Here is a 72,089-nt window from a genome sequence, read left to right as displayed (position 1 = left end):
GCACTCATTGTCTGATTGGTCAGCTGGGCCAGTGTGTTGTGATTGGTCAACTGCTTTGAGCGTGTTTGGGAAATGTCAAACCCCTTACCATAACCGTGAGTTTCAACGCACTACTAACGCAACTCAACTAGGCCTCTGCACTTTATTTTACCTATGCCTTAGGTGGGGATTATTTAAATGAGGAATATTGTGATGTGTTTGTTTCTGGAAGTAAAATCAAGACTATAATTGAAGTGTTTCAGGAAGTTCATAAACAGTGTGCACTGATGAAGACAATAACTTTGTGACTGTAACTTTTCAGACATTTGCATGTTCAAACAGCAACATTACACACTAAAGAAAGATGAAAATGTAAAAAAACGCATAATAGGACCCCTTTAGTAATAGCTTTTACATGTTGTATGTGTCCATACGCAATTATGCATGCGTGTGTGTTGCTATTCTCACCAGGAGGTCTCTTTTTGTGCCAACCAAGAAAACAAAACAGGAGTTTGGTTCATTTTCCCTCAGTGCCTCCGATAACCACTGTCTGAGAAACAAATAAACAATAAATAAATAAATAAACTAACATATTCCAAATCTAAAAAAAAAAAAACTTACTGTGTGTTTTCCAAGGTCTTGATATCCGCCATGTCGAAGACAGTAATAATAACTTTCAAAGAAGAAACAGAAAAGATTATATTAGAGTTTAAACAGATTCGTATCTAGAGAATTAAAAGAGAATCTACATTTTACCTTGAGCTCCTCTGTAATATGCTGATGCAATGCATTTGAACTTTTCTTGGCCAGCAGTGTCCCATCTACAAATATTGGAATGGGCAAAAATTAATATAAAACACATTACATTTTCAAATGAACAGATGTGTTATTTAAATTGTTCAGAAAATAACTACTTACATTTGAAGAGAATAGGGCAGCCCAGATAGCTCAAATCTCTCGATCTCAAAGTCAACACCTATAGTAGCCTTGTAGTCTCTCTCAAACACATCTTTACAGAACCTATGACATACAAGAACATAATGGACCTTCATGTCTCTGAAAAATACAACATGTATCATTTAAAGTAAACCTGTACACTACCTGTTTATTAAGCATGTCTTCCCCACATTCAAATCTCCAACCACTACTGCTTTTGACATTTTAAGCCTGTCAAACCTGGAAGATAATGTTAAAACAAATGATTATATTGTTTAAGTAATAAATAAATGAATATTTACATACAGTATATATATATATATATATATATATATATATATATATATATATATATATATATATATATATATATATATATATATATATATATATCATGTGACACTGAAGACTGGTGTAATGGCTACTGAAAATAAATTACATTTTAAAGATAGATAGATAGATAGATAGATAGATAGATAGATAGATAGATAGATAGATAGATAGATAGATAGATAGATAGATAGATAGATAGATAGATAGAAAGATAGATAGATACCCTTGCTGACGGACCGTCCGGTCTTGGCAAGCCATCTTGGCTTTTGGATCCCAGTCATCCTTCATCTGTAGGCAGGCTTCTGAATTATAACACTACAAAATAATAACAGGACAGAACTAATAAATGCTGCCGGCACACTCTTCTTGTCATAATCAACATCAAATACCTAATACCTTTGGTAATTTAGTATGTAAGAACAGTAGTTTTGTCCAGTCTATTGAAACCGTATCTGTTTCATTACTTTGCATTTTGGAATCATTCACAATAAGGCTAGATATGTGAATAAAGAAAGTAAATAGGTAACATGTTCCTTTAATATGACCCCACTACTGAGAAAAGTAGTACACAACGCAGCTATGGTAAGCTTTTTTATTTCAGCAGAATTAGCTGCAGTCCTGTGATCCTGACGGATTCGACTGCAGTGAGGCCCCTCTATATGGAAGTCACATTTTCTCAATATACTAATCTGATGTGCTCGCTACTGCTTACAAAACACTTGCTGGATTTCCCGGAGTACGACTTGCAGTATAAATCAGACTGGATGATTTAATCCTGAATGATCTCTTCAATTAAAGTACCTGCAAATATTTAACATAATGTAGCTTTGGACAGTGTACCTTTGGAAATGTAGATATGATCCTGTCTCTGCTGACAGGAGGGCTGAAATGCATTGTCTTGTCAGCAGGTTGTCTGGGGAAACTCGCCTGTGAAAGACACACATTGTTAGCACTATAAGATCAGACCTACTGTATGTGTTTACACTGTACTTTTAAATCAACTTGAATGACTTAACATAGCATACTTCATACAATAAGTTTATACTAGATATAGTATTATATCAAGCAAAGTCATAATGTTAATCACTTTAATACACTGCAGATGTGGAGAAATGCTGTAATGTCTTTTAGCGTAGTTCTTTATCTAATAGGCCTACAGAAGACTGTGGTTTTGGTCTTTATCGTTAAATCAGTTAAACACTAACAGAGGTGCATTTGTTGAACGAGAATGGGCAACACAACATAGCGCTATGACGGCGCAGTTAATATTACATTGCCTATAAAAAAACATTTAAATACACTGCTAATCTCGTTTTAGCGCATTAGGGCCTGCTAAAACGGTACAAAAATGAATAGTTTGACGTGTACTCACGGATATTCCTGCAGCCTGCCGAATGCGCACTGACTCTCCGCATCAAATCTTCAAGTCGTCGTCATGGCAACCACGAGCCGGAACCTGCTGTCACGTCACGTGGTGCGTTTTTTTACGTGGTGCAGAAGATTCAACAAGCGCTAAACCAGCAAATGAGGCACTTGGAGAAAAAGTCTCTGCGTCTTGTCATCACAGAAGTAATCTGAAAGGTAAAAAACCTACATACAATTGCTATAACCTACATATTTCTAAATATGTGTTCCTCAGTGTTAACTAAAACAATAATGTGCGTGCACGGTTTTATCTCAAATGTCTGCTACTAATCTCTGCTCAAATAATTGTTTAGCGCCTTCAAGAAATTATTAAATCATAGGTACTTTAAATTAAGAATAAAAAGTTGTAAAACCACTATTTCCGTGCAGGGAAATCGTGGGAGGATGTCTTTCAAATTACAAAAGGAGAAAAGAAGACAAAATATTGCTTTAGTGTTTTAGGAAAGTCTTGACTTTCGAAAAATACCCTAAAGGACGTGGATTTAACTGTGAGCCAGTGACACGCTCTGGCGCGAGACTGCCAGTGCAATGCCACCATCTAGCGCGCGGCCTGCATACTGCACGCGTAAACACTGTTTCCTCACTAGGTACAGTACATAATATGAAAAATTACAGCAAATTAAGCATTAATAATTCATAATTAATAAAAATGAGGAACGCTTCACGAATTTGCCTGTCATTTTTGAGTTTAATAATGACACTAATGTCTTTTTAGAGCTGCTTCAAAGTAGAATGTGAATGATCATATCTGATAAAGTTTGCATAATTGATTCTGTTATTTCCCTGTTTATTACGGTTAAGCTGCTTTGAAACAATAATCTATATTGTATAAAGTACTTTATAAACAAAGGTGAGTTGACTTGTAATTATTAACACCATTCATCCTGATATTAACAGTCGCCTTGGGGTTCTAAGCATGCGCCAAAACCGCTGCCATCTTGGAACAGGGGTCTTGTCATAAGAACTAGCTAGGTAACGCTGAATTAATGGATGATGCCGGACTTTTGTGCTGCGTATGGATGTTCACACTAACGAAATCTAAAAACCAGACAGCAAGGGATTACATTTCACAAGAATGTGAAATTTTTTAAAATTTTTAAAATTTCTCTGGACTCAATGATAAATACATGTCTGACCGTTGGAACGGACCAAAACAACTAGAAAATCACATTCATGACGATTTATTATCTTTTCCTACATTGAAGCTGATGCATTAAAGAGGAGGGGCTTCCCTGTTCCATGATGGCGGCTCTATTGACGCATTCGTTCCAATGAACTGCGTAGCCAAGGCGACATCTAGAGTATATGTCTATGCTGTAGCAGTTTAACTGTCTGATGAGATCTACTTGCAGCAGCTGCTCATGTAGGTGTTCCAGGTGAGCATTACCTATTTTTTCTGGGTTTAAATTTGTGGTTTAATTTACAGAATACTGTTCTTTTGTATGTTACATAATCTGTTTTGTTATTATGTATTATCTGACTTCAGATGGATGGTTTTGGAAACAGTAAGGTCACTGTGTGCTCACTGTGGCGCTGGGGGGCACAGAGGCCCACAGAGAAGATCCATCAGGTTCTTAAAAGGCCCTGAGACCAGGAAACTCTCCTTTCAGTACAACCGAGGCTGTCCGAACACTGTGAAACGCTTGAAGTCTAAGAATCACGCAAGACTCGAAGTTTAACGCAGAACAGCCACTAGAAACATTTGATCTGACGTCAAGATCAATGCCGGCCTCTACTCCACAGTCATGTGCAATTTAACACCTTCATGTATAATCTAGTTGTAAAATATCAGCTATTTGAACTATACAAAGTGTTTTAAAAAGTCTTTATCTGCACTGAGATGTGTTACAATAGATATCTATGTATCGGTCTAGAATTTCTTAATTTTTTTTCCTAACATTTTTTTTAATCTGCAAAGCTTAATATAGCCAGTTGTACAGGCCATATGTTTTGTAAATAAAGCCATCAGCGTGATGCCAATGATGGTTAAATCAAAGGGGAGAAAGTATGTAGATGTATAGTTCTTAGTTTAATGTAAACTTAATGTAAAGTTATGTAGGATATGACCAACAATGAGCAGCAGGGCCTGCCTATCCCTGTCTAAACTTATTTGAATAAGTAAAGGGCCCATATAGGCCTAATAGTTAGGGTGACCTGAAAGGGAATAAATTAAGCATTTAAAGGGTAACTAAACCCTAAACCAACTTTTTTTAGTTAATGATCTGTAATACTGGTGCTTTATTATTGCTGTTCATTGATTCAAGTAATTTTTTTGACATTTGGGTTTAAAGTGTTTTAATTCTACAATATATGGTGTAAAAACGTCTGAGTGCTGCCCTCTTCAGGTTGAACGGTGGCTACTGCAGTTGAATTTTCCTATTGGATGTTGTGGTGGTTCGTGAAGTAAGCAAGCACCAGTTAACCACACCCTTGCCTAAAGAAAGACCCGTCTCAGGTGTTTTTGATCAAACAAATGCAGCTTTGGTGTGTATTTGTATAAAATAACATTCAAAAGACTTATCGCCATCTAGTGGCGTAATGGTTTTCCACTTTTTTTTGTCGATTTCTTTAATATTAGTTTTGGGGTTGCAGTTGTAGTCAATCGGGAGTTGAGTTTCATGGACAAGTTGAAGAGCGAGTTTTGTTTAGAGGATGAGATCCTGCTGAGGTTTCATTGCAAGGAGGGCTTTATATATTAATTGGACTGAATCTGGATCGGACTAATGGAGGTGATGCCAGAACTGAACACATCTCTTCTGGGTCTGGATGTTCAGCGGGTACAAGCCTAATTCAGCCCTGCAGATGTCTTTGGACGTGTTTCTTTGAACCTGTAAAATGTTTTTGGCAATTTCCAATTGTAGGTTTTCTGCTGAAGTTTAGTCCCATTTCTTGTAATTTAGTACTGATCCCCAAATTTCACATCCATATAAAATAATTGGTTTTATTATTGGACTGTATAATTTTATCCAAGTTTCAATGTGTAATTTTAAGGGACTGCATCGTGACTTTATAGCATAAAAACCTCCAAGCCTTTTCGCTCAGTGTTTTGACACCCAGAACGAAGCATCCCAAAGCGCTGATGTCGATGCCTGGTCCGACATGCCAGGACCTGGTCTTTATAAGTGAGCTGGTGTTTCCCTGAGATCTGGCCTTCTTCTGGAACACCATGACTCCAGTTTTGTCCAGATTGACTGTTAGGGCCCAGTCGTGACAGTACTGTTCCAACAGGGACAGGCTCTGTTGAAGGCCCTCAAGTGTGCGGGACAGCAGGACCAGATCATCAGCGTACAGCAGACCCCTGACCTCTGACCTGTGTGTGGTGTAGAGTGAGGCAGGGGACAGTAGAGCGCTCCAGCGCTGAAGCCAGATCATTGATATAGATGTTGAATAGAGTCGGACTCAAACTGCAGCCCTGCCTCACTCCACGTCCCTGCCGCTGTCTCTATCTCTAACTGCATTACTAACTGCATTAGACCCTGATCACACAGAACACGGATTACAGGTTTGAAAACGCGAGGCGCACCTCACTGCCTTTAAAAAAAAAAGATTTAGAAAAGAGCAGTGTGCTGCGTTTTTTTATGTTGCTAGGCCACCACAGTGCTCCTACAAAACACGCGGCGCAGCAGGCAGTTAAAACGTGCGGCTAAGTCTGCTCTCAATGAATACGTTTACAAGCAGCCAATATTCGGGTTATCGTCGGGTTAAGGTCACTATTCGGGTTTCTGAAACATTAGGAATAACCCGTTTACATGCATGAGCAGAGAGAGTTACTCCTGTACACATGGAATTGCAATATCCCGATGTAAACGGCGACGCACGGTTAGCGTTTGGATGTACGGACAACCTGAAGACACAATATGCATCATTTCTGATTCTTCTTCCTTTATCCAAAGACATCAACAACAGCAGCAGCACGCGGATAATGAATAGTTCGGGGCAGATAGCGTCTCGCCATGTTTACTTCCAGTATACTGCACGCGGCTTTTTGTATGCAGCGAGAAGTTCCTCTACTCAAAAGACCAAGATATTGCAATTCCATGTATACAGGAGTAGCTCTCTCTGCTCACGCATGTAAACGGGTTATTCCTAATGTTTCAGAAACCCCAATAGTGACCTTAACCCGACAATAACCCGAAAATTGGCTGCATGTAAAGGTCTAAAATTACGTTTTGGTATTAGCAACGGAAATGCCTTGAAATACATCATCTGAACAATATTTTGAGGTGTGATAACCTTAGGATAAGCGGAATAATTGACTCCGGGCCATTGAATTATTGAAAGATAATGCACACACCCGAAGTGCAACTGCATCACCACCTCGGGTGTGCATTATTTTTTGGCCATCGTCAATTATTCCTTATATAGAATGCGATGTATAATGCTATTTGTTTGTCCCATTGCATAATGCATTAAGTACTCATTGGTGTGAATGTGTGGGCTATATTTGACCTGAAGCTTTGACCTGGTAGTGGCGGGTTAAGCTGAATGACCACAGGGTGGCAGCAAATCCCCTTCAGTGAGCCGAGTGCTGTGTCATGACAAGCAAGTTAGATTGCCCTCTTCGTCTATGGTGCTTCAGGGATGGATTTTGAGCATTTTGGAAACAAGAATGAGCATTGTAGTTTTTAACACATTTAGATCAGCTGGAGAGAGTCGAAATGTCAGTAGGCCAGGCTACTGAAGCCAAAGGTGACTAGGTTAAAAAGCTCAGTCTGGCCTGGGGTCTTATTCCATTTCACAGTCATCAATAATGATGGACAGTTTGAAAGTATGTGAAGCTAAATTGATTTATTTCTAACTGATCCTATTTGTGTCCATGCTGTGATGTATATTAAGGTGTATTTGTAAAGGCTTTGGGTTTGGATGTGCCTATATAGGCAATAAAGTGTTCAATGAACTCCCAGTTGAACGTTTTGACAACTGCAATTAACCGAGAATGCATGATCCGGTCAATTAAACTTGTTAACTGGTTTGTTCACATGTTTGTTGTTACCTAAACAGACAAATGGCAACAAATAGTAATTCATGCATCTGGCAGGTTCAATGGACTTGAACATATTAATAACATCCTTGTGGACTTGTTGGAGACAGAAATTGTCTGTTTTTCTCTCACATTAGGGTCACTGTCTTTAATAGATTAATTACACATATCAAAATATAATTTGTGATTAATTAATTAATAACCTAAATTTTATTCCAAATATTTTAATATATTTATTATAAAATGAATTCAAAACAGATGAATCTCATGAACATGTCCAATAAACAAACATAAGTACAGTATATAAATTGTCCTCCCCCATAGTAAAATTTAATAAGATACAAATATATATTTCTTATTATGTTTTACTATAGGAGGACAATATATATATATATATATATATATATATATATATATATATATATATATATATTCGATATCGATTAATTGCATCTAATATAAAAGTTTGTAACTATATAATAGATACAGTACAACTAAAATTAAATATCTTTTTATTATATTTTATTTCAGTCATATTTATATACATCATGCTTGCTGGATTGATATGTTATCTTAATGTAGGCTGATTAAATTGATTTTATTGTTTAATTTTTCATTGAGAAATACTGTAAATAATCGATTGAGAATCCAATTTGAATAATCATTGGGAATAATTTACAGAAATCACATCAGTATAACAGTAAAGGAAGATGTTAATAAAAGATGTGAACAAATTTGAATGGTCCAAAAATAGGCATCATTTTCTTTATGCAAAATATGAGAGCTTTATAAACGTAATATGTGACCTGGCTCAGTTTCAGCCAACCACCTTATATCAGAGTAACACATCACATATGTCCCTGCGAATCATTTTGAACTCTGAATTCAATGTGTTGTCAAGACTGTAAAGCTGGAAACCGATGTTTACCACTCTGAAGAATCAGATGAAATAGAGTGCCTTGCTCCTCTGTCTCAGCAGTGTGTCCTTCCCTGCTCCTCATGACAGTCACAAGGACTTCCATTGGCCTCCTGCTCAGCGTTGCTGTATGGCATCTGTTTATTTCTGTTTTCAGGGCAAATGCACTCTTTCAATAATCTAGTCACATGGGTCACAAGTTGTGGCATAAACCAGTATACTACAGTCTCAAGGGGGAAAACTGTCTCCTGAGTGACAAGCACATAATTTCCCCCTGCCATTCTGGTAAGAAAATCATGAAATATATGTGAGTACATCCATGTCGTGTATCCTCCTTTTTATTTTTTTCATCTGCTTTAGGCTACATGTGAAATTCAAGGCCACGCCCAAAGAAACTCCAGGGCCTGAGTAAGATCGGCACTTCCCACACGCCTCATAAACAATGGTGAGACATCTGATTATTATTGTTATTTTTCCCAGCTAAGAAAATGTTCAGTAGAATACAGAAATATAAATGTCTGTCTTTTAAAGCAACCTGTCCACTCCTGAGAGTAACATTTTAGAGAGTTCATTTTCAAAAAACGCCCCAAGGGTTTCAAGATATTCATGAAAACATTTATAAAAACAAATATTATACAAATTAGTGTTCATCCTGAAGTTCTTTCCATATGCCATCTACTAGGCTATGAGTTCAACAAGTAGCATGTGAATCAGATTCCATGAGAGCACGCCAAGTTGGTTTGTGTGCACGTGCTACTGCACTCATGCGCGCTGGTGACCAAACCAATAGAGTGCCGAAGTTATGACGTCACTTTGTAGGCCAAAACGCAGAAGTGAGTTAACATTTTAGCACTTCCGGTTCCCTCGCCATTGTCACGATTCATGAATTTACTGTTTTCTTCGCGTCTCGTGTATTTGTTGTTGTGTGTGTGTGAGCGTGTGTGAGTGGGCGTTACCGCTCATTTCACTCTGATCAACTTGCCAGCCGATCTCATTCCCTGCACCAGCTGCTGCCAATTCTTTCACCTATATAAACTCATCACACTCTCCCCTCTTTGTCAGATCGTTGGTTTGGTGTCCTCCGTGTTTGTGTATCGTGTGCCTGTCTGCAGTCCTGTCCTGATTCGAGTTCCTGTTTGGTTTCTTCGTGGTTGTCGTCTCGTCTGGATGTTCACCTGCACTGGATTCTTCACCATCTCTCTGCACCAGCACGCTGATCACCGAGTCCCTGCGCCACAAGCCCACCCGTGTTCCTGGACTGTGTTACTTCTGACCTTACAAATAAACGAGTTACTTGCATCTTTGCTTCCGTCTATTGATTGTGACAGAACGATCTGACCAACATGGAAGCAGCAAGTGGAACCTCCTCTTCTTTGGACGAATTCATCAGATCCAGCATTTCACGGATGGATTCCCAGGAGAGGAGTATGAACGAGTCGGGTCGGGCTATTCAAGCTCTTGTGGCGCAGGTGTCCGAGCTCACCCAGCGATTCCAACTTATGCAAGTTCCCACTGCGCCACCCCCACCGCCCGCTCCTCCCGTACCACCAGAGAATGTCTCCCAGTCAGAGCCCCGCCTACCCGTGCCCGAGTCATACAACAGTGAGCCTAACTTTTGCAGAGCTTTCCTAACACGCTGTTCAATGCACTTTTCTCTGCAGCCCAGGACCTTTGCGGAGGAACGAAGCAAGGTCGCGTTTGTGCTCACGCTACTGACTGGGAGGGCAGCTCTATGGGGGACGGCGGTGTGGGAGAACCAGGATCCATGCTGTTCCTTGTTCCAGACACTCGCCGCCGAAATGAAGAGAGTTTTTGACTGCGCGGTCGCGGGAAGAGAAGCTGCACGGATTCTTGCGGACCTTAAGCAGGACGAAAGATCTGTATCGGATTACTCAATTGAGTTTCGGACTCTGGCGGCTGAGTGTCAGTGGAACGAGGAGGCGCAGTGGGATATGTTCCTGCATGGGCTGGCTGACCGCGTCCAGAGAGAGATTTACGCACTGGATTTACCTACTAACCTCAATGGTTTGATCGAACTGGCGCTCCGTGTGGATTCCCGACTCTCCCGGGTCGAACGTCGGAGACTACCCGCTCGGGGGTCTGGAGCGGTGGAGTCTCCGCGAGCCAGCGGCGGGGACGCGGTCAGCCCCGTTTACGATCACGAGCCCATGCAGGTCGGGCGAGCTCGGCTTTCCCGGGAGGAGAAGGAGAGGCGGAGATCCCAGGGCCTTTGCCTTTACTGTGGCACAGCGGGACATTTTGCTTTCAACTACCCGGTAAAAGGGCAAGCCCGGCAGTAAATCTGAGGCTACTGTCGGGTGGGATCTCCGCTGAGAAGACCTCATCAACATCTACACTCCTCCCGGTAAGACTCAGGTGGTCAGCCCACATTCACGACTGTTGAGCACTACTGGACTCTGGCGCGGAAGGTAATTTCATGGACTACACATTTGCACTCAAGATTCAGGTTCCCCTTCTGCCTCTCACCCGTACCATCGCAGTTCACGCTCTCAACGGCCAAGAACTTCCCACCATTTCATTCACCACTGGACCCATCACACTCAGCGTATCTGGCAACCACACGGAAATTATCTCCTTCTACATTCTGGACTCCCCCCTCGCACCCATTGTTTTAGGATACCCCTGGCTCTTGAACATAACCCCAAGATAGACTGGCAGCAGAGATCAGTATCAGAGTGGAGCAGTAAATGTCATGAGTCCTGTCTTGTGTCTGCTTGTCCGTCTGTTTCTGTTTCTACGTTTCAGGAGGAAGCAGTGGATTTGTCAAACGTGCCCACGGAGTATCTAGACCTGAAGGAGGTGTTCAGTAAGTCTCGTGCTGCTTCTCTCCCTCCGCATCGTCCCTATGACTGTGCTATAGAGTTACTGCCAGGTACGTCTCCGCCTAAGGGCAAGTTATATTCACTTTCTGTTCCAGAAAGAGAGGCTATGGAGAAATATATTTCTGATTCTCTGGCATCGGAGTTCATCCGTCCTTCCTCTTCTCCAGCGGGGGCGGGGTTCTTTTTTGTGGGGAAGAAGGACGGATCCCTGCGACCTTGTATTGACTACCGGGGGCTGAACAGCATCACGGTAAAGAATACTTATCCTTTGCCGCTGATGTCTTCAGCCTTCGAGAGGTTGCAGGGACCGTCGATCTTCACAAAGTTGGATTTACGTAATGTTTATCATTTGGTCCGCATCAGGAAGGGGGATGAATGGAAGACTGCTTTTAATACCCCCAGGGGGCACTTTGAATACTTGGTCATGCCTTTCGGGTTGTCCAACTCCCCAGCAGTCTTCCAGGCACTCGTCAATGACGTGCTGCGAGATATGGTCGACCAGTTCATATATGTCTACCTGGATGACATATTGATCTTTTCTTCTTCTCTCCAGGAACATGTGCAGCACGTCCGACGAGTGCTTCTGAGGTGGCTAGAGAATGGGCTTTTCGTCAAGGCGGAGAAATGCGCTTTTCATGCACAGTCTGTTCCTTTCTTAGGGTACATTGTGTCGTCTGAGGGAATGCGTATGGATCCTGAGAAGGTTAAGGCTGTGGTGGATTGGCCAAGTCCAGATTCCCGTAAGGCCCTACAGAGGTTTCTGGGGTTCGCCAATTTTTACCGGCGGTTCATTCGCAATTTCAGCCAACTAGCCTCGCCTCTGACCGCCTTGACCTCCCCCAGAACTGCGTTCAGGTGGTCAGACGCAGCTGAAGCTGCGTTTGCCAAACTGAAAGGCCGCTTTGTTTCAGCCCCCATCCTGGTTACCCCTGATCCATCACGTCAGTTCGTGGTGGAGGTCGATGCGTCAGAGGTGGGGGTAGGTGCAGTGTTATCCCAACGTTCTCCTACAGACGACAGAGTGCATCCATGCGCGTTTTTGTCTCACTGTTTGTCCCCTGCCGAACGTAATTATGATATTGGTAATAGAGAGTTGTTGGCAGTCAAGTTAGCGTTGGAGGAATGGCGCCACTGGTTACAGGGGTCGGGGGTACCTTTTATCGTCTGGACCGACCATAAGAATCTGGAATACATTAGAACCGCTAAAAGATTAAACTCTAGGCAGGCTCGGTGGGCACTTTTTTTCGGACGTTTTGACTTTACTCTTTCGTACCGCCCGGGTTCTAAGAACATCAAACCCGATTCTTTATCGCGCATTTTTGACCGTTCTGATCGCCCGTCTACTCCCGAGTGCATTTTTCCAGAGACCTTAATTATCTCTACACTCATATGGGAGGTCGAATCGAAGGTCAAGACGGCCTTACAAGGGGTAACGCCTCCGGTCGGTTGTCCACCGAACCGTTTATTTGTGCCAGAGAAATTACGGTCCGATGTCATTCAGTGGGGGCATTGTTCCAACGTTGCTTGTCATCCAGGAGTTAGTCGCACTACATCTTTAGTCAGGCAACGATTTTGGTGGCCACGCATGGCTCGCGACGTTGACAGTTTTGTTTTGGCTTGCTCAGTTTGTGCCACTGGTAAGACTTCCAATCGACCCCCAGATGGGCTCCTTCAACCGCTGCCGGTCCCTTCGAGACCCTGGTCCCATATCGCTCTAGATTTTCACCGCCCTCCCACCCTCTCAGGGTAACACGGTAGTTTTGACCGTGGTGGACCGGTTCTCGAAGGCGGCCCACTTCATTCCCTTGCCCAAATTACCCTCAGCCAAGGAGACAGCGTTAACAGTCGTTAACCACGTCTTCCGGTTACATGGCCTCCCGACAGACGTGGTTTCCGACAGAGGACCCCAATTTGTGTCCAAATTTTGGCGAGAGTTTTGTAGATTACTGGGTGCGACTGTGAGTCTGTCCTCAGGGTTTCATCCCCAGAGCAATGGTCAAACTGAGAGAGCCAACCAGGATTTGGAGAGAACGTTGCGATGTCTGGTCTCCAAGAATCCTTCCTCATGGAGCCAACAACTGTCTATGGTGGAGTACGCCCACAATTCGTTACCAGTGTCATCCACGGGCCTATCTCCGTTTAAGTGTAGTCTAGGTTACCAGCCACCAATTTTTCCTAGTCTGGAATCCGAAGTCGCGGTCTCCTCCGCCCACGCTTTCGTCCAGAGGTGTCGTCGCACTTGGACGAGAGCCCTTGAGACTCTACTCCAAGTGGGAGCGCGCACCAAGGCCAAGGCTGATCGCCACCGGTCTAGACCTCCCGTATACGTCGTCGGTTCCAAAGTGTGGCTTTCTGCCAAGAACATTCCTCTCAGCTCCGTTTCGAATAAGCTTGCTCCCACATTCATTGGCCCGTTCACTGTCACCAAAATCATTAGTCCGGTGGCAGTACGCCTTAACCTCCCTCCAGTGTACAGGAGAATCCATCCCGTTTTTCATGTATCCAAAATCAAACCCGTATTTCATCCTCGCATTAACCCGCCAGCCCCGGTTCCCCCACCGCCGCGACTCGTAGAAGGGGAACCCACATATTCAGTGAATCGTATTCTGGACTCAAGGCGGAGGGGACGCGGAGTCCAGTACTTGGTGGACTGGGAAGGTTACGGTCCAGAGGAGAGAAGTTGGGTGCCTGCTAGAGACATCCTGGATCACTCCCTTATTGATGATTACAATCGACAGGTAAGGGAGTCTGGGGACGTCAGGAGACGTTCCTAGGAGGAGGGGTACTGTCACGATTCATGAATTTACTGTTCATGATATGCCATCTACTAGGCTATGAGTTCAACAAGTAGCATGTGAATCAGATTCCATGAGAGCATGCCAAGTTGGTTTGTGTGCACGTGCTACTGCACTCATGCGCGCTGGCGACCAAACCAATAGAGTGCCGAAGTTATGACGTCACTTTGTAGGCCAAAACGCAGAAGTGAGTTAACATTTTAGCACTTCCGGTTCCCTCGCCATTGTCACGATTCATGAATTTACTGTTTTCTTCGCGTCTCGTGTATTTGTTGTTGTGTGTGTGTGAGCGTGTGTGAGTGGGCGTTACCGCTCATTTCACTCTGATCAACTTGCCAGCCGATCTCATTCCCTGCACCAGCTGCTGCCAATTCTTTCACCTATATAAACTCATCACACTCTCCCCTCTTTGTCAGATCGTTGGTTTGGTGTCCTCGGTGTTTGTGTATCGTGTGCCTGTCTGCAGTCCTGTCCTGATTCGAGTTCCTGTTTGGTTTCTTCGTGGTTGTCGTCTCGTCTGGATGTTCACCTGCACTGGATTCTTCACCATCTCTCTGCACCAGCACGCTGATCACCGAGTCCCTGCGCCACAAGCCCACCCGTGTTCCTGGACTGTGTTACTTCTGACCTTATAAATAAACGAGTTACTTGCATCTTTGCTTCCGTCTATTGATTGTGACAGCCATAAAGTCTATGGGTTTTTTTGAATGGGTTTTTGCTAAATCGCCTGAAATAAGGTCTGTGGTTAAAATGCCTCTAAATATTTTCACGTTTTGATCTATGACATAAAACACACCAGTTATAACCTGCTTGTGGTTTTTTAAACTTTATATAGGCTTCAAAATTTATAAATTTTGGATTAACTTGTAAAGATTATCTTGATAGACAAAATGTGTAAGGGTCACACCTCTTTGTTGGACACAGATCTTATTTTTGCGATTTTCCAAAAGTCTATGGGGAAAATGAATAGCTTTTCGATCGAGGGAACCCATGCGCCGCTAACTTCCGAGTTGTCCTACAAAGTGACGTCATAATTTCGGCACTCTATAGAGCTCGGGCGTAGACGTCATGGAACCGTGCATTGTGGGTAACGGCGGCCATTTTAGAAGTAACGCAAAGACAGGTTTGGAATAATGCCGCGTTCCAGGCAACCTGTAACCCGTGTTTTTCCAACCTTATACCCCTGAAAGTGCACTGGAACGGCAGTCAAACCCGTGATATCTATTGACCATGTGATAAAAATATCAGTTATCAGTTAGCCATTAGCGCTAACGGAGTTGACTACGAAGCAACCACTTATATGATTTATGAGGCGTTTGCCCTGTCGATCGTGAGACCGATTACAGCAGTTCACAATACAGCAATACTGAACCATTTTCCTAAAAAGAACCTAAATTAAACCTAATATTATCTAATGACCAACGTAATTACACACTGCCTACTATACAGTAGAGGCTGACATTTTTTTGGGAATCCCCCGGGTCACGGGAATCCCGCGAGCATCCCGCGGGATGGGAAACAAAATCACTATGTATCACGGGGTTGGGACGGGAAAGGAAAAAATGTCAGCGGGAGTGGGCGGGACCGGTAATCGTAATAAAACTGATACACAACTTTATACACAAATACACAGTTTCTATAAATAAACTCTATATTTAAATTTTGAACTAAATTCTATTTGCTCCGTCTCTTTATGCTCTCCTGTTTGCTTTGGTGTGGCTGGTAAAGTGAATGACGTGCTCCACACTAGAGGTAGACAATATTTCGTGAATCCCGCGGGTCACGGGAATCCCGCGGGATGGGAAACAAAATCTCTATGTATCGCGGGATTGGGACGGGACAGGATTTTTTTAGTGGGAGTGGGATGGGAGAGGTTTGAAAATCCACTCCCGTGTCACCCTCTACTATACAGTACATCTACTTCCGTACCGTGATTCCCACAATGCATCGCGACGTGACGAAACGATCCCCAGCTCTTACATTTTCACAAAAGGCTGATGTTTATATGGATTTACATATCTCAGTAAATAATGAAAAACTTCAGTGGTCTTTAATCAAAACGTGTTTCATAAAATACAGTGTTGCAAGAAAAGCGTAAATGACATTCTGGCGATTGCAGCGAATTTTGCCACGTTTTGCCGATAGCCGACGAGTTTGCAACACTGATATTAATTATGAACGGTACTTTGTGGTTTATTTGTTTTGGAACGTTTTTTAAATCCACTTGGGACTGGTGATAAAATATAATTTTATTTATTTAAACTTTTTTTTTTAATATGACCCCTTCAGACTTTCTCCAAAGGATGGAGCTGAAGGTCAGTTTGAAACCATACTGTATGCTAAATTCAGTCTTAATCAATGTAGATTTGTAAATATTTATATTTTGAGTCTGACAGTGTGAATACATCAGGAGTTGTACAGTTAGTGACAAGGAAAAACACATTTTGTGATAAAATAGAGGAGGTGGTACCCACATATGATTAAATAGCTCAGAACAACTTGAGCATATTAATTCAAAATGCTTCCTTGTTACATAAACTTTTATTTTGTCAGTTCTTTATGCTGTTTTGTCCCGGTACAACAATGATAAACAATGGGCCGTGTTTGTAATGGTAACATTAAGCGGTCATCCAGGGTTTGGCCACTAATTGTGCCATTATGCGAGACCATTCCAGCCTCTCATCTTCAGTTCCGTCCATCTCTCACTCTCACAGTTCGTTTTACTACTCAGACAAACTCTCTGCAAACATAAATCAATTGAAGAATAATTTAATTGCACATTTAATTAGCATGTTGATTGCCGTGGTGCAATGCACCATAAATAAAAGCAGCGTTGAGCTTCTATTGTTGCTGGACTGATTGAGAAGACATTTCCTGATGACCAGGGACAGTCACGCAGGAAGAAACAATTTCCTCATGGATTGCATGCAATGCATCAGCCGGCAGCATATGTCATTGAATTAGAGTGATAGCACTCAATACAATGATTTATCATGGAGGCAATACATGGTCACTCACTAGAGTCATCTTAGCTGCCCCAGGTTATTGCAACATTTAATGAGGCTGATAATGTTGTTTATGCCGTGAAAACATGCATATAGAAAAGAGGGATGCATATCACTGACCATTTTGGTATTTTCTTGCATTAGCGGTCAGTGCTGGCAGCAAATAATTCCATGGATTATATTTTCCTACTATATCTATTCTGTTTTAACAGAATTAGATGCTGTTATTGTGAAGTACAGGCAAAAAGTTAGAATTTATATACATGGATATATATATCAATGAATATAGTGAATTTCACCCACAAAAGAAAAGAAAAAAAAATCATAAATTTTGTAAATTAAGTAATAATTAAGCATGTGTCTGGAACCTTTGATTTTTTTTCTTATTAGTGTTAATGTCATTACTATGGCTTGTTTTCTTTTATCATGTTACTGTAAAAAAAAAAATATTTATATATATATATACTGTAGCGTACTATTATATTTATACGGACCTCTAAAAGGGACATTGTGATGGAAAAAAATATGAGATGGGATGGAAAATTAAACATCATGCTTTTGCATTCTCTCCCAAATGTTTTGCGTTCCCCAGAGAAATGGCAAAGTTTCTTGGGGGGAACGCAATAGTAGTTTTTAAGAAGGAACGCAACGTTTCTCAGGTAACAAGTTTTGTTAGGGAATGCAAAATCATTTAAATATTTTTTCCTCCCATATCATGTTTTTTTTTCCAGCACCATGTCTATTTACGTGCGTAGATTTATGTAAATACATTAGAATTTAAAATATTTTTTATTTTTGAATTACAGTAGTATAAATTCTGATAGGTGTTTTAAATTGTCTTAATAAATGTCAAATTTATTGTCATTAATAATAATGTCACATTGCAAAAAGTCCAAATGGTTCTAAAAAATACTTTTCTTTATTATTATAATTATTATTTATTTATTTTTGGGTGAAATATGAACAAGACATTTTTTTTGTGGTTGGTTAATGCCTGTATAAAAGTTTGTATAAATATAGATGTAAAATATTAGTATTACACAGAACTGTTAGATTGCATTGTAGAAAATATTATATGTGCCAAACACAAGCAATTATGTGTAAGTTTGATGAGAATAGTTACTGAAGCCTCACACACCCCAACACAAGAAACAAACCTACAGCACAAACAACATTTGCATAATTGTTTTTATTCACTATTATTGTTCTTTTATACTTTATTATTTGTTTCTTTTTTCTTTTTTTGGTGGACATCCTGTAAAATCAATCCTGAAGCCCTTATTTGGGTTTGTTGTACATCTTCATAGCAGAACAGGAGGAGGACTGGAGCGGGTGCTGGACCCCTTTAATATGTCAATCAGCCCTACATCTTAAAAGGGATTTCTTTTCTTTTTTTTTTTCTTTTTTTTTCATTGTCTCACAAAGCGTACCTCACATAGTATTTACACATACAGTGGACCACGTCCACTCAAAATGACCCCAGGATAAAAAGATTCTGCTCTTTTATAGATATTCTTTTTCTTTCTCTTCCTCTCTTTTTCTGTTACACACAAAATTTGAGGAGTAAATCCTCTTTTAATGTTTTTGTGCTGAGTTTAGGTTGCGCTGGACATAAAATGACTCTTTCTGCACATAAACTCTTCAATAAATACCTCTCAGGAAACAACTGTACAATTGTATACAGTGTTTGACTTTGATATATTTTTGGAGCATGTTAGTAAAACTGAAAGCAAATCAAACTATAATTTATCAAAATCCTAAAGTAACAAAATCATGCATATTTAACACATATATATGTATATATATATATATATATATATATATATATACATATATATATATATATATATATATATATATATATATATATATATATATATATATATATACTTTTCTGTCCATAGAAACTGAAAAAGTAACATGATTGGCAGTCCTTTTTTTATTTACATTAATATTGGCACTGTTTATTTTTTCTTTGAATCTGGAATGATCCTTATGAAACGTCAATGCTCACGTCAGTGTAACACTCTCATGGAAAGAAGGATGCTTGCTCTAAAAACTCTGGATTACATCCTATTTTAGGCTAAAAGAAAACAGAAAAAATAGAAACAAGAAAATGGATTGCTTCCTAGGGGTCAGACAGCCAAAAATAAACTACAGTGTGAGTGTGAGTAAAAAAGCCATTTGACTCCATATTCAGACAGCGGCAGATTTCACCTTTGAAGCAAAACCAAATGACATCTTTTTTTTTTTTCTTCTTTCTCTCAGGATACTTTTAACCTCTCATATACAATTATACTTTCAAATAAACGTTTCTCCCCAAGAGCAGCAATACTTGAATCAGGCAAATCAAATACCTTAAAAAGAAAGACAAAATTTAAAGAAATGGTTCACCTTTAAATAAAATTATGATCGTGTACACACCGATATGTCACTTCAAATCTATATGACTTCATATCTTCTGTCGAATTCAAATAGAGATATTAAGCAGAATGTTCATGCCGCTCTTTTCCACACAATGACAATGAATGGTGACCAGTGGCCATTAAGTGCCAAAAAATGCCAAAAAGTACTATAAAAGCATTCCATATAATCTGTATTCCAAGTTTTATGAAGTCATGCTATAGATTTGTGTGAGGAAAACGCTGAAATGTAAGTCGTTAATCACTGATAATCTTCTCCACTGCAGCCCTCAAATCTTATTCATGGTCACGTATATTCAAATATGGCACATCAAGATGTGTCATGACAGGTTTGACTTTTTACACCAATACACCAAATTTGAGTAAGTGCATATAGCTTTTATATTATATTTAATATTGAAAGTGTTCCTTTTCAAAGCCATATAAATTACAATCTTCCCTTGGTGGGCAATAAAATGGGCCAAAAATGTTATTTGTGTTGAAAGAGGAACCTGAGGGACAAATAGAGACAATATAGAAACCACCAAGAAACCATTAACGATTCCCAAAATACCCTAACAACCAAATAGCAACACCTCGGCAACCACCTAGAATGAGGCAAATTTTTGCACGAGCAAACACTCACCTGTTCCTCAGATGACATAAAAAATTGTGAATCATTCTTTTCTTCTCTTGTGAAAACAAAGTGCACTTAATTGTATTGAATGTACATTTGTAGTGTACTTCAAATCTTACCTGTATATATATATATATATTAAAAACTACTTGCAGATAATATAATACTAATGAAATAAAAGGTCACTTAAGTGCACTTTTGCTTGAAGAGAGTTCACTTTCATGACTAGGCTGCTTAACACACTTAACTACTCTTTTAAAAAGTGCACTTTGTAACAATGTCAAATTTAAAGTTTTACTTTAAAGTAGGGCTGGGAAAAGATTAATCGCGATTTATCGCATCCAAAATAAAAGTTTGTGTTTACATAATATATATATAATTGTATATATAATAATATATAATATATATTTGTATATATAAATACACACACATGCATGTATACATATAAGAAAAAATTTATATTTATATATAAAAAAATTATATTTATATATAATATAAATCATAAATAAATATATACAGTATATACGTGCAAATATTTCTTAAATATATACATGCATGTGTATGTATTTATATATATACAAAATAATTATACACAGTTCACACACATATATTATGTAAACACAAACTTTTATTTTGGATGCGATTAATCGCGATTAATCTTTTCCCAGCCCTACTTTAAAGTATATATTTTAAATCATTGTGTTTTATTAATCTTTTATCTTATTCTTATAATTTGATGATGACTTTAATACTAAACCACATCTAATGCACTTGATTATTTGAACTGTAATGCGAGTGTGTATCTAAACCAGTTGCGATGCACCAAATTTGAATATTGTCATATTCTTTAATAATAAGCACACAAGTCATAAGTTATGGTACTTTTATGGTTTCACCATTCCGTGTCATGTATGGAAAAGAGAAGCATGAACATTCTGCTAAACATGTGCATAGAAGAAAGTAGTAAGTCATACAGGTTGGAAATGATAAGAGTAAGTGATGACTTTTTGTCTTTTTTTGGGTGAACTATCCCTTTCATGTATGGTATCTTTATTCCCACTGAAAGAGAGGAGCAGGTATATCTTTTTCCAGTGTTTCCATGTTAAACATGTGCTTGACAACTGATCCCAAAAGTCCGTTGTGTGTGAACAAACGTAACGATGCATGTGTGTGTGTCTACATAGTCATACAGTATGTTCAGTGCAAACACATTTATACCAACCTTGTTAAATCCTTCTTGACCTTTACGTTTTTGACATTGATAAATCTAGCAGGATGGCAGCATGTAGCCCTTTCCTATGGGCCTCATCTGAGTTTCCAGTTTCAACAAGCATATTTGAGAGCGCCCGGATCTATCGACAGGTGAGCCTCATCGTTCACCAAAGGGTTTTACTTTTGCTGCGCCTGTCGCCCCTCTCCCACGTCCCCTCGTCCTAGCACAATCCAATGTACTTGAGATTGTTTTGGATGATCACGTCCGTCACCGCGTCAAACACAAACTGGATGTTGCTGGTGTCAGTGGCGCAAGTGAAGTGCGAGTAGATTTCCTTGGTCTCCTTGTTGCGGTTGAGGTCCTCGAACTGCCTTTGCACGTACACGGCCGCCTCCTCATAGGTGTTCTGGCCCTTGTAGTCCGCGAAGCAGACCGTCAGCGGAATACGCTTGATCTTCTCGGCCAGCAGGTCCTTCTTGTTGAGGAAGAGGATGAGCGAGGTATTGGTGAACCAGTTGTTGTTGCAGATGGAATCGAACAAACGCAGGCTCTCCGCCATACGGCTCTGTTGGGAAACCGAAGACAAAAAATGGTTAGTTGAAGCGCTAACAAAAGGATCTGGCTCCCTCATAGGTGAAAACCTCTGAAGCTGATGAAATCAGTGGCCTTTAAACTTGAAGAGAGCAAACAGAGTAACATATTAAGTTCCCAGAGACACTCTAGATCTAGATGAAGGGCTGAATCTCAAAAGAGATGACCCAATGTTAGGACAACAAATCACTATTGCGGGGCCATTCATTGTGGCAACAGGGGACAGATGATGTGGTTTAACTCCCACTAACTCGCTTTTTACTTTGCATACTTAGGGATTTGAACATGCCTCTGACCTGAAGTATTATCTAGCACAGTTTGTGCTATACAGACATGAAGGATACCTCAAATTGCCGGGCTTGTTAAGGGAAAGTGTGCTATTACTTTTCTAAGCCATCAGAATTACAATTTTCCCTTGGTTAGCAATAAAATGGGTCAAAAATAGTGCATTGAAAGGGAAACCTGGGGAACAATAATCTCATATATACTCTTTTTCCAAAACACCCCAGAAACCAACAACATTTCTGCAGATGACATAATGTAGTTATACCTTGATCACTCTTCAGATTAGGGTCCAATTTCCACTATTAAATAACTATTAACTACGACTTTTGCCTCACTAAACTTCTAATTTTCTGCTTATTAATAGTTAGTAAGGTAGTTGTTAAGTTTAGGTATTGGGTAGGACTAAGGGATGTGAAATAAGTTAATGCTGAATGAGGCATTAAAGGTGCAATGTGTAAAAATTTTGAGTATCTATTAACAGAAATGCAATATGACATCCATAACTATGTGTTCAGTGGTGTATAAAGAACTTACTTAATAAAGCGTAATGTTTTTATTACCTTAGAATGAGGCATTTATATCTACATAGGCGCGGGAATCCCCTTCTATGAAGGTCGACATATTGTGACGTCATGTTTCTACCGTAGCCAACAGCGAACAAACAGCATTACAGAGCGCGTTTCGTCACTACCTTGAAAGAGAAGCCGCAGAAAACTAGAAGCTAGCCATAAACACCGTGAGTAGTGACTTTTCCCTTGTCAGTGGTGTAAAATATGTAGTTGGATTGTTTCATGTAACTTAATTCTTCTCCCTCGCTGTGTTATGGCTTTGCTATGTGGGGATAAATGTGCTGGTTACGTTCGTGAGACAGCTGATTAGTACTCTTGTCCTTGACCGTAAAACAGTTACAGGAATCACCAACCCGTCGATCTTGGAAGCATTTTAAGTCGATCGAGTTTCCAAAATCAGAGAAAAAAAGCCTATTGTGTGTAATAAATGGTGTCTAGGGGATGCGGAGGCACGCGCGCTGTTACAATCACGTTATTTTTTCCGCACGCACCTTTGGGCTCATGCGGACGCGTCCAGTATAAACAAGGCTTAAAGCTTTAACCAGCTCAGCCACAGTAACAGCTCATATTAGCCAGCTAAACTTTTACTACCCTGTTAGAAAAAATATATAGTTGCATAGTTTCATGTGGTTCTTCTCCCTCGCTGTATTATGGGTTTGCTATGTAGGGAGAAATGTGCTGGTTACGTTCGTGAGACAATCAACTAATTACTATTATTATATTACGTATTAAGACCCTTGATCCTCACCTGACTATGGCTTTGTAAACTTTATCCATGATGTGGTTTATAATGGACTGTGGTACAGAAACTTGGTTTACTCTGGCTATTCTCTGCCGTCTCAGACGACGATCTTTGTCCCGTTTTAGCCACCGTAGCTTCTTCGAAAGGGAGGGGTGAGCGGTGGGCTGAGCCCTTAGTGTAAACTCGCAACCGAACCGCTAGATGTCGCTAAAAGTCACACACTGCACCTTTAATATGTGCTTTATAAGTACAAATAAACAGCCGATATCCTAGTAATATGCATTCAATTAAGAAACTAGTTAATAGTGAGAATTCGACCCTAAAGTGTTACCGTTACCTTTACAATTTCATTTATGAATCAGTGAATCATTCTTGTCTTCTCTTGTAAAAAAAAATTAAAAGTAGTGTGCAATTGTAATGTATTTCAAATCTTGAACATAATATAGGGTTGAAAAACTAGTTGCAGATAAAATAATATTAATGAAATAGAAGTCCACTAAACTGTACTTAAAGAGATCACACATTCATGACTGTTTCTTGACACTCAAGTACGCTTTTGAAAAGGGAAATTAACATGCAATTATGTGTTTGAAAACATATTCCGTTTGCACTTAAGTATATTATTTTAAAGTATATTAATTCCATATAGAATTTAAATGCTAAAGTGTATGTTAAAGTACATTTTTACAAAGTTATTTTTTTCCATTCTAACATACATAATATTATTTGAATGCTGACCCATATCCTTATCTGAAACATGATTAGGTAACAAGAGAACCAAACCTTCTGAGTACTGAGTATGGCTCAATCTTCGGTCAATATTTAGTTAGCTAAAACAGGGCCATAACAGGACTTATTGAAAATAATTGGCGCTTTCTGCAAAGATGGAGTGTTCCAATAAGCTTTTAAACATTAAATACAAAATTAAGATTTAAACCAGGGCACCACAAAATCCCTAGGAGAAACAACAAGCAAAAGCAGCTCACAGAATCATGTCGATTTCAGCAGGCATCATATGGCCAACCAAAGTTATTAACCTCCATTTCTCTAGCCCCCACTGAGTTCCCTATCTAATTCAATTAGTCACCTGCCCATGTTCAATTACCTTGCTGTGTTTGCCAGGGTAATGCCCATAAAACAAAGGCAGGGGACAGGATGTAAATATCACCCGTGAAATGCACAGAGCCATTTTGCTGGCGACATCAGCGGAGCCTTTTACGATACAATCATCCATCCAAGTAATGCATTTTAATCCCCGAACATGTGCTTTCTGCAGATATTTCAAAGGTTATAGTGTTCACTAAACATAATTTACTACATAATCTACTTTAGCTGCATAGGTAAGGCTATAAGACCACATTAAGTCTACTAGAAGTCAAAGCAAGTCTAATTGCAAACACACACACACACACACACATATATATATGTGATACATCCTCCCCCCCCCCCCCCCCCCCCCCCCAACCCCAAAGAATGAGCTTCAATGGTTGGGGGCACGTGGTTGGGACGAACAGCTTGTGACTGAGGGAGGAATCTGATATGAAGACTGGGCCGCTGTTTGAAAGGTTACACAAAACATCATCGTGCTTTAAGCAAATCACAAGATCATCTTCGAGACAGTGAAAGTGGGTTTCACAGAGCGATGAGTAAAATCTGTGCACTATATGAAGACGATGGAGGAATTGTTGCTATGATGAAGAAAATAGAAAGACCTCATCACTGGGAATCTTTCATCAATTTTGTCTCCTTCTTTTGCCTTAGTGCAGCACCAAGGTTATTCCTGCTGGTCCTGGAGCAACATTCCCATTAGTGGAATGTATTATCATGCAGTAACTTACAATATTTGCTCTGAGCGTGCGTGTGACAGTGATTCATGCGCATACATGTCAGTCAGCGCGGCATCGCACGTCAAGTTCGTAGAGAGCTTTATTCAGTCCATTTTAAATTCTGATAGATATTACCTAAGAAGTTCAAGTAATGCACTAGAAAGCCACGCTCATTTAAGGGACGGAGAGAAAGCACTGACACCTGCAGGATTTCATCTGACGGTACTTTTTATTTAACACTAAAAAGATAAATAAGCATATTATAGTCTATCTGTTCCGTAAGATCAACGGTACCGCAGAACGAGTGTAGCCTCTGTATCTTAGACGTTTTTAAATCTGAACTCCAAAAAGCAACGAATATGCACTGTATGGTGAGGGTTTATATAGACCGGCAACGCCGCTCTGTATGCCCTATATATGTGCTTATGAACATGTGCTGGTCCGCGCTGCTGGCCACTTGTTTCCCACTTATCTATGTTCCCCGGGATTCCCTGGGACTCATGAAGTGGATGCTTGGCGCGCACGGCGTTGACAATGGGTTCCCGTAGCGTAAGCAACTTACGCAATACGAGAGAATCTCTGGTAAGAGAACGTACTCGGTTACATACGTAACATTGGTTCTCTCTAGAAGAGGGAACAAGTATTGCGTAACCCGACCGTGCTAGCGCCACGAGCATTTTCGCTTCAGTCGATGAAAACCAGTGAGCTGCCTACCGAGCCTGACTTTTATAGGCTAAACCACACCGTGGTTTAGGGCCACGGTGTAAAGGGCGTGGGCGCCCTCATTGGGCGTGACATCAGTCGTAAGTGTCCCTTACTTTTATGTTCTGAGCATTTAGTAGAAGCAAGTCGTACTTGCACTGCAGCAGAGTAGCAGATCTAGTCCGCAATGACTAAACCAACCCGCACCCCCCACCCAGAAGGCGGATTTCAACCGAGGGGATCCTGACACCCCATTTCAAGGGCTATTAGGTTAGGAATAGGGTTAAGGCTATTCTTTGAAAGGAATATCGTAGAAAAAAAAAGAAAAAATGTCGCACAATTGAAACAAAAAGTGTGGGGAAATATATATTTTTTTTGTCACGAAATGCTTTGGAAGTGACAATGGGCTGAGATATCTTGTAGTGTGAGTAATCCTCCATGACATTCTAATGTAATCTTAAAAAATAGTGCATACAAATTTGATTATTTGAAGAAAAAAAACTGTTGTAAACACAGATAAACATTTGTCCGTAACGCCTAGCTGGCTGACGGGCTACGATTGCACCGAGGCCTGAGTGTACTCATATTCCTGCAGAGAGAGGCCCTCGAATGGCCAATTGGGCTCTCTGATATCAGGTCACACCATTAGCCAAGTGTCCCTGTGGATCTTAAGGTGTCCTTTAAGCAATCGGGCAGCCCAGGGGTTGAAATGCTTTGTTAAAGCTCAGGGTGTTTCCGACTACAGCCTTCTCCAGAGCCAATTGACAGTTCGCAAAGACTCGCCCCCTTTAGTTTACTGTTACTATGTCCAATAAGCCACATCGCTCTCATGCCCTACCATGTTCTCACGCAGTGAAAAATACATTGCGGAGCAGAGAGGACACTGACAACACGCTGACAGACAGGACAGAGCAGGTTAATTTTGATATGAAACAAAGTCTCAACTTTCAAATTTGGTCATTTTTTAACGAAATTTAAACAATACATACCGTTTTGTGGCTCTTTAATGTGTGGTGACAGATCGCTGTAGAACCTCAGTTAAAGTTGCTTGTGAACCGATCATCTCTTCCTTCTAGTTAATTTATAGTATCAAATAAACATGAATGAACATAAAGAATGTTGTTTTAACCGTGGAATGATCTCAGTTTTTCAAATTCAAATCCTCCAACGTTAATCTACTAGGCCTAACTCTCCTGACTGCTTTGTCGGTCAAAAATGGCGGATGGCGGATTATGATTAGTCAGATCGCCTGTCAATCAAACTCCCTGCGAAGGTTCAATTGTGGGAACGATGGAAGGAGAAGAGAAAGAGAGAAATAAAGAAAAAAAAGGAGGCAGGAGCATGGCGCAGCGTGACGCCTGGCCTCTCCCTGTGCACTCCAGACACAAGCCTTCATTAGGCTTAAATATTAATAAGGAGGTTCAACAGTGTATTAATGCTCTGTTTCCTGTAAATAAGAACTGTTGAATTGAGACGTCTCGCTCCAGAAAATCCATTTCGTAGAAGCTGAGTGAAAACGACTCTTGTCTAGTCTTCTAATAGCCCCATCAGCAATGAGAGAGAGCTGTAGCGTACATTTACACCATTCCTTCTCGTAATTGCCACACTTTGCATCTCACGTTTGTCTCTGTTCTCTTTATCCCGCCCTGCTCCCATTTCCTTTGTTGAAGATTAGAACATTATACAAAGTTTAGTTGTATTAGAACGTAGAAGCACACCTAGTTATCGGTTCTTTTTAAAATTATTATCAGAAATAAAATCCAGGGCTCACTGGAAAAATGGCTGTGGCTACATCTCTGCAAAATGGTACGAGTGATGCTAAAAACATGTTCAGTTTTATCCGAAACGGATGAACGTGAAACGTTGTATTAGGTTGGTTGTAGTACATATCATGTTAGTTCAGAAATAAAATGTCCGGTGAGTGGCACTAAAAGGTTAATGCTCTTTTGCATTTGAAGATAACACCTACACTAAATCCTACCATAAACATAACCGATAGTGTTAAGCAAAGCAAACGTAAAGAGATAAAATTGCATTTGCTGAAGCAACCATGCTATAGCTTTTCTCTAAGACTCGTGTTTCACAAGACTCGTTGTCAACGCTCCACACTGCTATGCACCAGATGAGATAGCAAGCCACTACGTCATAAAAGCTGCACATATATGTGATGGAAATGCCAAAAGGCATAAGTCTACAAATGATTCAATATGGTAAAAGTGTTTTGAGGGCATGACATTACAGTATTGCGCATAATAAGTATTTGATGAGTATGAAAATAAGTATTTCTTAAGGCCAATTCACACCGCACAGACAAACACCAACAAATACAATTGTATTGTATTGTATTACAACAGGTGTGTTACCCCTGTCAGCATCTGTTGGCGTTGGTCAGGATTTGTTTTCACCCGACTGAACATGTTCAATCAGTGTTTGTTGGGGCAGTTTGAACATGACAGTTATTTTTCATAAAATTCTAAATCCAACGGCCAACTTGTTTATTGGTGTTTGTCTGAACGGTGTGAATTGACCTTTAATAGATCTGCCTCTTCAATCATAATTTTTGTTAAAAGGAATAAAAGTTGTTGGTGTTTTTGATATGTGTATAGGTACGTTTTTAGAGTGTTGCAAAAATGTTGGTAGAGGTGCGTTTTCCCAATGAGCCTATGCTATGTTGAAGAATTGTTAGCATTTTCATAAAAAATTAGCCTATGAAAGTAGGAAACATGGAGCTCACTCTGAAGCTTTTGTTTGTCTTAAAACTCAGTATCAAAACTGGTTACCAACTTCATGTTTTCACAATCGAGTCGATTCAGCTAATGTGGCTAACATGGTTAGCTTCAAAGCTTCATTTAATGCATGGAGGCTAAGCTGCCTGTGTAGCTACGAATTTTTTCACTGATGTCCTTGTTTATCAGTAATTGAAAGACATGAGTCAGTGTGTCTGAGGCCTTCAACATTACTGGCAATGGCTGCAGTATAATGTATCAACATTAAAATTCAGAACTAGATTTGCCCTGTGTAATTTCTGATTGCTGTCAGAATGCTAATTAAACTCACAAAGAGTTTCAACAGTCACCAAGAAATCAAAATGTACAATTCTCAATTTTTATGGGATATTGCAGTATTGTAAATTATTTAACTGTACACACCATTGTGTATTCATAATTTTCTTAAATTCTCTGATGACAAACCCTCTGGTTTGAGGGTGAGACAACCTGTCACTTACATGAGATCGACCAATACCTCCCCACAACCATCCAACCAACTCCACATGGACAAAATCAAAACTCCCACCCTACATTGTTTTCTTGTTCGATAAGCAGTTTCATACAGATATGTCACAATAGGGAAGAAACGATATGAATAGTAGATGATCTAGTCAATTTCAATTCAGACTATTCAACAATTGTGGCTCATCCTTAAAAAAATACAAATAATTTTTTTGTTTCATTCAAGCAGCTGCTAAGGTGCTCTAAATGTGTTTTTTAGTATTTTGCCATGCAGTTGCTAAGGTTGTTTTTTTTTGTAATTGTTAAAAAAGGAAGTTAAAACTGTAATCGTTCCTTTAGAAGTCACAAATTTTGGGGTATTTTTCATGTCTGTTGCACAAACAATGTCGGACGAGTTACACACTAAAGTTTAAAGGTTTGTTTAAATCACTAGTTAACCCAAAAATTCTGTCATCACTTAATAATCCTCATGTTGTTAAAATCCTGAATGACTTTTTTTTCTGTGGAACACAAAAGAAGATATTTTGAAGAATGCTGGGAACCAAACAATCCTTTGCTTTTCAGTGTATGGACAAAAAACACTGAGAAATCTTTCAAAATATCTTTTTGTGTTCAGTAGAAGAAAGAAAGTCACACTGATTTACAATAACATGATAGCAAATAAATGATAACAGAATTTAAATGATTCTGTATGAAAAAAAGAAAAAGAAACTAATGTGCCTCAGTGGCTGGTGTCACACACATAAGGTGAGAGATGGTAGAAGTCCTCCATCAATGAACTTCATCAAAGCAGATATATGGCCAAGCATCCCTCCCGTGACCCAGATCTTGAGACTCTCCAATTCCTTCCAGCCAACTGGCACCAGAGCTGCATTGCTTCGACTGACTATTTCGCAATGCAGTTTCTCGCGCTGTCCTTCTCAGCACAAGCACACGTTCTCCGCCGCTTGCACGAGCACACGTCTACCCTCTCTCCGGTTGCTGAGCACCATGTAAACCCCCCTCTCCTGGTCACAGCTCATTGTCAACAGCACAGGATTAGGAGCGTTTGACTGCTCTGTTGCTTGGCAATGGTTGCCATGGAAACCTTTTTTAAGGGAGGGTTGGGTCAAAAAAGGAATGTAGAAAGAAATATTGAAAAGGGGGAAAGGAGATAAAATGTGCCGTGCCACAAAATTGACAACTGTTGCTTGAGGTCCCCAGCAGAATTAGATGATTGTGAATCTCAATTGAAAAGTTACACCTGCGGCGTTGAATTACTGGAAAGCTTTTGTGCCAGATGTGCAGGAATACGCGTTCCCTTAATAGGGGACTGTGGGGACATTACAGCAGAAGGGACATTTTTTAATTAAAGGTAATTAAATTGTAAAATTGCTTTCATTAGGGTAAAAATGGCTTGCCAGTATTTCTTGGTCAAATATGGTCTGTCTTCAAAGGTTTAGTCAGCGTTGCAAGCTTTAGCACACTAGAGACACCAGGCATTACAGGATGGTGCAAATCATTAGGTGGGATTTTAATGTGGTAACTGAAATTTAGCAGAATTCTGGTCAACGACAATCTATAAAATATCGCTCCACTAAAAGGGATAGTTCAGCCAAAAACTTAAATTCTTTCATTAATTACTCGCCCTCATGTCGTTCCAAATCCGTAAGACTTTCGTTCATCTTCAGAACACAAATGAAGACCTTTTTAATGAAATCTGAGGTCTTTCAGCTATGCAACTACCACTTTGATGCTTCAAAAAGTTCATAAAGAACTAATCCATAGGAATTGAGCAGTTTAGTCCAAATTTTCTGAAGAGACACAATTGCTTTGTATGATGAACAGATTTAATTTAGGCTTTTATTCACATAAAACATTAATCAGTGAACATAAACAGAAGCTCAACCGAACCTGCTTGACACTCAAGAACAAACCTCATTGGTTCTTGCAGAAGCTCAAACGTGCTGCGTAACACAAAAATGAACCTCATTGCTTCTCACACATCAAGCGAACACACTTCCATTTACCACAACTGATGTGTGAGTTGATGAATGTTTAAATGTGAATAAAAGCCTAAATTCAATCTTTTCACCATATAAAGCGATCGTGTCTCTTCAAAAAAATAGGACTAAACTGCTCAATTCATATGGATTCATATTGAAGCGCCAAAGTGTTAGTTGCTTGGGCTGTCAATGGAGGGACAGAAATCTCAGATTTCATTAAAATGTCTTTCTTTGTGTTCCGAAGACAAACAAGAGTCTTACATGTTTGAAATGACATGAGAGCGAGTAAATGATGACAGAATTTTCATTTTTGGGTGAATTATGCCTTTAAGCCTGAATGAAACAGCTTTTTGCAAAGCTTGTGACAGCTGGAAATGAAACTTTCAAGAGTGTGGATACATATATAATGTATCATGTAGGGAAGGTACTAAGTTTTTGCAGTGTTATGGAAAACTTGCATTGGAACATCTTACAAACATGTTTCATGCGGCCAGTGGGCATCATGTTGTTATTTTTTAATTATTTATTTTTTGAGGGGGCAGCAGTGTTGGCTCATATCGTGCCTGAGGCAACATAAGACATGACCAAAGACAATACTTTTATAGTAGTTTTATACATTACTAGAATAGAATAAGATAGTATAAGACCTGGGTTCAAACTATATATATATATGACATTTTTAAACATAAAAAAAGACTATTCAACAACTGGGACTTTTTTTCCATTCAAAATCCACTTGGCACAAAAATCTGTTTGAGTGAGCATGACACTTCTGCCTGCGTTTACTAATATGCTGTGTTTACCAGTCGTTTTAGAGTCCTGTTTTCCTGTATAATGATTGCGTTCAACAGTCCTATATACAGTACAGTAGTGTCTGTCTAGACACATTACTGTAGTGCAAAAGCCTTTAGTGTCACTAGCCCAACTCGGTCATCTTAGTCAACATTGTCTATTTAACACACAAGTCACCAAGATTTTCTCCTATTATCAACATTCAAGAGCATCATCGCTCTACTTATAATGCTCATGTTTCTCCCTATGGCTGACAACCCATTCTAGCGGACTTTCTTAAGACCATGGAGCATTGCTTAAAACCCTTCGCTGCCACTCCGACTCAATCATTCGGTGATCTGCGCTGATTCCCCTTGCCTTATCCAACGCGTGCCAGTAAGTGAATTCGCAGGGCGAGGGGTGTCATTTTAAAAATTCTGCTCTATACTGGCAGAACCAGAGGAGATTGGCAGCACTCAAGCTGCAGCACATGTGGGCCAGTTCCGAGATGAGTGCTTATTGAGTAATCTCATTCAGAGGCTCACCCCAGACCCTGGAGCTCAAACACACGCTCCTGTAGCAGTTAGCGTATGTTTACGAAAGTTGTGAGGGCTTGTGTAGCCCAGATTTTCCATGCCCCTTTCCTAGATGGTCAAAGAGAACAAAAAACTAAGCATAGCAACAACATCTGTCTTATGAGCAGGGGAAAAAAAGACCTGATATATCATACTTATTCACTGTCTCTCTTAAAATCAACATTAAATGACATTAGCCAGCTATTTTACTTCTGTAATATAACATGCTTCTGAAACAGGATATTCAGTATTCAAACCCTAAAGCTAATCGATGGAACATTCTGAATACTGCAAAACCAGGAACTTGTGTTATGAAAGAACAATAGATTTTGATATCATGTTGACTTTAAAGCCAAAGAAAACATTTGACATTTGATCCAAATCTAGCTTGAAAATGAGCAACACGCCTTGTAAACAGGTGCGGCTAGAGCTAATAAATTATATTTGAAGATGACCTCAGGCTATCTCTAACTGCTGCAATGGTTTTCAACTAGATAAGATGGCAAATCTGCAAAAGCTATTGGAGGAGGTCCGCCCTTCCCCCTTCAACATATTCCTTTTTGCCACTCCCCTAGCCAGACAGTAACTCCTTGCTTCACTTTCCTCACTTCCTCTTTGATTTGTTACTTCCTTTTTGTTTCAAACTTTCGAGCAGAAGACACACAAAACTTCTCTGACCCCCATCACATCAGTTATTTTCCCCAGTGCTAAATCTGATAATTCTCGCGGGTACACCCTGACACCTTTGCACTGTGAACTCAATTATCACTTTTGTACATCCCTCCCCTCCCCTCCCCACAAGACTCGCAGAACACTTTTATTTTTAACTCCCCAACGCTAATTGATATTCCAGGCTAATGCACTACTTGGAAGTTCTTGTTGTGAGTTGAGGGAATAGGTTTAATGTAGCGCACATAGGTAGCCTATGCAGTCTTTGAACTTACTGATAAGCAATTAGCTTTAGCACATGGAGAGAAAATATATGCAGTTAGGCGACTGTTTATAAAAGTTAATTCCAAATCTTAATCACTGATCTATATAAATGATTGGATTGCTCGTTCCGTTCTAAACTGCCATCAGGCGGTGAAGCCACCGGAAGTATTCGAGCGGCCATCTTACGATTCCCTAATGACAGAGGGCATCATTGACTTGCAGCCAAAACATTGATCTAAAATCACCCGATTTGTAGCATATCAGTTGCACATGATTCGTTTTAAAGATACTAGTGCAAAGTGCCCGTGCAAAATCAGTTTTTGTGTGTGTTTTTAGTAATTGTTGGTTTGGTGTGTTTGAGTGCTCATTGTTACAATTAAACAGCAAAAGATCAGTGACATTTTTTATTTGTTTATGGTAGAAAGCAAATACTGATACTGACATACAATAAATATGGAAAATTAAACTACACTATTCAGGGAGCAGGCTACACAGTAAATTCAGAGAAAACGCTACGCTTGAGCAAACAGTTTGTGAATAGGCTACTACAAATGATGGCCATGAAAGAGACTGTGAACGCATTGAATAGGATATGTTTAGTTGGCGATAACGTTAAGCGCACCAGAATTAAATATAATATTCAGAAGTAAACAACGTAGCTGACTTACAGATTCAGTTAACATCCACAAATGAATAAGCGCGACGATTCAGGGAGCAGGCTACACAGTGAACTCTGAAAAAAACGCTGCGCTTGAGCACACAGTTTGTGAATAGGCTACTACAAATGATGGCCATGAAAAAAATATAATATTCAGAAGAAAATGGTTTAACTTAGGTGACAATGTTTACCCCACAGAGTGTTTTTCTCAGAATGTTTATTTTTAAACCACAACCCTCTGATGTCAGAATGTTTATTTTTTAAACCACAACCTTCTAAGTGCTTCTTTTACCGATATATATTTAACAATATCTTTTGCATTTCTTATCCAAACAACCTCAAACTTGGCACTGCACTCACTTGTGCCCGTAGCAAGACACCAGTCAAGTTTGACGGTTCGAGAGATAAGTGAATAACAGACACACAGACAGACAGACAGACAGAAAGACGTTCCTGTAATGTATAGATAGATATGTAGGCTATGTACATTAATTGATACTTCAAATGTTATCTGTAATGTTTATGGTCTTTTCGGGCAGGATAAGCGATATATATAAATATATATAAATATATATATATATATATATATATATATATATCGTTAAGATCGGTGTGTCTACTACACACTGCCGAGACAGGTAACTGAACTAACACAAAATAGATTTTTTTATGCACGCATTTATGCAGGAAATATTAAGCATGAAGGGAAATATCCGACTTTAAACCAATAACCATGTAAAAGTTTAGGCCGTTTGCGTTGTAAGAATGTACAGGGAGACTTCAGATATTAAAACGCTGACTCGTTAGTGTATGTTATCTCATTAAAATCAGATGATTTCCTGTTAATTCAATAGAATGTGATGAAAAATGCCAATATGACAGCATGGTGGCTTCACTTTTTATGATGTCATCATGAGTAATCCAGTCATTTATATAGATTAGTGGTCTTAGCACAAACACACCTTTAATTAACTTCAGAGGCAAATACAATCAGGTTTACTATGTAAATATAATTTGTAATTAATTCATGGGGAGCCTGCTGAAAAGAACAGCTTATGCAAGCATGGATTTCAGTAGTTGTCCACCTTGCTTTAAAAAGCCTAAGCTGATTTGCCGTGGTCTTCCAGTCTGGGATTTATTTCCCAAATGTTAAGATGGTAAACCACCTAGCATTGGCAAGGCTGGTCACCCAGCATTGTCTTTCTGATGAAGCTAGATGACCAAAGTAGTCTTAATAATAATAAATAAATAATAAATAATTTATATAGTGCTTTTATGCGTACTCAAAGTGCTTCACATATGGAAGGGAGAATGTGCAGCATCCAACTGGATGATGCGACGACAGCCATATTGTGCCAGAACGCCCACCACACACTAGCTTATTGGTGGAGATAAGACAGAGAGATGAAGCCAATCAGTTTTTTATGGGGATGATTAGGAGGCCAGGATGGACAGAGGCCAATGGTCAAATTTGGCCAGAATGCCGGGGTTAAACCCCTTCTCTTTTCTCTGAAGGACATCCTGGAATTTTTAATGACCACAGAAAAGAAAGGAACTCGGTTTAACGTATCATCCGATACGTTAAGTGTCCCCATCAGTCTTGGTGGTTAAGCTAGTTTAGTCCCCAACTGGTAAGAGTATCACTGCTTTAAACACAACAAACTATGCTGGTCTTTAGCAGGGTATTGTTAGTTCTCTAAATAGATTCAATGTAACTGAAAGTTTCTGTGCTACAGGAAATGTGGAAGCGAGATGATAGAAAGCACTTGTCTGTCAGAGCCACGGACAGGATGAATTTATTGTAAAGATGTATGTAGCCCATTGCAGATAACATTGGTTTCATGTGTTCTTGCATTATCTCGCCGCACCAATGACCCGAATACAAAATTGGGCTCTCCTTACCGTCTGGTTGTCTTCATAAAGCTTGAGGTCATAGCCACTGAGCTCCACACAGAATATAATGGCAGTCACACCCTCAAAACAGTGGATCCACTTCTTCCTTTCTGAACGCTGGCCACCCACGTCCACCATTTTAAAGGTGAGCTCCTTGAAGGTGAATTTGTTCTCAACAATGCCAGTGGTCATGTCACGAGAGCGCAGAATGTCCTCAACGGTTGGGATGTACTCTGGTGCAGAAATGCGGTCCAGGTCGTTTAGATAATAGGCCGTATTGTCCTCTAGATGGTACTCGTTGGAACGGCAGAAACACTCCTGGACCCCTGGATCAGCCCACAAGCGCTTCATCACCCCCAGGAGCTCTGGTGTGATCTCGCCCTTGCTCTCAGCGGGCCCGGTGAGGGCAAAGAGTTGCACTGCGTCGTAAGCTCGATCAGGGTTGTGGAAGTCGATCTTCAAGGTGGCGAGGGCACGGATGATGCGGGTGAGTGAGTCAATGGCGTTGTAGAGGATGAGAGGCTTGTATTCCTTGCATGCCTCCAAGTTGAATCCTCCACTGTGGATGATCTTCATCTGCTTCACAATGGTGCTCTTGCCAGAGTTGCTAGTGCCGAGCAGCAGAAGTTTGATCTCACGCCGCTGCCGCTGGCTTTCTGAGCGGAGATGTCGATCGATACGCCGTGAGCGCCGGGCAGCCTCCTTCTCCTCCGAACTCTGCCGGCACCCCATGGTTGACTGCACCTGGACTTGAGCTGGTAATCCCAGGGAGTGAGGGAGATAAAAAGTATGCAATGGAAACAATATAAATTTTTATATAGTTATGCGGAGACTAGAGGAAGCTTTTTCTAGAAACCTGTGTCAGATTGGTGTTAGACAACTTGCATTGTTCAAGTCTACAGTTTATGATTTTTTTCCAAGGGTTGATTTTTGGCGTTCAATGCTACCATGACATGGTGGAAGACCCACTCAGGCCCTGGCATAAGGGCATTTGCCTTTGAGATGCCAAAGACTTGGGGTTCATATCAGGGGACTCTCTCCCCTGAGCACGGCGGACTTTAAGTGGACTTGTCAATGTTCATCGAGAGAAAGTCGAAATCGTAAAATTCCTTCACTCTCCTCCCTCATGGCGTCCAGTGTACTTCCCTGTGTTTCTGTGACCTATTCATCTGTAGACAACTCCTACCTCCTTTAATTTTCTTCAGACACTTTGCGACCGATGGAATGTCAGACCTTTGTTCTTGTGGACTGTTTTAGGTGGCTGTGTACTTGATCGTCCTGCTTACATAAGCCAGTGAGGCAGCTAAAGGCCCATGTTCCTGCAGGTAAAAAATAGAGAGACATTAGTAATCATGAAACAGAAAGGAGGGCAAGTAAATAGGAGAATTCTAAGAAGAAAGTTTCCATCAGAGAGAGATCTTAAACCTTCCAAAACCTTCTTGCCTGGACGATGCGGTCATAAAATTAAATATTAATCACTTTACAGTTATTCACTTTCTTAATTTAATGTCTAACAACATGATACATGCATTCACAACCAAGTTTTACCTTCGTAAATGGACATTTCTGAGTAAATCAGAATATATAATGAGAAAAAATCTAAGACTTTATTTTGTCCAAAGGGAATTAATTGGAATGTGAGAAGTGGGCATTGCGTTCCAGGATGGAGTCAGACCTGAATGAAACACTGCTGGCACCCACTTTTGAGATGACTTTTTTACTAGGGCACGCAAGCTGAAGGTAAAGTTTGCCAACAAGAGAGCTAAATGCATCACAATGATTACACTTCTATCGTTATTATTGCTGTAACTTGAATTATATTAATGTTAACTGGAATAAATTGAAGAAAAAGGCTGTTTTATAGCAGTGTCCTAAAATAAAGTCTACTGTAAAAATAGCTTACTGTGGCTACATGGCCTTGATTGTGTGAGACAAAAAATTTGACAAAAAAGTTGTTTCATTCAAATTCAAACTGTTTCAGTAACATTATTATGAAAGTAGTAGGGTCCATTTTGGTTAATTTTTGACTTTGACTTGTTGAAAATTTGACTTGACTTGAAGACTTGCTTTTCAATAAACAAAAATACTTGAATTACACATGCAGAATAAACAAATGTTCATGTGCACTCATCACAAACACAAAAATCACACCAATTTCTTTCAAATAACTGAGTACACTCAAGCAAAAGATGAACAGACATGGTAAGTATCACAGTCAGCCTCTGATAGCACTACAATATACATTTGCTACACACTTCTGCTTTCTCATATACACTCACACACACACACACACCTCAGATCTTGGTATATATCTAAAATCTAACCTTCTCCATGGTAGACCTGTCCCATCACACACTCCTTTGTCATCTGCATCTCTCTCCGACCATAGATTTAGGTCTGCCAAAGAGATGATCCAGCACACAAAGCCCACAAACACATTTGTTCTCAAACAGAAACATACGCACACAAGCAGAGGCAGGCAGGGTGTGAAACGGAAACAGATGCGAGATGAATGTCCTACCCTGAAGCAAAAGGTACCGCCCATTTTACTCACCCTATCCAAGCCTCAACCACTGAGCTAACTGATAGCAGGTGGACTGCTTATTTACTGTCATGGTGGAAAATAACTGGCTCAGACCAACAGGTGCTTTACTCCAACTCATTCCAATGTACTAAATGCAACAAATCCCTTTAGAAAACAGTTTATAATTGTACAGCAGGCCTCAACAATAAGAGTATTTTTGGCTGGCCCAGTTGGGTCAGTATTTTTACCTACACATTTTTACATTTTATATGTCAGATTTTTTTTTTAAATTTTATTTAAGACAGATTAAAAAATAAATAAAATATATTAATTATATTATATTTAGCAACCCCATTAAAGGCATAGTTACCCTATGAGGGTACCCTGTTTCATACCCAAAATGAAAATGAAGTCATCATTTACTCGACCTGGTGTTCTAATGCCATTCTTTCCTTTTCGGACAACAAAAGGAGAATTTTCTAAAAATGTCCCGCTCACAATTGTCCGTATAATGGGAGTGAATAGTGACCAGAATTAAGCTTTTAAAAAATATGCATAAGTATCACAGAATGATCCCATGTGACACGCATCATATATTCCAGGTGTTCTGAGGTATAGGCTACAACAGGGTTTGATGGAAAAACAAACCGAAATTTAATGCATTTATAAACGAAAATCCTGACCTTTGCATGTCTGGACGTACACTCTTTTAGCGCAGTAATAGAATAGACACTATATTGCAAGTTGTGAGAAATCAAGATTAATAAAACTCCTAGAAATCTCAAAAAAGTATCTATGTACTTCTTCACCGAGATAAATATCTCCTGGCCGAAACTCCAGTTGTCTGATGATAGTCAGAATGTCAATTGACAGATGTGAACATGATAACGACTTGTTGTGTCGAGCTCAACATATATATTCACCTCAGAGAAGAAGGGTATGGTGGTTTGTATTTCATGTCGCGTTTTTATTCATCTTGATTTCTCACAACTTGTGTGCTTATTTCTGGGCGAGTCAAAGTCGCCACTAATAGAGTGTCATGAACCCACAGTCGTGTACAGAAGATCAAAAGCCAAGGTCAGGATTTTTATTTAATTATACATAAAATTTAATTTTGTTTTTTATTAAACCCTATCGGATATGCCTAGAACACTTGGAATATGCAGCTTGTCTCGCATGGGATCATTCTGTGATCCTTTGGCTCCTTTTTTTAAGCTTGATGCTGGTCGCTATTTACTGCCATTGCCATATGGACGAGCGCGAACGGGACATTTTTTTTTTTTATTCTCATTTTGTGGTCCGAAAAAGAAAGAAGGGCATATATGGCATTAGAACAACACCATTGGGAGTAAATTATGACATTTTTCATTTTAGGCTATTTTTATCTTCTTCTTTTTTTAAATGGATAAAAATTTAATTAAAGGTGATTCTTCAAATGCTGTAAAAAATACATCAAGTTTATTTTTAAAGATACTACATTTTAAAATTCAATCCGTTTAAGTCAAACACTCACAGTTAACCATACCAAAATGCCTAACAGTCTTGTTTTTCTCTTCCTTGCATAACACCTCTTTCTTCAGTCTGACACAATTTCAAAGTATCATACCATCCATTATTAAAAGCATCCCAGCAAACAATACATGGATAAAAGGACCCTTAATATGATGTGACCCCTAAAACAATTCATAATGATAATGAAATATGTGCTTTCAAGGGGAGTAGATGAGCTCTAAAGGTGATCTGCTAAAACAGAAGTGCCTGAGGGACAGCATAATAAATGGATGCTCTTTGTGACAGGCCGTGTGCTATTGGCGGTGTAACAAATGTGAAATCACGCCATGGCCTAGTTTCGGCTGAGAGATTACATTTCCTAGACTGATCGCACAGAGAGAGTATACATCTCCAAGATCTGTCACCAGACAGAATCCTGCTCTTAGAAAGAATATTGCACAAATATGTGTGGCAAGATTTGACAGGGAAAAGACACAGCAAAATACAACACACAGAAAGGAAGATATATGGAGGGAGAGAATGATTCAAAAGATGTTTCAAAAATCACGTCAAACTAGTTCAAGTTCAGCTAGTTGGTCTTAGTTTACACTTTTTTTGTCCGATGACATTTTTTAAAGCATTAGAGACACCAACCCCTGACTTTTTTTATTGGGAGAACTATTAATCATTATTTTACACAGAATAGCAAGTTTATAAAACATAAAATATTTGCCCTTAAAGAGACATTTTGGCCCGTCCTAGAGGACTTGAGGTCTTCCAATAGACACATGACAAATCATAACTATTTTATGTTTTCATATTTTATCTCATTCATATGTTTTTGTATGATCTGCTTATGCCCAATTTGTTCTAAATTCTAACATTTTCATTCTAATTAAATTGTACACATTTAAACAAACTCATCATCAATTTACCACAATGCAAAATAGTTACGCGTTCTAATGAAATCCAGTTAGTATGTATATACAGTGACTGTATGTAATAACTGACATTCATTTAATATAAAAAAGTTTTAATTGTAACCTATTTTGCCTTACCAAAAACATAATTTTATTAGCTGCATCCAACTTCTTGTTACCACATGATTTACAAAAAATGTAACATTCCCTAACATTGTGAAACCCAAGAAGGGACATCACGTGGAAGTGACATGACTTTCTGCAGCATGATGGGAAGACAAGTGAATGATCTTATTCTAAAATTTCTCAATTACCGGTATTACAAATATTGTCGACTGCACTAATATGGCTTAACCTTTAACACTGTTACCCAAGTTATTTTAAAGGGGTGGTAAAAAAAAATTTCACTTTACTAATAGTGTGTAATGTTGCTGTTTGAGCATAAACAACATCTGCAAAGTTACAACGCTCAATTTCTATGGACTACAGCAAACGGCCAGTAGGGACTACCCGACATTCCTCCAGGGTTGCTGACATCACTAACCCCAATAAACCCCTCCTCCGAGAATACTAAATAAGGGGGGCGAGGCCATTTTTGCTTTGGAGAAGAGTTGTTGTGGTATAGTAGGCGGTTGTTGCCGCAATGCCGTCGAAACGCTGTTATTTTCATCCGGATTGCAGGTCCACTTTGTTCAGCCTTCCTAGGGTCGGGGGAGTTAGGGATCAATGGTTAAAATTTATTTTTAACTCGGTCCCTCATAATTATTACCCAAATCTCGCTCTCTGTGTTGCAGATTTTACGGAGGAAAGCTTCCACAATCTTCGCGAGCTCAATGCAGAATTCGCACAACGGCTTGTCCTGAAAGATGGAGCAGTTCCAACTTTAAGAACTGAAGCTGTTGTTTACAGGCCACAACCTGTAAGTATGATTTATTTTTTTCGATGTGTTTTCCTGCAATAGTTCGTATTTTTAATTGTACGTTGCAGCAAGGAAGTAAACAAATGACATTGCTGTTTGGCTCTGCAAACCAGCTTGTTAAATGTTCATTCATACATAACGTTACAAACTTTTTTTTAAACTCAACAGCGAACTTGGAATTAGTGTAAATTATTCTTTGATTAGAGCTTTTATGTATTGTTTATCTACATGCTTGTTTATCTACAGGCATGCTAAACATGGTTCTGTGTTTGATTTGGCTAACTTACTGTAGTAAAGCCAATGTTAAGTGTTAGTTTTGCGTTAATAGTTCTGGCGACAGATATTTGGCTACAATCGTTCTAAAAAAACAAAAGTAACGGTGCCATACAGTCAGTAACGATCACTATAGATCCGCAGTCTTTACTCAAAAAAATCCCTTTGAGGACTGTAACGTTAGTATAATTTGTTCGAACGATTATATGAAATTCTACAATAGTACAAATAGTACAATTTAATTACAGCGTATCTAAAAAGTAATGAGACAAAAACAACAACAAAAAACAAACCTTTCTGAAACGTCGTTTAACAGCCGTTCTTGAACAGGTTCTGCTCGATCATCTTCACTAACATTCTCTGGGTCCGATTGACGCCATTATTTATAATACACCAAAGCACAAACTACCGGTAAAGGTAAGGGGCGTGACGTTTCCGAAAAACGTGCACTAGGCGGTTAGCAAATCACAACACACTGGGCCAGCTAACCAATCTGAGCCCATTGCGTATTTTTGAGGGACTGGCTTCATAGAACCCGGAAACCGCCCGACCGTTTTTACAAGGAGGGACAGAGCAGTGTAGAATAAAGGTAAAATATTGAAAGATAATGCAATTTTTTTTAAACGAAGCATGAACACGTTACAGTGTACCCCACAAACACAATCAAGCCTTCGAAAAAATCTGTTTTACCACCCCTTTAAGAAAAAATAATTATTTTTATTTATTTTTATTTATGAGAGACAATTTATCGGGGGAAAAGCTAGCCCGTATTAGGGCTTTTCATACTTGAAACAGTGTACCCTACGTCATTCAAAACCCCGGTAAATGCCATCCTTGGTTATTTTGCTTCACGTTTCACAATGATCATAATTTATCTGGGGTTAATTTGTAATTTAGTTAATCGACTTTGTAATTTCACACTTCCTAAACACAGGGTTAACATCCTTATTTGCATATTTGTGGTTTCAGTGTTACTGATTGGACGAACACCGCACGCATAATTTTTACATAAAGGCTTTAGTATTGCGCATCCTTGTATTATATATAGCAGACTTTACTATCAAGTTTATACTGAATAGACATTTCGGACTATAAAGGAAAGGTCTCTTCTTCACTCCAATTGTTACGTTTTCTGTCAGCATTTTTTTCTCTGAAATTGCTTTTTATATACAATGCGCAGTGTTTCTGTGACTGTCTAAAGCAGGTGAATATGAGGCACGTGATTGGTTATCGATTACTAACCATCTAGATGTAACATTCTAACACCCCATCATTTCATACTGTACAAGTTTGGCACCGCATTACAGGGTTAACAGCGCAAAAGATCTGAAGCAGAGTTTGATAGCCCCAGGATTAAAAGCGATTCCCATTCATTTCTATGGTATCCTCAAACAGTGATTGACTGTCGCACAGCTCTGAAAGAAATTCAGTGACGTCAAGGCTGTAATGTGATTGATTATCAAGACACAAGTGATCCAAGATGACATTACGCTTTCTCCAGTTCAATTGTAGAGCCGTGGACCCTGCTATTTCCCATTAATAAAACCATCTTTGGCCAAGGTCCTGGGTTTGATTCCCAGGGGATGAATTGAAGAAATGTATAGACCCCTTTTCAGTTGGTAAACATGGTGACATTTTTCTGTGGGCGGAGCTTAGGTGGTTGCAGAACGATCCCTCTGGCCGCTTCCCTAACATTAGTTTGCAAGTTTTGTTAGCTTGTTTTTTAACAATGACTGGAGAAAATCTGATTTTAACTTAATGTGCAAGGTCACTCACTGTCCAGGACCGCGATTGTTATTTGCAAAAGTTAATTTTAACAGACGGAACCAGATTGGCTGACCCGTACACGCTCAGGCAATGGATGGACGATCTGACAGGATTAACGTTAACGCTAGGCTCAGTCCTACACCTATCCGATAGAGAAACCGAGCGTAAAGACATACTGGGGTCATATACATCTTTAGATGCCTATAACTATGTGATGAATGGTCATGTACAAGACTTGTGTGGTACGAACCGCAGTTCTGCCTAGCCAGCGCCAAGAAGACGTCAATGTAAAGAGTGACATTACGGTGCAATTTTAATGATGTGAATATTTTCTAGAAATAAAAATTCCAGATACAGCATATTCATTTTTCATTGATTCTTGCACCCAACAACACAACAAGATGACATTTAATAATAATAATAGTAATTTAAGCTCCTTATTATGTAGCCGAATCTGTGCTGGTTTGTATTGGCCGCCTGCAGTTTTCCCTTTGTTTTGCCTCCAGCTAGCCTCGTGACATAATTGTGACGTCGGCTCGAAATTGGTCTATAGCTTGAATGCAATTTGTCACTTCGGATAAAAGCATCTGCCAAATGCATAAATGTAAAATGAATAGAACATAAAACAGCCCATGCAGTATTTGAAGATATTTGAAAAAAGGGGCCTATTTTGTACCCTGTTGGTGGAAAGTGCCATAAATATTCAAAGTATTCTTGATATCATTTCTGCATTTCTTCCAATTCAGCATTATCAAACAGTCAAACGGTGATGCTTTTAGAGCTAATAGCATTTTAGATAATTACTTGAGGCAATTGGAGTATATTTATGATAGTTGATTATTCTGCAAAATGCTGTTTGAGACGAAGGATGACAGCTGGAATGATTGAGAAATAGAATGTGCCCGACCAGGTCTTGTTTCACCACTTCCGCTTTCGTAAAAAAAGACCCTGCTTGGATGTCTAAAATAACACTGTCGCTTGACGCAAGTATATGATAGTTAGACAGTGTTTATTTAGTGTGTTATTGTGCTGGTACCTTGGCAAGTTTAGGACAGCAGACTCTTAAAACTTTTGATATTCTACATATTGTGTGCAGCAGTTTGTTAGCAGAAGTCACAGAAATGAACTTTTCCAATACATTTAAATAGGTTGTTACCTTTTATGGTAATTTTTTTCTAACCTAATTGAATTTGTGTCATCTTGTATGTCAAATTCTGAAATTTAATCAATAACTTCAATTAGGATAATAAGACACTACCGGGCTGTTACCAATAAAATTAACTCCGTATCAACAAATGTGCCTTTGCAATGCAGAGGTGGTGGCAAAGAAGAGGCAAGTCACTGTTAATGAGTGAGTCACTGAGTCATTCATTCAATTGATTTGTTCAGACAGCTGATTCATTCAGGAACGAAGCATTTGACTGTGGTTGGAACATGAAGCAACTGTGGAAACAATCAAGGAAAAATCATGGGGAAAAACTACAACTATGGCACATGATACAGGAAGTGAAACAAAAGTCCAAAGACAAACACAGAGATCATGAGATCAAAAGTATAGGAGGGTGATGGAGTGGAGGTGGATCAGGGAGAGGGATGGAGGGCCAGGCTCATGGAGAAGAAGCAGGACTGGGGACTGAGGCAGATCAAGGAAGCCAGGGCGGAGGGGATGGAGCAGAAGACCACCATGGTGGAGTAAGAGGAATTGGTGACGGTGATCGGCGGAGTTCATAGGCAGCCTCCGTGGCCGTGGTAAAGCAGCCGTCGCCTGGGGAGGAGCTTTAGCTGTCGACATAACTTCAGGAGGAGCTTTAGCGGACGCCGTCGCCTCGGGAGGAGCTTTAGTGGTCGACTTCACTTCAGGAGGAGCTTTAGCAGATGCCGTTGCCTCGGGAGGAGCTTTAACGATTGACTTCACTTCGGGAGGAGCTTTAGTGGTCACCGTCGCCTCGGGAGGAGCTTTAGCGGTCGACTTCATTCAGGAGGAGCTTTAGCAGACGCCGTTGCCTCGGGAGGAGCTTTAGCGGTCGACTTCACTTCGGGAGGAGCTTTAGAGGACGCCGTTGCCTCAGGAGGAGCTGTAGCGGTCGACGTAGCCTCGAGAGGAGCTTTACTGAACGCCGTTGCCTCGGGAGGAGCTTTAGCGGATGCCGTCGCCTCAGGAGGAGTTTTAGCGGTCGACTTCACTTCGGGAGGAGCTTTAGCAGATGCCGTTGCCTCAGGAGGAGCTGTATCCGTCGACGTCACCTCGGGAGGAGCTTTAGCGGTCGACGTCGCCTCGGGAGGAGCTTTAGCGGTCGACTTCACTTCGGGAGGAGCTTTAGAGGACGCCTTTGCCTCAGGAGGAGCTGTAGCGGTCGAAGTCGCCTCGAGAGGAGCTTTAGTGGACGCCGTCGCCTCGGGAGGAGCTTTAGCTGTCGACTTCACTTCGGGAGGAGCTTTAGCGGACGCCGTCGCCTAGGGAGGAGCTTTAGAGGACGCTGTCGCCTCGGGAGGAGCTTTAGCTGTCGACTTCACTTCAGGAGGAGCTTTAGCGGATGCCGTCACCTCGGGAGGAGCTTAAGCGGTCAACTTCACTTCGGGAGGAGCTTTAGCAGACGCCGTTGCCTCAGGAGGAGCTGTAGCGGTCGACGTCACCTCGGGAGGAGCTTTAGTGGACCACGTCGCCTCGGGAGGAGCTTTAGTGGTCGACTCCACTTCGGGAGATACTTTAGCGGTCGCCGTCGCCTCGGGAGGAGCTTTAGCGGTCGACTTCACTTCGGGAGGAGCTTTAGCGGACACCGTTGCCTCATTAGAAGCTTTAGCGGACGCCGTAGCCTCGGGAGGAGCTTTAGTGGTTGACTTCACTTCGGGAGGAGCTTTAGCGGACGCCGTCGCCTCGGGAGGAGCTTTAGCGGTCGATTTCGCCTCGGGAGGAGCTTTAGCAGTCGACGTCGCACCGTCACCTCGGGAGGAGCTTTAGTGGACACTGTCGCCTCGGGAGGAGCTTTAGCGGTCGACATCACCTTAGGAGGACCTTTAGCGGATACCGTCGCCTCGGGAGGAGCTGGGAGGAGCTTTTTTCCATTGGGAATTGATTGAATCATAAAACATGTAAGTTTTGATTTCATGTTGACTTGAGTGCAGGGGGACAAATTCGACTGGCACAGACACATACTTTGTTGATACTGACTGTTCCACTGGATAAACTGAAAACGTTTGGGGAAAGGAAAGTCTGAAACAAATGAATGTCTGTGTACCTGTCAGAAGAACGCATTTTGAGGAACATTGAGGTCATTATTTTTATTGAGTTGGTCACCCATGTGACCCTGGCCACTGACTACTCCCTTTCCCCAGAACAAACCCAGCTTTGTGCAATAAAAATAGATTGTTATATAACACGCAATGGCATCTCTGTCTTATTGATGAATGTTTGTGTTATGTAAGGCTGCCTGCCAGTTGTAACTCTTTGGGATACAATCTTGGCCCAACTCATATATGTCTGACAAAAATCACATTCATTTCACAGAGCAGGAAACCTGTGTCAGATTAAGTGAAGCATACTATGGTTATTGTATGATGATGCACAGATTTGAAAGAACTTCTTGGGATCTTTATGTTTTTGCTCAATTCAAAGTCAAGTCACATCTATACAGCCTTTCAGACAATACAGAGAGTTTCAAAGAAGCTTCACATTAATAAACAGGAAAAACAGTTAATTCTGTAAAATGTATAAATTATAAAACAGCGTATACAATTACAAAAACTGTATAGATTATAACGGCGTTGATGTTGGAAAGTTAATCAATTATGAACTGAGTTCAATTCAGCAGATGTTTTCCTGTTGGTGAATCAAATCAATTGGCAAATATTAATTTATGCATTGTTTTATGCAGAGTAAGCAACATTTTTTCTAATTGAATATCCTATTTCACTCAGAAATATGTCACATTATGGAAGTAAAATGTGTTGCAAGTGGAAATACAGTAGACTCTGTTACACTGTTGACTGTTACAGTACAATACATGCATTTGTTAGGTAAAAGTGTAAGTATAACTCATGTCTAACAATAATTGTTGCACTGATTTACTTTAAAAAAATCATCTCTACATAAAATAATTTTTAATTCTCCATATATTTCGCAAAGTGAAAAAAAATTTCATTACTGTTGTTTATAAATTTAATCAATATAAATCTATTTTGTTTATGTACTTTGCATTACATTCATGCATTTAGCAGATGCTTCTATCCATAGCGACTAACATTGCATTCCAAGTACACATTTTTTATCAGTTCTTGCTTTCCCTGGGAATCAAACCCATGACCTTGGCATTGCTAGTGCCATGCTCTAATGACTGAGAAGACATTATGATGAAAAATGAGATTTGTTTTCACATTATGATGCAAATTTTAAAGGAAAAGCGCTTAATGTTTATGAAAAGAAATGGGGTCAAATATAATCTACAAAAATACATCCAACCAAATATGCAATATTTGTTCACACAAACAATTACAGACTTATGCCCTTTCCCCTCCCCTATATAAAGTAAAATGCCCCAGAGAGTTCAGCCCTGTGTTGTGGACGGCTTGACGTCAGTCCCTTTCCCCCCTCCACCCACCCTCCGTCCCTTTGGTATTCTGGCACACTATTGAGGGAGGTTTGCTGTCTATATATCACACTGCTGTCTTTCCTCCACAATGACTCATGCCCCAGTTACAGACACTAACTGATTACAGTGCAGAATAATTTGAGAATAGTTATACAGAAACCATACAGTGTCCCAGCTCAATGAAATAGACTCATAAATCTTAGCACATCTCATCATTGTGCATTATTAATAAGGCATCATGGAAAAGGAAACCACATTCACTTGAGAGAGCGAAGTGGCTGATCATTCCTGAGGGAAAACGACTGCTGATATTTGTTGTGTCAAATACACAAGTAAAAAATGCTAAAGCAGTAATGTGTCTGACTCTGATATAAATTCTACAGCTATTAATCAACTCCATGCTAAGCTACTTCTCAAATTGTGCATAAGGATAGGTGTCTTTTTGACTATTGAGCTACAACAGGAAGAGTCCTGGGTTACTGTGTCAGTGGGCAGTTGAGACCACACACCAACCAGAACAGATGCAGCCTTTGATCACATTGACAACAGTGAACAATCATACAATTCACAGAATGATGTTAAAATCAGATACCATTTCCCTTAATTTGTCCTCTTGGTTTCAACCATCCGTCACAAGAACAATCATTGTTTTAGGAGATGTGTATCAGAGGGGAATTTGTGATGCCTTACAACCGCTGTTGCAATCATTTTTAAGTGCTGTAGGGGAGAATTTCTTGTTGTGCTGTTCATTTTTTGCTTCTTTTGTTTCTCATCTTTGGATTGACGACACAGGTTTTCAATTTGGCCAGCAGAGAACTCTTGAGTTGCATTGTGTGACATCAGAGCGTTTGATGGAACATGCATGACTCAAATCAGCCATTTAATTGTTCTTGAGAATTCCAGCGCATGCAGTCCACTTTACAAGTAAGTGCAGTTAAGTAGCTTTTATAGAAAAATCACATATACAAAGTATTTTCAGTTGAATTGTTTCTCGAATAAAGTGATGGAAATAAAATGAAGAGCATTTAGGCCACAAACTTACTCATAACTAGGGCCGTATTTTAATAGTGATATATGATTTGCTTCTCTCGATTAATTAAGCATATAAGTCTGCAATATTGGCCCACTGGTTATAGAGCGCTCCAGGGATGATGTATTTTTTTAGGCCAACCCTGGAAGTTCACATCACCCTGCATGGTTCCCTCGACAAAAACCCAATATGATTTTTCCATTAGCTTTTGGATTATTGCAGAAAACAATCTGTGACCAACAAAAATGTATGATACTTACATTTTGTTTATCATGATAATCGTCACAAATGAACAAAACTTTCTGACAAGTTTCTGACAACTTTTTCATTCTTTGTTTAAAAACATTTCCCCTGAAAATTTTTGAAAGAATAGTTTGCAAGAGTGTGATTATAAACTGTGAAAACGGATTAGTGAGTAGATGAGTTTACTTGTTCAGCACGATGAAGTTTAATTTTCCGGCAACCTCTGTAGTCCAATTAAGTGGCTTATCAACAAAAAAAAGTTAAAGCTTTAAAACTTTTATTACAAGCATATATTTCTCATGTATTTTATTTTGTAAAATAAAAAAGAAAATACTTTCAGCTTGTGTTTTTTACAAAAAAAAAACATTCAAAAACAGGTAGTTTTCTGGGTTGCGCTTCTCAAAAGCATTATGGTGCCAATGTTTCTACCATCTATTTAGACTTACAATGCTTTCCAGAAACACAGCCCAGGGCGTTTTTGGCCTACAAAAAACGACATCCTTGCAACAATGTATTTATCCTAAATACAGAATATATATATATATATATATATATATATATATATATATATATATATATATATATATATTCATTATCTTACATTGGTAACACGCTACATTGGTAACACGCTTGAGGTTGCCCGATGTTTCCCCCCAAATCAGAGTTTTTTTGTTTTGTTTTGTTTTTTATTTATACATTTTCTGAATTCAAAATAGTAGTATGCGGCGCGCAGTGCGCACATCCAAAAACTTGAGGCAGGTACACAATCAGATAAAGCACTTCACTAAAGAATAAACAAAAATCGGCACACTGCCACTACTACTCCCAAAAATGTACTTATTCAAATTTGCAACGTTTGCAAAATGCATTCAGGTTGAAACGTTGCATATTTTAATAAATGGATTTTTGGGAGCAGTAGTAGTAGTGTGCCGATTTTTGTTTATTCTTTATACATTTTCTGCTCAGTGTTTTACTTAATCTTTCCAACCTGGTAACCATGCACACATGATCTCTCTGCTGATGATCTGAAAACACCAACAAACATGTATGAACAATCTCCATTGTGATATTCTGTTCATACAGCCAGTGTGTGTTCTTTCACGCGGCTGATTGTGCTGTTTGCTGTGACTAAATCTGTGATCAAACGTTTTTACTGACAAACTGACAAATCCAAACATGAATCTTGACTATATTGCTTACGATTGTAGTAAGTTGCTGCAAAGTCTTTTTTTTTGTTTTAATAGAAAAACATGACCAAAATTAGAAAGGCTGAAATACACTACATGTAAATGACTTTTGTGCAGATTTTTGCACTGATTTGCCGTCTGGACAAGTCGACTCTAGTTGCCAAAAGAAAGAGCCAGCCTGAAGATTTTGAGTAGACTTTGATTTTTTAGATTTTGAGTGAGCAGACACTAATATTCTAGCTTCAAACTATATTGTTTTTATTTGTAGCGCATCTCTTAAAGGATTTGTTCGCCCAAAAATGAAAATTATCCCATAATGTACTCATCCTCAAGCCATCTTTGGTGTATATCACTTTCTTCTTACAGCCAAACACAATCTGAGTTATATTAAAAAATATCCTGGCTCTTCTCAGCTTTATGAAGTGAATGGGACCCTAGATATTAAAGCTCAAAAAAGTACACCATCCATCATCAAGGTAATCCATATGGCTACAAGGGGTTAATAAAGGCCTTCTGAAGCGAAACGATGTGTTGTTGTAAGGAAATTTATCCATACTTATAACTTTATAAACTAGAATCACTGGCTTCCGGTAATGGCCGTAGAGCCAGAAAAGTGACCTCTGACCCGAAGTGACATTCCTCTGGCCTTTTCTCTTTTGTAATGTCTCTCAGCCATCTCTCTTTCTACAGCCTTTCTTCAAATCTCCCTCTTGCTCACTCTTTCTCCTCCCCGATCATGGAGCACCCTACTGTTGATTGGCTACAAGTGTGTTGTGCTGCTAAGTTCAATCCACTTTCAACAGCATTTCTCAGAAATCGCTTACTGCACTTTTAACACTACAGAGCCCCTTTGCATCCTGTAGCTCAAACAGTAGAGCGTTGGCGCTTGCAACGCGAAGGTCATGGGTTCGATTCCGAGGGAAAGCAAAAACTGATGAGAATGTAAATGTGTTTGGATAAAAGCGTCTGGCAAATGCATAAAAGTAAATGTAAATCACAGGATGTGTGCCTACAGACCAACTAGCTTATCGATTAGATTAAAACATTACAATCCCAGCCCGGGGAAATTATAAAGTGCTCAACCTGCAGCTAGAAACCAGCTACCAATACCATGTTTCAAAACACACTAGCTAGCATCTAAAACTGGATTTTCCAGCAGGGATATCATAGAATATGGTAAGATTGCAAAGCAAGCTGCTATTTGTTAGCATACTGCCATCATCCTACTTAGGGTATGTTTACATGACAACAATGTACGAAAAACGGAAAAGATTTTCCTTTGCATTGTTCTCGTACAGAAGACAACTTTGTCAAAAGGATCCCCATTCACACGGTCCTGTGAAAACAATTAAAAAGGCTGTATTATTCATGCCAGGCCAATAGTTGGCGATGTCACTTAAAGAAACACTACACACCTATAGACTGAACATGTAATACGCATGAGCATGACGGCACCTTTTTCACAAATTCGTGTTTTTGTGGTGTACACTGAGATAATAACGGTCAAAAGTTTGCGTTTTCAGGCCCCCAAAATACTGTTGTAGTGTAAATGAATGGCCAAAATGCATACAAAGTTTTCCGTTTTGTAAACGGCCCCTTAGTTAGAAAGCTAATGGAAGTTATCCTTAAAGCAGCGGTTCTCAAAGTGTGGGGCACGCCCCACTGGTGGGGAATAGAGACATGACAGGTGGGGCGCACCTTTTCCTTTTTATGCCTTTATATCTTTATTTGTTGATGGGGGTCCGCATCGTCAACTTCATCTTTGCAGCGACACAGAAAACACCAGTTTATTAATAAACAATTAAATGTCTCCTTGCTATTTTTTACACATTCATAATCATTACTTTTGTTCTTTGTGGCAAGCTTTATGCGTGCGCTCATGCGCTTGAGTGCGGCAATATAACGCTCATTATCCTGTATAGCCTATTTAAGTAATTAAATCAATATAAAGGGGCGATTTGTCCACTAATGGCCTAAATGAACAACTACTAGTCGACTACAAAAAAACTTTAGTCAGAGACAGTCCTTATTCCGTATATATATATATATATATATATATATATATATATATATATAAATTAATTTCACGCTTTTAAGTACAATATTATGTTAGTCTACAGCCCCCACAACCAGGGGGTGCTGATGCTATGACGAGTGGCACTTTTATTTCTTTTCTATTTTTGAACTTGATACAAATTTTGACACAACTGCACTTTTATTTTCTCTATTTTTGAATTTCATGCAAGTTATGACACAGCTGCACTTTTATTTTATTTATTTGTTTATCTTTTAAAAAATGTTTTAACTTGCTTTTATTTGAAGATAGTTAGTTTGTATTTAGATACAACTTGTTACTATACTGATAACCACTTGTTACTTCAATAAATTGGAACATTTTAAGCTTGTTGCGTATTTCATTAGCATTGTGTTGGGGTGATGGGGGCAGGTGGGGCTTGAAAATTCCCCCTCGTCCAAAGTGGGGAATGACCGAAAAAGTTTGAGAACAACCTAAATCAACTAGACCACTAATTTATGCAAGAAACTTTAAGTAATATTGTGATGAAAACTGACAGAAAATTTTGTTTTTCAAAGTGGCAGTGCAAACAATAATTTCAATGTCAGGGATGGCTCATTATGAACAAACGGATGTCACAATATGAACTTTTAACACAGAAGGTACACTAAACCTATGAAGAGCGCTAACGCCCTAGAAGCAGCACACACACCCAGCATGACTTGTCAGCTTTTAAAGATTGCCACAGTTGCAACAACAATTACAGCTAGATGCAACACATTCGACACTGTGCTAGTGCCAGAGCCATGAAGCAGTAAAAGGAATGCTTTCTTTAATGATTAATACATAAAACATAAAATCAATCAAATAAAGAACTAGGCATGAGCTAATGCACTTGTGGAACTCTGTCACTTTAGCATGAGGTTAACACTGACTGATTAACACTGTCATGGTCATTAAATCACCATGTATTGTTTCACGCACTCAGACTCAACTGACTTAATCACTATTCTAGTCTGATGCATGGACATTTTAACCAAGGGGCCAAGTGAGGCACAGCCTCCAAAAAAAAAGTCACGTGAAAGGAGCTGTGTTGCTGTGATTGGTTAATTACCCCTTATCATGCTTGAAACTTGGTCAGCTAATTGGCCTGAAGTGAATTGGTCTGAAAATGTATCAGACACTTTATCCAAAGTGACTTACATTGCATTTAAAGGTACACATTTGCATTCTTATCAGTTCTTGTTTTCCCTGGGAATCGAACCCATGACCTTGGCGTTGTAAGCGCCAACGCTCTGTTTGAGCAACAGGAAAGTATTATTTCTTTTATTTACAAGAATTTTTAATTAAAGATGCTCCTTGATACATTTTAGCATCAATACACTTGGTGTTTTTACTAACGATTTAATGACTAACTATCCGAACAAAAGAATATGAGCAGAATTAAAACGAAGTTTTAATTTAATTTTATATTGCTTGAGACTTGATGAGACTTTGATGTAACTTTGATTAAAAAAAATACCATAGTATAAAACAAATTTATAATCTTGGAAGTAAATGCTGTTCCTTTGAACCAGAAACTGTCTAAACTAAAGTAACATGAATGTATACTGGACTAAATTAAAACTAAGTGCAGAAAGGGAAATCTGACTGCTCATTTCCTAAATACGAATCCTAAATCTACGAATGATTCAAATACTCACAATTTTTCTGGAAAGTTATCATGTCAGCCTTATTGAGTCAGGTAGCTCTTCTGGTGATTTTAACATCAGCTTCCCATAATTATGCTAATAATTTCTGGTTTGAATGCCTCTGAAACAGCAATCAATGAACAAAAAAAGAATAAACCAAACCCGGTATTTTGAAAAACAGAAATGAAAAAAACTGAGATGTATGAGATATAACAGTCACTGGGTTTTTTCTGAGATGGTCTTCTGAAATTTGAGACGTAGATTGCACAAAATATAGCTAACGTACAGTGTTTCAGCTCAGACAGGAATCAGCGTTCTCTTTTTGGAGTTCTGACTCATTGGTGGTGTACAGGAACCTGCCTACGTCAGAAACAAGTTAGATGTAGGTCGCAGACTGAGAGATATCCAGCATGCTGCATTTAAATCCTTGCATTATGCAAGGCGTCCGATGTGGCCCAAATAGCATCATTATAAATTTTGGAGTAATATTTATCCAAAAATCTTTTACTTACCCTAATGTTTTGGTTCACTAAAAGGAGATGTGAGAATGGTCCCCATTTACATCATTGTATGGAAAAGAGCAATGTGAACACTCTGCTAAATTTCTCCTTTTGTGCTCCATGAAGACTAACAACAGCAACAAAAATATACAGGTTTGGAATGGCATGAGGGTGAGTAAATGATAACAGAATTATGATTTGTGTGTGAACTATTTCTTTAAGGCCATGCCTGCTGGGTTACCAGTACAACCTATTATTACATTCTTTTATGCCCTTTTTATCACAGATTCTGCTTAATTTCCTTTCTTTTTGCTATGACAAGATACTAGGCCTTCCAGGGGACAAGTGCTTAGACTTGAGTCATGTCCAGCCTAAGTACTGGATCAAAGAGACAGAGGCCCTTTACTGTAAGTAATAGCACTTAGAAGATTTTAATTGTGAAAGATTGTTAAGATTGTGACAGAGTGTGAGGTGAAGTGAGACAAAGCTTTATGAGAATGAATTAGGAGACACAGCGTCGGGTTATCAGGTGAAGTCGTTCTACATTATGACTAATAACTAAATCAGTCAAGGTCAGAGTTTTTCCTCTTATCTTCGTCTGAAGTCACAGTATCTCAATAAACCACTGAGCTTCACTGAAAGCTCAATTAGTCTATATATAAGCAAAGCTACTCAACTTTAGAAAGTCCAGGGGCCACAGAGCAAGAACATTTCAGCCTCAAATAAAAGTTACTTGCAAGTTAGCTCTGTGGTGTCTAACTGGAATATTATACTGTGAGTGCAGCCAGATCTCATGAGAAAATGTAATTATTTTATGAGGTAGCAACTTCATATAAATTCATACAATGATATTCATATGGAAACGTAAACATTTTGGGGGGAAAAATAAAGCAAGCATAAAGGTCCACCCCTAAACCTAAACTTCAGTGGGATGTAAATAATAAATTGTGTCCATATGACAATGGAATAATTGATCTGTTTTTTTTTTTTTTTCATTTATGTTTGCGACAAACGATGCAGTCCATTATGTCACTCGCCACTTTCTAACTATTTTATGCTTTGGCTAATTGGTGGCTAATTCTTACAATCTTAGTTGTACGTTTTCTTGCGATCTGCTTAAGCCCAACTGAGGGTTAAGATTAGAGGTGGACCTTCATACTTAAGTATCTTCTGAAAATCAAATCACATTGTACGAAATTACCACCTTGTAAAATAGTTCTGTTTTCTCATGAGATCGGGTTGCTCTCCCAGCATAATTTGCTAGATAGTTACCATGCAGCTACCTTGCAACTTTTATTTATTTGCCAAAAGCATTTGGCACTCTGTGAATGTTAATTTTGGCCTCTGGCCAAGGTCTTTAAAAAGGTTTTTATGCGCACTACAGGAAAATACAAAAAGGAGTGAAGCATTGTGGAAAGTAGCATATTTAACATGTTTATGAAGTTCAGAGTGTTCCAGGCATATGCGTTTCATCAAGTCTGGATAAAGGGATTGTATGCATTGGAAATGAGTGTGGGGGTGTCACATGATGAGCTTCAAACAATCACATTTGTCCAAAGCTTTGTACACTCATGGCCCAAAACCGACCCAAGATGTCTTGCTCAAAGGACACAGCTTTGTTGTACCACAGTGCAAACATCAGGAGAAACAATGAGTGGCAGTGTTTCAGTCAATAGATGCCCCAAAACAGAGGACTTTTGATTTTGCTGGGGCCGGCGTTGATGGTGGGCGACTGTATAGCAGATCTGTTTTTGTCATAAATGGTCCCATGAGAGGTAGGGGCATGGCCTGGGCCCTATTAAAAGTGTTGTTCTCAGTCACATGTGCTTCTTGCCCTGACAATGCATGTCTGTGTACTGTGAATGTTTTCGCATAGCTGCTAATGGGAACCATCTATATAGGGGAAACCAGACTGAAGAGGGGGAAATGGTGTACCAACTATTTGTTGGACTTTAAGTTGTGAGCCTAACAGTCTGTGTTTGTCCACAACCTTTTAACCTCAGCCGCTGTCAAATAAAGGAAAACAAAAGCGGTCTGACCAACCTCAAGAGCGACATGTTGCTAATCTGTCTTTGAGCACTGCTTTGGTTGTGTGTAATGTTCAAATTCAAGCTTTGATAAGATATGAGCCGTTTTGAGGCACAGCAGGTTTCTGAAGGAAGGGGTCGGTTTATCTCTGCGCTAGGCCTAGCTGCTGCACTTAGCTGGGGTGTGATTTCACTATTCACGGTAAACACAGACCGTGAGGGGGAGTATCGGCACAAAACTGGCCAGAATGAAGCTTATGAAAGCTTGTCAGACAAGAATGTACCTTACTTTGAAGGAACACTTGCTCTATCGATAGTTATAGCATAATGTTGATTACAATCACTTTGCCAATAAATTATTTTAAAGGGGACCTATACTGCAAAATTCACTTTTACATGGTGTTTGAACATAAATGTGTATCGGCAGTGTGTGTACACAACCACCCTATAATGGTAAAAATCCACCCAATCTCTTTTTTAAATCCCCATAAATCATAAGCACTGTCTCAAAACAAGGGCTGAATCCAAAATCGCACCACTATACCATCAAATAGGGCATTATTTGAGGGGACATCCATTTGTAGTGGTGTACGAAACCATAGTGGACATATTGAGTGCACTTATTCAATCCCATATTGCACTGCAATAACAAATGTCCAACCGATGTACGCTCAACGGCTGTCCGAATTCGCTCACTTGTTTTCATCCACTCCTTCAAGTGAACAGTATTAGTGGACTAACGTAGGGAATAGTGAATGAGGGTTTATGGGGCAATTCCGGATTCAGCCAAGGCATTTGCAGATTTTAGCTGTGTGACGTCACATATGCTTAAGCCCCGCCCACGACTGCTAACAGATTATGCCAAATTAGCATAGGCCCTGCTCTGGGTGCGCTTTACACAGTCTGCCATGTTTATCTCCTCACCAGAGCATTTAACAACTGCATTCAAGTAAGAAATGTATTCTTATTAAAGCTACTAAAATTATTCAATCAAGAGCACTAAGTGATTTTCTGTTTTTCTTTTGTTGTTTGATACGCTGCTTTCACTTTAATACACAGATCTAATAAACACATGCGATTTCTTTACTTGCTGTTTACGTTCACAGGCATAACCGTCTGTATTTATGTTACCATTTTCGTGTTTTTGACGTGACCTTGTGTGTATTTGACAGCTTAAGCTAGGGCTGTAGGACTCGAGACCGTTTTTCTATGATCTCGGACTCGCTGGTATTCGGACTCGGACTTGTCTCGGACTCGGCCACTGGTATTGCCAAATATGGCTTTTGGTCTCGACCGAGTCCAGGTGTCTTTATTATGTTCCCAGTAAGCACACATAAAAGCCATTTATATGCGCGGTTTGGTGGGAGCCGCGATTGCACCAGAACCAGCCAGTTATCGAGATATAATTCAGCACGCGCACTCCCCGGAGTCTCAGGGGAGAAAGCGCCGCGTCCATGCACTTCGTAAATGTACGGGGTGCTAGGGACAGACCGAATGGCAGAACTATGTATTGATAAGCCTGCCCCTCAAAGGCGTATCTCAAGAATGGCCTGTGATGGGGGGCTATCTGAATGTAAAAGTATACGTCTTTCAGATCCACAGTGAAACACTGCTATTATGAGGTATCACCATTTGTCATCATTCTGTTTTCTTTAGATTAGAAGATTATATGATATCAAGGGGAATGTCTATACTTAAAAATCCTGGGTGTTGTGACACTGTTTTTGCTTTTAGATCAACAAATAATAACCCAAAATGATTGTCTTGATAATGTCTTGCACAAGACTTTTTTCCCCTGTCCTGGACTCGGTCTTGACTCGGACTCGAACCTTTTTGGACTCGGTCTTGTCTTGGACTCGACTAGTCCTGGTCTTGGACTTGCCTTGGACTCGAAAAAGGTGATCTTGACTACAGCCCTAGCTTAAGCACAATAAGACGTTAAAGAGAACTTAGTGTAATACTCATGGGAGTATTAAACCATCTTCTGCTCTCTGTGCCCATGCTTCATGTGTGTGTGCTCAGAAAACCACATATCAGAAGTTAAGACTGATATGGCTTTAAAACGCATGTAAATAATAAACTTTCATGATGGTGACCAATATTTTGACAGTAGTGGTTGATAGTGTTAACTGTCTAAAGGTGTGGTCACGTTAAATTTAGCAGGCAAAAAGGTCTGTTGCCTGTTGTCAATAATGTAGTGAAGTAGGAAGCACTGCTGAGATGAAAGCTTTCTGTTGGTCACTGCAGAAAATTCAAGGGACAAAATTCAACTCATTACAAAATCTCCGTGGGGAAATCTTTCCTCCTCAAGTGAAATTCCAGATCATGTGGAATCCTATCGAAATGGCATGATTTTACCCATGAAAATTGTCCCACCAGTGGTAAATGACTGATATAATGGTGCTATATAAAGCACCACAGATCTTTTCTTCTATATTACTGATGTACATCCAAGTAAAACAGATGTTTCTATCTGGTTGTTGATTGGATGGAGGCAGATCTGAATGCGAGCTTGCAGTTAATTGTAAGAAAGTGACTGGGTGGATTTAATAAATGGAAAAGGCCAGCATATGTCAAAACAAATAAAAACACTTCCATGGATGAATCGTTCACAATAAGATCTAACATGCGTTAAGAAAGTAGGGTGGATTTCTAATTCATGCTGACTCCGGAAACCAGTGAAAAATATTGATGACGACTCTTGCACTACATAGATTTTTATCTAATCAAATGCTCTCTAGAATGTGAATGTCCCTCCCCCAATACCACATGCAACCGACTAGCAAGCAGCAAGTCATGTTTCACCACTGTGACATTGCTAAAGCCAAGGGAGACTAGTTGTTTAACATGTTCCACCACAACTTCCTGTTTCAATAGGAACATACAACACAAGAAATATAAGACTACACACGTTAAACAATTTCATGTGGTCTTTAACTTGTGTTGAACCTGGAATATTCCCCTATGAGCAAAACATGACTGTAGCAGTATGCTAGTACAGCAGTTTGAATATCATCTAGCTTTAATAGTTCAGGTAGCCTATTTATTTGACAAAATTTGGCATGGTTAGACTTACTCAAACCCTATGCATCATGTGGAGCATCTTTGTATTCGTCTGCATGGCCATAACAGCGGTCATATGATTGAATGAGATCTCATGGGGTGGTGGCACCCCTCCACCTACCCCTCAGTCATATGACCGCTGTTACGGCCATGCAGACGAATACAATGATGCTCTGTGCATAATGAGAACAGAAAAGAGTACCCTCTTAGCTCATATACGCTCAGTCACACACACACAAATACTGTAGGGCGGTTCTTGCAGCAGTCCCAGAGAAAAATTGCATCGCTCAGAGGTGCTCTTTCATAGTCCGGGAGACTCAACGGAGTTATGATTCATTTAAGCATCAACTTTGCCTCAGATGAGTCTCCTTAATTTGGTTAGAAATAAGGCAGAAATTTAAAAAAATTATGCAAATGAGATGCAAACTGTTTACATACAGTAATACTATGGTGGTATATACAGTAGTGTATATAACATTACAAAAATAATTCTAAAAAATAGGGGGGGGGGGGGGATATGAGGAAGCAGAGTAAAATATTTAATATTTTCCAGATATTTGTGATTGCTTTCCTATCAGGTGTGATTGCAATACTTTAGATCAGAGTTTCTCAATCCATTCATACAACTGGTATAATCACTAACTGTATAATCTGTATGAAAATATCTCTCAGCTCATCAAACTCTGACTGATGCATTACAATCTGCTTTATGTCATTGAAGTTGGATGCGGTTCACATAAGCGGAAAATGTGATTAAATGGCCACACGTGTATAACTTCATCTAAATAAATTGCGAATAAGCCGGTTGATATGCTGGATTTTATAATCGAACATGTCATTATGATGCATTACATTATTATGTGATTTTTTTTGTTAAACCATTGTTTAATTTTGTATTGTTAAAGCTTCTAAAACCACTTCCCTTGGTGGGATGTGTACACAAAAAGGATGCAAACACCTCAGAGTCCCTCTCCCCGTACCTGCTGACCTAGATAAGACGTGCCTCCTCTCCCTGCCAAGTGCCATTTCCGAGTGATAGAGCCAGACGTCGCATAAAGCCACGCTTGACCAAAGGCTCATCCAACATGCTCACCTTTAGAGCTTTAGTTTAAAAAAATAATGCGTGTAACATCTGCAAATGAGTTTCTATTTTTCAGGTAAATTAAGTCTGCTTAAATACATTCACCTATTCCAGTTTAATATGTAGAGATGACTATAACAAGTACGCCATTGGTAGGTTGATGTACCTGAAAATTTTTAAACTGGCTCTGTTTCTTTATTCCGACCAGCCCAACGTAGCAACAGCTCGACCAATGGAGTGAATCTGGGGGAGGAGCTATCTGTTTGTCCAACCAGTGGCAGAATGGGGACAGTTCAGGAAACCTGTTTGAAATGATCATTATTTTTTGCAGTTTAATTTGGTGATTTAATGTAACAAAAATTCTTCTGAAAAGGAAGAATATTTACATAATCCTTTTTTTATCTAACCTGCTCTAAAATAATAGGCTACTAATAAAAATATTTTTTTAGTTTAATGTAAAATTTTAGTTTAAAATGTATAATTTGTAATTACATTTGGGGGGGTTCAGTTACATTAAATAGTGACAAATACATTTTGATAAAATTACAATCATTCCATGTAGTTTCTCACTTAATGAGGGCATAAAACTTAGTATTGAAACATGTAAAATAGTTTTTTTTTAAAGTAATACTTTTTTTGTATTTTACATGAAATATAACGTTACACTGCTCTCACACACTGTTTGAAAATCCAAAAAAACTAAAACAATCCATTTGTATAGTATTCATTAATATTTGTTAACATTAATAAAAATACAACTGTTCAGTTAGATCATGTTAGCTCAGGTGTATATTAACAACTCTTGATTTTAATAATGTATTAGTAAATGTTGAAATTAACTAAGATTAATACATTCTTTGAAAGTATTTAAGTTCATGTAAATATTATTATAAGAATAAAACAGAATATATTCTATCTACTGTAGATAAAGTCCAAGATAAAAAAAATTCTAAAAGCCAAAATAGAACATGTCATTTCAGTTCTCAAACCTACTTCCTTCTGCACATTTTAACACAGTATATGAAACCTTTTCTTTGTGATATGCAAAACTGCACTGTGGAACAAACTGCCGATAACAACTGTACACATAAGCCAATACTGAGTTGACTCATCAGGAGAAATGTGATCTTGACTACAGAATTAACAGTCGGATCCATTTCATCCTGCTAATGTCATGACAACTGTACTTTTGTGCCAAATCACTTTGCTTTGTAAATGAACACGCATGAAAGTGCAATAAGCGAAAATGTACTGGTGATACAAATACAAACTTAGCATGAATGGGAGGAAGGCTTCATTTGCAGTTACATTGCGTCTTTTGACTTGTAACCTAAAGTCAGAACAATCTAGCAATCATCTACTCAGTAACAACATGCTAAGAACTTTACTTTGAAACTTCTAACACTCTTCTATCAATCTTTAAACCTTAACTGATCCAACTTAAGACTTGGATGTGACTTATATCATATAGAATTCCACAGTGCTTCTTATAAGCAGACCACTTGGTTATAGCTAATGACTTGTTTCAACAAAAGGCCTCTCTCACGTGTGTTTCTATAAAACAAGGGCCTGGTCACCTCTTGACCCCAAGCTTGTCAGAGTGTTGGATTTTCCATGCTCTCACTGAGAAAAGCCCTTTCAGTCCACTTCACAGAGTAGCTACTCCAATTCTAGCCAATCTATATCAGAAGACAAGTCTTGCACAATATGCATGCTGCATTTTTTCAATGTGATATCTCGTAAAGAGAAACTCCAGCTGAAAGGAGAGCTTATTATTTGTCATATGGGGGATTGGAATTATTAATCAGAACCTTCATGTTGTTCCAAACTCATATGAGTTTATTCCATGGAACACAAAAGGAAACATTTGAAAAAATGTACTACTCACATTATTTCCTTGAAATTACAAAGAATGGGGACTAAAATCTCAAAAAGGATGCTAAAGCATAAACGTGGGCCATATAATTTGTGCAGTGCACTATATTATTTGAAGTTATTTGAAATCTTTACAGGTTTGTAGTACTGATGTCCGAATGGATCACTCTGTTGAGTCAGATCTTTTTTTAATCAATTGACCCAGTTCATAAAACCTGAATAATTCAGTCCACATTCATTGTAAGTACATGTAAAACAGAAACATGTAAAACATGGTCTTCAGAATTTAATCTTTTGTTTTTAAAGAAGAAATATTCATATTTTAGAACAACACAAGGGTGAGTACATTATGACTTTAAAGTTTAATGTAAAAAAAAAGTGTAATTTGTGCAAAAAAGCCCATTTTTATGCCATTAATGGCACCAGATTATAGCGGAGTTCCAAAATCAGAAATTTTTGCCTACTCTTTTATGAGTACTGTGAATTCAAGCATACTACTCTTGTCACATACTATTTTTTGGCTACTGTTTAGTAGCGATGTGGCGATTTCGGATGCAGTCATTGACTGTTTTTAAATCAGTTTCCAAACACTCTGTCCATCTTTCATTGGTTAGACAAACAGATTGCCCCGCCCCAAACCGACACCATTGGATGAGCCAGTGTTGCTATGTCAAAACCCTCAAAGAGTGAAATGTTGAAAGTACCACATGTGTTACCATTTTCTGGTAAGTCAACCTATTCTGCACATTCTCTGCACATTAAACTGGGATAAAAGACATTATTTTAACAAATTACACACATCATCTTTAATGATGATAAATTCAGAAAGACAGACTGACTGATTTCCTGAGTGTAGATTTAGCATGCTTGTAACATGCTGCACATTTGAGCTATTAAATAATCACCATTCGCTTTAAGCACTATTGATGATCTGACTAATCCGCAAACCTTTAAAAATGGCACACATTTTACTGCAAAACAGTCAGGAATCATAAACAACGCATCAGGAATGATAAATAAAACTAATTACTGTTTTAATAAGCAGTACCCGTTAGAAACTGTATCCTCAATGGCAGATGTGTGATTTGTCCTGAGCATTAATGAACAGCTGGCTATCAGAGCATGTAAGGTCACCAGCGAGGTGTTTTGCCAAACCACTACTGTGGTGCCAAAAACTGGTTATGATCATTCAAGCATTCACTCTGAAAGCAGCATGCATATATTTTGCCATTTCCCTTTCAAGAATTTCCCTATCAATGCTGAACCTAGGCTAGAATTTCTTTCTCCCAATTATTTCCATGCATAACATTTTTGTCTTTTAAGCATACTCTCAATAACAAGGGCAGAATTATTTAGTCTACTTATGTAGTGTGATGCCACAAAGTAAACATTGCAGTGAACAATTCAGTGACAGAAGCATGTTGAATAATAAATGTGACTTTCTTTTGTAAAATATGATTTAAAATAAAATTTGTGTGCAAGCCGTGCTTGGCTATCAAAGCGGCAAGCTCAGGTATCTTTAAAACATGACCCAAATGCATAACAATCCGACGTTCTGTGCTTTAGATGGTTTTGTTTACAGCACAATTTCAGTTCACAGTTAAATGAGCTACCTGGCAATCAAGTGAAGTTTATTTTTAACCATCATTTGAGACTGAGCTTTCATTGTGATCATGTTGTTGTTGACGTTTATAGTGTTTGAATATCACTGACATTGATGCCTTTGTTTTGACATCTATGATTTTCCTCGCATTCTTATAAGCAAATGAGGAGCAATATTAAAATGAGGGTGCGCCTCCCATAACGGCCATCATTTTAGACGACAGCACAGGATGTACAAATATTAACTGGTTCTTAGATGATGTTGCACAACCATCCTGCAGTTTGGTCAGTTTGTGGGTTGTGTGTATGTGTGGGGGTAGGGGGGTATCGCTTGCAGTATCTGCTCATCTTTGCATAGTCTTCATTTTCCTGTCTTCATGAGTAACACAGCATTCTTTACTATATTAGCACTGTATTGAGCAACACCAGTGCTACTATGCTGTAATGACCTTGCTGGCCTTGCCGAACCTCCCCAGAGGAAAATCACACTGCTCGACGGTTGCTCTGTTATAGCTCAGGAGTTCTCAGCTTCATTTAATTTAATGTAGATGTTTCTCCTAAAATTCCTTCGGAGAAACAAAAATGCACTCTTAGAAATAAAGATTGTTTATTGGCATCTGTGGTGTCATAAACCTTTCTATTATTTAGAGTATAGAAAAAGATTCTTTAGATTATTAATACTAAAAAAAAAAAATTATTGTTAGCACTGTTAGTTTAAAAAAATTATTCTATGGTATTGCTTTGAAAAACTCCTTTAGGAACCTTCTATTTTAAAGATGTTAACATAGTGTAAGAATTTTAAGAGCAATGATATCAATGTGGATACCATAGCTCAAATTATTCGGTATAAAAGGAATGTGATGAGAAATTATTGTTTATATCGAACCTTCAGACTTTGACAGAGTCTTTTACTCAAGAGAAGCAAACTCTCTTTACTCAAGAGAGGCAATTTGCTCTCCCTTTAATCTCATTGCTATTTAGGAGAAACAATCGAGACTTTAATGAGACTTCATTTGTAATGGGCCCGTGGGCCTCCCCGTACATCTGTTCCCTTGCTTGTGGCGGGTTCTCGCAAAGCCCTCTTAGGATATATTTTATCTTTCTCACTCCTTTCATTTTTTTGTACCGCATCATCTTCCGCCCCTCTGCCCCTACTATCTCTCCACCATTATACCCCCACCCCAGCCACCTAGCCCCTCCCTGTGCAGGTTCCCTCGCACACATGCACACACAACCCTGTCACTAGGCTACACTGCCCTCCGCTACCCTAATAACAATCCCAGGAATTTTAGACAGGGCAAAAATGCTTCAAATGACACTTACTGGGGAAGGGAAGGGGGCCTGCCGACGGGGGAACCACAACCCCGCCTCTGGCCCATGCAAACACATCAACGGCGATCAATGGGGAGCAAACGCGTCGTTGTTTAACGTGGGGCAGTGGGAGTCAAAGATCAGCTGGAGGTATGGCCGAAAGGAGAATATTGACATGGGCTTTCGCTACGAGAAACAGCAGCCCTGTCTTTACACAGGGTGTGCACCTTATTCAGCTCCTTCCATATTCACCAGCCAGCAGAGCGTGGCATGAACACACTACACCTAATGCACTGCTCCATTTGAGATTCAATAATATGTGACCATTTAACATTGCACAAGCTGAATCACTGGGTACGATACGTGGGCAAGAAACCAAAGATGCTTACTCCTTAAACATACACTCGTGAACCAATCCAGGACTCATGGGGGCTGCTTTAGCATCATCCCTGAGCATCACCTCAGAGATGGAGGAAAATACAATTCTCCTGCCCGAGCTACTAAACACGGTCACATTCCCAAGCCAAAAACAAAACCCAAGGACACTACCAGGGAAGCTAGCCTTGGTGTAACAAGGGTGTGTGGAAGAAAGAGTGAAAAAAGGAAAATATTTTCTCACCGTTTCACCGCTTGCCGTCCATTCACCAGCAACACTGCAGACAAACATTCGTTTGGGAGGCAGAGGGAGCGCACGATCTATCCCCTTAGTTCTGAATCGCCAACATCCTCTGAATCTCCTCTCACACATGCACTCATTCACTGTCGCTCTTTCGTTTTGTCGTGCTCTCTCCTCCTCTTATTATTGTCGGTGTGCTATTTCCCCTCTTGTTAGCTCCAAGGCAGTTAAGAGACACTGCAGCGATGGGGGAGGAGGGTGTGTGTGTGTGTGTGTGTGTGTGTGTATGTATGTGTGCTTGTGTTCAAGTGTGTTCGTTCGTGAGTGAGGGAGTATGAGAGCAAAGAGGGAGGAGTCAGTGGGGATAGAGGAGAAGAGAGGGGAAAACAGCTAGTAGGATTAAATCTTGAGGAAAAAGAGAAACCAGAGCGGGGTACAGAGAGATTTCTGGAGGCGAAAATGCAAGCCGTATCGCAAAGAAGAACGGGTATGAATTATCCGTGTGCATGCAAGATATGGCAGATGTTCTGCAGCCTTGCTGGTTTGCTCTGCCAGCTGCAAGAGTCGGTCCACAGCAGGGTTGGTTGCGATTCATTGATGGCTGAAAGAGCTTGTAGGAAAATGATACAGAGCGAGAGATAGAGGCAAAGGAGGGAGTTGAAGGGGAGAGAGGAGATGACGGCAAGGGACCAGGAGGGGGTTGGATAATGCTGTAATATGTTGCTTCTGTGCCAACTGTTTCTGTGACAGAATGACCACTTCCTCTGCAGCCATTGGTCCCCTGCTTATACGGATAGATGTGCTGACAAATAAAATATCCAGCAGTGGCTTGTGGATGATTGGAGCATGCTCCCCATCCCGCCCCCTGTTGAAGCAACAAGATTCTGCCTCACCCCAGGCAGCTGAGGACCACATCCAGTGCGTTTGCGCCTTGTATCCCAAACAACACCTCATGGACACTAACATGCACATGTTTGGTTGCACTACACGTTCAGAGAGGTGTAGGGAACATAAAGGTGCCACCTATAGTACATTTCAGTTTGGGAAATTTCTGTAGTCTAAAGATTTCTCTTGCTGTAAGAAAAAATCAGTAGTCTTTGATTGCTTAGTGTGACATAATTACTTATAATTGCCTTTGCGATGAATCCCTCAAAATGGTATCTTTGAACCTCATTTACCGCTAAAAGGTTTTTAGAAGTAATTTAAGGGTAGATTACTAATCGAAGTTACAAAGTTGTCCCTTTAAGGGTACTGCCCATGCAGTGACAAGCTGTTGTACCCCTAAAAGGTAAAAGTTTTGCACAACAGTGTATCATACAATCTGACAAATGACAACTGGGTGCACATGCAATTATTCTCATGGGTTCTCTACTTACATGGTGGTCTTTTTGTTAGTCTCGTTTGTAGGTGACTGTCTTCGGTCATATGTGAGCATCAGTGGATGATTAATGAACAAACTCTGACATCTAATCGTATCAGATTGTGACGCTGCCCTTTTGCTTCCCTTGTATACAGCTGTCAAACATGCCCAACGCCAGGCAAAGGCAACGTGATTTCCCTTCAGAACAATACACTAAAGGAAACATGAAATATGTAAATGAAATATCATTGACACCAAAACAGTTTTACCATTCTCCTGGCTCCTACCATTCTTCCTCCTAATACCTAAACTATAAGGCCTTGCATGTATTTTTTTTTTTTTTGTGGAACATGCAAACCTGCAATGCATTACAATAAGCTCAGTGGAAAAAAACACACTTCCATATTAGATAGAAGCGGCAGAAATGTTGATTTAAAAATGTAGTTAATTTTAAATATCAACAAAAAAAATTTTTTATTTAATTATAACTTTAAAACTTTTTGTGTTTGTGCTCATTGTTATGTTGCTCTGAGTATCACTTTGTTAGCAAAAGCAATTTGCTAAAGCAAGCTATTGTATTTGTACAGTGACCAGAAAGACATGTGTGAAACTTATAAGTGTATATATCCTGAATTAAAGTCTGTCGAGTGCAAAAGGCATCATTTAAACATATAAAGGCATCAGTGTTAAAAGAAAACACCTACTTAACCACTCAGGACATGTAATAAAAAGTGGTGGGGTGGGGATCAGTGTGAAATGTTTCCATTGCATGGACCTGAACATCACATGATCGGTTTGTGTGGGATTAAAATTACAACTGTAAACCATAATCATTGCACCAGAGGGGCCTGGTTAAATTAGCCTGGTGAATGATCACGGCCTGAGTAGTAAAGTAATATAATACATCAAATATATACATCAAGCAAAATCGAAGAACGAACTGTTGTGGCATCATTTCAAACGAAATCAGGCCAAATGTTTAGCTGCATCTGAAATCGCATACGTACATATTGGCAAAAACAGTATGTGACAAAATAAGTATTCCCGAATTCAAAGTACTCATAAAACAGTAGGCAAAAAGTAACCAGATAACCTACTACATCCGACCTACTTACTATCCCATGAAGCCACATGAGAGGATTTGTGAATGGCAGTGGAGCGACGCAAGTGACGCTAGTAGGTCACATGATAACAACAACATGGCGACTGTAGTACATCCTGATTAAATTCATACTACACACACAGGGCTTGACATTAACACCCACCAAATGCGGGCGGATTTCAGCTGTGTGTAACGCCAGGGTTAAACCCGTACTCTGTTTCCGAAGGACATCCCGGGATTTTTAATGACCACACAGAGTCAGGACCTCGGTTTAACGTCTCATCCGAAGGGCAGTGCTCTTTGACAGTATAGTGTCCCCGTCACTATACTGGGGTGTTAGGACCCACACAGACCACAGGATGAGCGCCCCAGTTACCCTCACTAACACCTCTTCCAGTAGCAACCTAGTTTTCCCAGGAGGTCTCCCATCCAGGTACTGACCAGGCTCAGCCCTGCTTAGCTTCAGTGGACAACCAGTCTCGGGCTACAGGGTGATATGGCTGCTGGCCTACACAATACCAGCTGCGCTTTCTCTCTCTCATCTCTCTGAAACCCGCCTCCTCTCACTCAATAGTTTCATTTGCTCAGGATGAATATTGATGGTGTTACAGGACTTGAATTTCGGCACGTATTGTGCATGATTTTACTCATTCCCGCATATTTTGTGCACATACCAAAGTTATTTCGTTATTTTTCGCAGCTTATTGCGCATAAACAGTCAAACACACACAAGATAATGTTAAATGGCGAGTATTCATGTAAACACAGTCAGTTATGTTTTAAGTGAATGCAAACAGTTGAGAAATCACGTGCACCAGAATAGATCAGTGCGCCAGGACTTAAAGTGACAGCAGCCTATTATCAGGTATATTGAATTATGAGATCATTTTTAAAAATATCTATATGGTCAGTTTTCCGCATGGTATCAATGTCAAAATTGTGGCCACTGAGCAAAAAAGTTAATGTCATGCCCTGTACTCACATTATGTAGAACCTACTTTTTTAGCGATTGTTCTTTTTAAGAGAAACAGAAGTTGTAATTCTAACTGAAAGAGACACTGACACTGTTTTTCATGTTTAATACCATAGAGCTGCTTGCTTTAAAACAATCAGTTGTATAAAGCGCCATATAAATAAACATGACGTGACTTGAATAAAGTGCTGAATAGCAGAGCTCGTGCAAACATATCTACATCACTATGATCAGATGCTTTCTTAACTGCTGTTTTCTCACCGCGCTCATTTTTGTTGTGTTTATTTTGTTATTTGAGCGGAAACTGTGCAGCACATATTTACGTATTCATATAAACGTGGATGTTGCTGGATGTTCGCTAACAGAATATCACTGCAAAATGATTTCAAACTTATTTTTGAAGTACGAAAAGGATTCTGCTGTGAGTATATCAGGGCCTTAAAGGGATAGTTCACCCAAAAATGAAAATTCTGTCAGTAATTACTCACCCTCATGTTGTTCCAACCTCGTAAGTCCTTCGTTTATCTTCGGAACACGAATTAAGATATTTTTGATGAAATCTGAGAGCTGGATCACTCCTCCACAGGCTTCTGAGGGATTGACACTTGCCAGCCCTGAAAAGTTATTAAAGACATTGTTAAAATAGTCCAAATGACGACAGTGGCTCAATCTTAAGTTTATCAAGTGACGAGAATACTTTTTGTGCGCAAAACCCCCCCAAAAATAACGATTTTATTTCAACTATTCATTTCCTTCTCTGTGGGCCTCAAGTCAGTTCATGTAGTTTAACAGCATAGTGCTTCTGTGTTGTACGTCACACGTAGGCTCACTATTGGCCGACGCTGGTCATGTTTGTGATGCGTGTGACGTACAACACAGAAGCGCTACGCTGTTAAACTATGTGAACTGACTTATAATAACTTTTCGGGGCCGGCAAGTTTAAATCCCTTATAAAAACCGATGGAGGAGTGATCCAGCTCTCAGATTTAATCAAAAATATCTTAATTTGTTTCCGAAGATGAACGAAGGTCTTACAGGGTTTGGAACAACATGAGGGTGAGTAATGAGCTGTAATGTTTTGTAGCAAGCCAAGTACATGTTGCTGGGCAAGTATACTTGTCTTCTGGGTGCGAATTGATGCTACATTTCTATAAACAGCTCTCCTGTGGGAGGAGTGATGTGTGTGCAGTCTGTCCATGCAGGCAAAAGGAAAAGTCTGGCATATGAAAAACGCTGTGCAAACCATCATGTCACACAAAAGTGTCGGGTTGGCCCTTGCATCTCCATGAGAGAGCAGGTAACATGAGTTTATGTATAGCCTACATCATAAGTGTCTTATTGCTTGAATACAGCATTTCACCTGATCTCACAAAGCATAAAAATTAATGTGGGCCACATTTTCATGTATTTAGTTTTTTTCAATCATATTTAAAAAGAAAACGCTTGCCTAATCTACTCATCCTCGCTGGGATGCAATTCACAATAACTGTCTTTGCACGGATATTACTAAAGGTTCAATTACAATTGGTTAAGCATTTTATTTAATTAGAGCTATTCAAGACCCATGTGTTCAGTTGCTTGCAACGTTTAATAGCTTTCAGTGCATTATAACTGCACAAGCACAACCCTAATGAACCTGTGGTTGTGCTGTGTGCAGGACAGTGCAGGGCCGCACGAAAGGGTTTCTGGGGAAATAGATGTCACAGTCA

General features: G+C 39.5%; 2 protein-coding genes across 3 annotated transcripts in view; both read right to left on the bottom strand.

Moving 5' to 3' along the window:
* The window catches only part of rab36 (RAB36, member RAS oncogene family), a 5,733-nt gene extending 2,911 nt beyond the window's left edge, over positions 1-2,822 (bottom strand). Inside the window, exons 1-8 of the mRNA XM_077243028.1 lie at positions 2,621-2,822; positions 2,089-2,175; positions 1,472-1,563; positions 1,081-1,155; positions 898-999; positions 736-800; positions 601-652; positions 448-529 (exon numbers count right to left, since the gene is read on the bottom strand). Coding sequence (XP_077099143.1) covers positions 448-529; positions 601-652; positions 736-800; positions 898-999; positions 1,081-1,155; positions 1,472-1,563; positions 2,089-2,142 — 522 coding nt within the window. The 5' untranslated portion in view covers positions 2,143-2,175; positions 2,621-2,822. The remainder of the gene's footprint in view (positions 1-447; positions 530-600; positions 653-735; positions 801-897; positions 1,000-1,080; positions 1,156-1,471; positions 1,564-2,088; positions 2,176-2,620) is intronic.
* Positions 2,823-21,079: 18,257 nt separating this feature from the next.
* Positions 21,080-67,619, bottom strand: gnaz (guanine nucleotide binding protein (G protein), alpha z polypeptide). Of its 2 annotated transcripts, none has more exons than XM_077243026.1 (3): positions 66,949-67,619; positions 36,235-37,544; positions 21,080-22,030 (listed from the first exon to the last, which is right to left on the bottom strand). In XM_077243026.1, exons 2-3 carry the CDS (start codon positions 36,955-36,957, stop codon positions 21,686-21,688), a joined length of 1,068 nt encoding a protein of 355 aa, XP_077099141.1. In that variant the 5' UTR covers positions 36,958-37,544; positions 66,949-67,619; the 3' UTR covers positions 21,080-21,685. The 2 variants fall into 2 exon arrangements, with proteins under 2 accessions (XP_077099141.1, XP_077099142.1); XM_077243027.1 differs by lacking the exon at positions 66,949-67,619 and adding an exon at positions 38,550-38,721.
* Positions 67,620-72,089: the final 4,470 nt, after the last annotated feature.

This window comes from Siphateles boraxobius, unplaced genomic scaffold (genome assembly GCF_051911475.1).
Source record: "Siphateles boraxobius isolate OS27281-9 unplaced genomic scaffold, OSU_SipBor_1 25, whole genome shotgun sequence".
Classification (NCBI taxonomy): Eukaryota; Metazoa; Chordata; class Actinopteri; order Cypriniformes; family Leuciscidae; genus Siphateles; species Siphateles boraxobius.
The sequence above is the reverse complement of the archived record's forward strand: the minus strand, read 5'-3'. Positions and strand labels throughout refer to the sequence as shown.

Excerpts from the sequence above, each read along its gene's own strand:
- gnaz (XM_077243026.1), bottom strand. The coding sequence starts at position 36,957 with ATGGGGTGCCGGCAGAGTTCGGAGGAGAAGGAGGCTGCCCGGCGCTCA. Across the intron at positions 22,031-36,234 it reads TTTATGAAGACAACCAGACG|AGCCGTATGGCGGAGAGCCT; the intron begins GTAAGGAGAGCC and ends GTTTCCCAACAG.